Below are 71,378 nucleotides of genomic sequence, written 5' to 3'. Positions count from 1 at the left end.
GACGATCCCACGATCTCTGCAGTTTGAGAGATCGTCTTCACGTTGTAATCCTTCACGATCTAATATCGTCATATTGCCCACCCCTAATTAGTATACGTGAAAAAATCTGCACCAATTAAATTCTGTTGTAAGATGTCTCCTGTTTGACCTGTTGACCCTCTTGCCCCCCTCTCCATCTAGATCAGTAAAGCAGAACTGAGTGAACAAGCATTGAGCTCCCTCAGAACGGCCACTGGTTACCAAGGAAACACCCTGTCTAGAGTTCGCATATCTGCCTCCAAGCCCAACTATGAGGTGGGAGCATTCAGTCAGATTAAACTGTCGTTCGGGAAAAAGACACCCAAGCCAGGTGGGTTCATAAACATGTTTTTTTTTTTGTTTGTTTCCACGTAAGTGTATTTTTATCCACGTGTTAAATTCAAGGAGATCACTGTGCATCTGCTTTGCATTTGTCTGTCACATGTGATGCCTCTGAAACCACTGGTCAGATTTTGAAGGGAATGTAATGTGTCTCATGATGGTTAAAAATACTAAAGGTAAAGAAAACCATGATAACCAGTCATATCTAACACCCTGATGCAGGTTGAATAAAGTGACATTGGCCCTGGTTTTAGTTAGAAGAGAGGGTATCGAGTTGCTATTGTATTGAGGTTGTAGTCCAACATATATAAAAATATCAGCTCCAGTTAAACTTTGTGCAGCTGCTTGTAGAGAAGTAGGTAAAAGTGGGTGGTTATGTTTTTTTTGTGGACACAATTATTATTCTAATCTTTATAGATTATATCTAATGTTTTATACGTCATTAATCAGTGAATTACAGATACTGTAAGTGTGAGCCATCACAAAATAGATCTCAGTAGTTAGTAATTCATGTGTACATGTACATGTACACTCATACATGTTATGCCTCTGCGCCGGCGACAGCCAGAGCTGGAGGCGTATTGTTTTCAGGTTGTCCGTAACACCTTGACGGAACTTCTTCAAATTTGGCACAAACATTCACTTGAACTCAAGGATGAACTGATTAGATTTTGGTGGTCAAGGGTCAAAGGTCAAGTTCCATGTGACCTCATAAAACACGATTTTGGCCTTGTGAAAGCCATATCGAGAACACAAAAAGTGTTTTGGCAAGGGAATAAGCAAGGCGTCATATCTTCTACTAGTTTTTAAAGTATTAAAACATATTTAAGTTTATTGATTTAAGAGTTTTATATTCTACAGAGTAAGATGTACAAATTTGTGACCCAGAAAATATTATGGTTCCTTCATTTTCCTGACTTACATTTTGTTTTCAGTTAGTGTTCATTATTAGCATGAGTATGTATCTGATTTTTTTTTCTTATGATTATACATAATTATTGAATTGCCTAATTGTATTTAACAATGAACAGATCATGAACTTTGATCAATGAGCTGTCCCTCACAGTTTCCTGTCAAATTGAATTATCTGAACTGCTGTCAAAGCTGATGTGAAGCTAATATTTGTTAACGTCTGTGGTTGCAGCAGAGAAACCTGCTCTGGATCCCAACACTGTCAAAATGTGGACGCTCTCAGCCAATGACATCGATGATGATGATGTGGTGAGTTACTGATTTGTATCTTTTAAAATCACTCAGCTGGGCAGGGACAGACCTCAGGTAACCTGGTAGATGTAATGTTAGGGCTTCCACACATATCTTCTGGGGAAATAAGTACCTTTCATGCTGTCGTCTTCCTGTGTTCACCAGGTTTTTCTTGTCCCTTCTGTTCTCTTTCTCCAGGATCTGGTAGACTCTGATGCTCTGCTGGATGAAGATGACTTGAAGAAGCCAGATCCGGCCTCTCTTAAAGCCCCCATCTGCGGAGATGGAGCTGGAAAGAAGAAAGCCTGCAAGAACTGGTGAGGTCACATGTTTTTAAACTGCAGACAAAAAAAGCATGTTGTGGGTATTTAGTATTAAACATTAAAGAAGCAGCTGGGCTTTTTTTTTTTAAATAATTTTTTTGGGGCTTTTTATGCCTTTATTGACAGTACAGTAGAGAGAGACAGGAAATGGGGAGGCAGAGAGAGGGGGAATGACATGCAGCAAAGGGCCGTCCGAAGTGGGACTTGAACCGAGGCCAACCGTAGCGAGGGCCTTAGCCTCTGCATATGGGGCGGATGCTCAACCAACTGCACCACTCGACGCCCCAGCAGCAGCAGCTATCTGTGCTTTGAAAATTATTTAAATATTGCATGATGCCTTATGTTATCTGTTGTATGTGTAGCTCATGTGGTCTTGCTGAGGAGTTGGAGGAGGAGAGTAGTGGAAAACAGAAGACAAATCTACCGAAATCTGCCTGTGGAAGTGTGAGTACATTTTTATTTTAATGTAGTGTCAAATTCTCACCCTGTTTCCTCTTCTGTCATACTAACCTGTTGGCAGTGTTAAGAAATAATGATTTCAATGATTTTCATCATCTGTTCAGTGTTACCTCGGTGACGCGTTCCGATGTGCCAGCTGTCCTCACATGGGGAAGCCAGCATTCAAACCAGGAGAGAAGATTGTCCTGGACAACAAGACACTAACGGACTCTTGAAACCACATGTTCACACATGTATCACTTATGCTTCAAAACATTACATTCCTTACTTTTGCATCCATCCTGAGATGCCCCTGAAAACACGATTGTCTCTGACACAGTGCCTGGTGTAAGAGCTGCTTTTTCAGTGGACATCACTGCTGATGTGATGATTTCTGTCTGTCTGTCTTCCAGGAGCTCAGAGAGACGGCTTCTGTTTGAGGAGTTCAGTTTCAAATGACAACACATGTTTCCTCAAAGTTCATTGTCATGCTGTCATGTCACAGCAACAGCAATAACATGCCATGTTCACAAAGAGATTCTTAATTTGAGAGTTTGGCATTGTAGCTGTGACAGTGAGCAACAGTGGAATTTGAATGAAATGGAAAGAAGTGCACTGTCATTGCAGTTTTACTCCTGCTGATGTGAATGATGAAAATGATGGTGTGAGATTCACCTGGATGGTTTATAGGAAGTATCTAAAAGCACTGAAATGTATCTGTTCTTTTAATTTACAATTATATTCACATCTGATCATTGAAGTAGAACCAGTATACAATCAATACTTTAAGCATCCAGAGGTCCATACAAAAAGGATCCAAACTGATTACCGTAGTTGCTTAGTTTGAAGCTTCTTTATGTAAATAAACAAGCAAACATGTGCTGTTGCCTTTTTCTGATTCATTTTAATACAATTAACTAAAGCCAGACTTCTGGTGTTTATAGGCGTCCCATTTACTTTACTGAATGTCGTTAGTAATATAGACAGCTGATCACTTAAAGCCGAATAAATGAGTGGAGAAGCATAACGAAGGTGCACTACATGGTACAGTTAAGCTGCTAAAATCCCATCATGCTCTGTGACAGGTGTAAAACAGCGAGCAGGCCCAGCTGATTCTGTATGAAGGTGGCAAGAGGAAAAGATCTGAGTGACTTTGAAAAAGGATTCATTGTTTACAGAGATGCTCAGCTGGCTGCTGGTTCAATAGGATCAGTAAGTGACATCTGCACTTAGATCTATGGTACAGACGTCAGTAAACGGGGTCAGGAACTGGTCGACAGCACACTTGATGACTGGTGCTCGTACAATAATGCCACAGGTAAGGAAAACTGAGCAGCTCTTCCTCAGGCGACTGAGAATGTCGGTATCAACAGTCTCAACAGTTACATGGAGAGGGATATTATGCTGCAGGGCATAAACCCTCATTACATCAATGTAAGTACATTAAAGAGTTGAGAGGAGCAGAAACCAGAGGCTCCAGTCTACAGAGACAGTGAGATGGTCAGATGTGTCATCTTTCACATTTTTGACAAGTGGGTGAGGTCATGTGTGGCGTACACAGACAGAATGGTACAGGCCTGAATGCTTGACCCTCACAGTGAGAAGATCCGGTGGTCATTATGCTTTTGGTGACATTTTGCTGTCATGGTTTGGGGCCACTTGTCCCCTTAGAGGGAGGGTTCACTGCAAATCAATACAAAGTTGTTGTATCCTCAACATGGAACATTTCTATCCTGGTGGGTGTGGTCTCTTCCGGGACGATAATGACCCCATCCACTGCGCATGAGGGGTCACTGATGGTTTGATAAGTATGAAGATGATGTGACCTTCACAGTCACCAGAAGCTGAACACCTATGAGGCATTTTGGAGCGACGTGTTAGACAGCGCTCTCCACCACCATCATCTAAACACCACATGCGGGAACGTGTTTTAGCAGAATAGTGTTCATCCTCCAGCTCCAGAGTTCAGACACTTGGAGAATCAATAACAAGGAGCAGTGAATCTGCTCTGGAGGAACGTGGTGGTCCAACACCTTACAAAGACAATTTATAGATTGGTTTACTAGCCTGGACAAAATAATAGAAACACATGTCTGCACACAATTCAATGGTACCACAGACTGCAGCCTCCAAAATTACCATACAGTTGAATCAACTCTCTAAAACAGTTTCAACACAAACTATTAAAACCTTCACCAAGTAGGATTTATTGCAGGCCTGCTGTACGAGGCTTAGTTTTAGCTAGGTGATCCCAATAAACTACCTACAGTATCTCAAATGAAACTGATTGGTTCTCAGTGAGAACATTCGATATCTAATGTTTGAGGAGCCTGGCAGTGATGTCGGTGCCCTGCTAGTCCCTGCAGTCTGTGGCTGCGGTTGAAAAGTCAAAATAATCTCCTTCTCTAACCACTTTTCTTCGACCTCGACAGAAAACGTCATGAGGTCAAAGATGTGAAGGAGAATTCATAAGGACTTGAAGAATCAGACTGCACTTACACTAGGATTTTTTTTTTAACAAACTTTATTTATAACACGGATAACAAATCATCCTTTCCTAAGCACAAAAACAAAGCAAACAGGATTGAAATGTTGAAATAAGATAACATGGAAAAAAAATACAAATAGAGAAAGTTGAGCCATTAAAATAATTCAACAGATATAAGGAACTGAGCAAGAGGTCAGAATAAATTATATTCAGACAAAAGTACAGGTTTCTGACATAGGTGCTTTTGACATTTTTATTTAAGTAGAAAAAATCCATATTTAGCCATTATTTTCAGTGCTTTACACAATGGGAGAGGACTTGGTGAAACATTTCTGTATAGACTGGAGAGTTTTGTTATGATGATGTTGTAAACTAGAAATTCAATCTGATTGTTCTTCATAACGATTCCTACCTGGATTTAAAGCGAATAAATCTATATTCATGGATTTGGGCTTCATCCGATCAGACGAGGATTTCCATCAGTTTTAGATCATGTCAGAAACATTAAACAGATACATTACGTGGGTCTGCTGTGGTGAAACTACAGTGATGCATCGTTTTAAATGTTGCCTCAGCAAGGAATTGTGGGACGGCATATTCTCCTTTCCTCTCATAAAGGAAGCTCCAGTGTTTCCTATGCTAAAGGAGATAAGATAGGAAGCACTGAAGCTCCTTTCCTCTGCGAACTGGACCAGCTCTGATCATGGCTGCCACTTCCAGGTCATTTCACTCAGTAAGGAACCTTTCTAAAAAAAAAAGACTTTGCGACCGCAGCCTGTGTAAAGAAGTAAACCACCTTCCTTCATGGAAACTTTACAGCACTAAGGATACGAGACACAGCAAACCAGTATAAAACTTTATTCAACCTGTCTACAAGACTTTTGCTAGACCAGTGTCCTGGTAAATCATCAGTCATCTCGTACACAAACTGCAGTTCTCCCATTCTCTTCCTGTAATGACTCTAATGTGTTACTTAAACACATCCTTTATCCTTAAATGTAGTAAACTGACTGACTGAAAACACATCAGCCAGTCGGTGTTATCCACCTTTGATGTGATGGATCCAGCTGTTTAATTACTGTAAAACTGATATACTTCACAAGTTGTTTATAGGAAGCCCTTCATATGAATTATTTATTTACATGAATTATATTTATGCTCATGTTAATATAATCATAAATAACATTCATCCTCCACAGTCTAACAACACTAAACTGCTCAGTTTTAGGGATTTTGTCAAATTTGTCAAATCTTGTATTAATATCATAAAGGCAAATGCCACACAATGCTGACTGAAGCCCAGGTGTTGAATATGCACTCAAAATGCAAACAGTGATATTAAGTAAAAAGCAGTGTTCAGAGTTCGTTCTTCAGTTAGTGGTTGCTCCACATCACTGAGACTCAATGCTGAAGTCCATCTTAATGTCTCCTGAGCTGGGTTCAAAGGTGAAGCTGTAAGACACTGCGGCTCTGCCATCACCTGAGCTCTCCCATGGCGACCTGAAGAAATACACTCCCTGCTTCCTGTGCCGACTCCACTCACAGTCACCCTGCAGGAGAAGGCAGGACAAGCAGTCATCAATTCTATTCTCATCATCATCATCATCTATTGTCACCAAACTTCATTCTGAAAATCTTCTGTAGCCTCTGGCTGCTCTTCACAAGCTTTTTTCTCTCATACACAATTGATGCATTTGAGCTAAACTGAGCCAAAACACTTTTTGTGTTCTTGAGATATTGTGTTCATGAGGCCAAAACCATGTTTTGTGAGGAACTAAAGTAAAATGACCAGTGACAAGAACAAACATGCTCAGATTTAAAATATAAAGCCAGATAATATACATCACCCACCTTGTATTAGACAGTGAGACCGTTAATTAGCCAAAACAAAATAAGTAAGAAAAGCTCAGTGTACAAAGATGTTTAATTTGTTCAGGAGACAAAGGCTGTGTTACCTGCTCACTGATTGGACCAATCAGACCCGCACTGACAGTGATGTCATTGGTTAGGTGGTATTCCATCCACAACGCAACACCATGGCAACAACCAATCCTGAAACAGACATGTAAACAGACTGTTAAGGACTCAGCACAGAGAGCGTGAAGGGAAAAGTTTCATACAAAAGCTCCTCCTGTGCTGCAGCCATCTGTTCCTGTGGAGGCTCTGCTCATGTCTGCAGGACCAAACACACAGCGAGGAGGCGGCGGCTGCTGCTGCTGCTGCTGCTGCTGCTGCTGCTGCTGCTGCTGCTGCTGCTGCTGCTGCTGCTCAGTCTCAACCAACTTTTCAACCAAAGTTGAAGTGAAAAGGGTTTGGTTTCAAAAAGCAAGAAATATTCAAATTCATACAACAGACACAGATCACTTAATAAACTTCTATTCAAAAAGCATCCATTATAGTTACATTTATAGAAAGAGACTGTACCTCATGAAGGGCAGTAAGCCCAGACTGCTGATTGGCTGTTGAGGGACACACTGAGTGAAGTCAAAGGTCATGATGGCTGTGGACTGGGTCAGAGCACGGCACGGGTACTCCCACAGAGGGTGGGGCTCTGCCTCCCGGGACTCACGGAAATCCAGAGATTGCTGGAGGGCCAGATGAGGAGAGTTCAGTTTAAAAGCATTATTTTTAAACAAACAGACCCTCTTAACTTCAACTACATATCACAAACCTGTCTGTGCTCTCCTTTACCTGCTGAATAGAGGCATCAGTCCAGAATGAGTTTGCCTTCCATTCATTGTATTATGGTTGATTTTCACCTGTCACCACTCATCACGCTATTACTGTAGCATCCAGCCATATTTAGAGATATGTTGGCATCAGTATTTGTCTCATTCTCTACACTTCATCCAATAAAGTCAAATAAAAAGAATTCATTTTCTAAATAAACCACTACAAGACCAAACAAGATGATGAAACTTCACCCACATACTAAATCATTCAGACTTTTTGTCCCTTTGTAAAGCTCCAGTGTTAAGGAGAGTTGCTCTGTTGAAACACTGATGGGGTGAAAGAAAAAGGACTGCACAAAATGTATCATTCATCATGGAGACAAACAAAGGACCATGGTTGACCACTCTCTAATATTAACCACTTACACTTATCCAGTGAACACTCTAATAGAAGCCATGTATGGAGAGAAAGTCACCTTACAATTATGACAGAGGGAGAGGGTCTCCTCAGAACATCTGGAGCATGATGTTTCCACTGTCATCAGTTATTTCAACACACACAGATACAGAGCTTGTTCCAAAAGCACACAAATAAATGTTAAAACAAAGACTGAACAATAAACAAATGATTTGTACTTGTTTTACTTTGACACCAGACAGACATGTACATTTTGAACTAAAATACAGAAAAAAAATGAATGGAGGGGTCCATCTTCTGTCATGTGTTTTCCATGTAACACATTTCTTCTCCATGATCAAAGTGTCAGACAAGTACAAGGCTTAGGTATCCAAACTTTAACATCTCGATACAGTCCAGTCCGAATACTGCCATATACAATATTATAAAGCTGCCGTTTTTATATTGTAATTATATTATTGTATTTTATGTTTCAGGTATAAGCGATGTTGCCACTAAAAAGCAGTTCAAAGTTTTATTTGTCACATGCCAAGGTTCAATGTGCAGTGAACAAAGCAGTGAAATGAGGTTGGACTTAGCAGCAGAAATAGACTGCAAAACTGAAAAAACTAGAATCTCCAGCTCCTGGTTGGTTCCTCCATCAACCAGTTAAGGAGCAAGACATGGAAAGATATTTCCTGTCTAGGGAATACGGTCAGGCTCTCCTTCCTGAGTTTGTATCCAAATTTGAATCAGTTCATCTTTGAGTCCAGGTGAATGTTTTTGCTAAATTTGAAGAAAATCCCTCAAGGTGTTACTGAGATAAGGTTCACAAGGCCAAATTTATGTTTTGTGAGGTCACTGTGACCTTTGACCTTTGACCACCAAAACCTAATCAGTTCATCAAAATGTTTTCATATGGCGGGAAATATCTCAATATTCCATATTATCGAATATCAGCCCAACACTAACAAGTACCAGTGAAGCACACCTCAGTGGATGTAAAAAATTTCCAGCTAAAAAAAATAAATGAATTACAGAAAAATATTACCTGGACCATTTCATCCATGGGTGTGACGTCAAAGCCCTCACATGTTCCACATGGTGCTCTTATCCTCCACAGATCCTGACAAACATGGTAGAAACAACAGTCATTCAACAGGGACTTATCTATAGTGGATGTTCTCTTGTGAGGTTATTAGAAAACATGTATATGTATGAGAACATTCTCATCAGTCTCACCTGGAACTCCACAGCCACCATGTGAAGTGTGGCAGAGCAGGGCAGGATGGCGGCGCTGGGCCGCAGGAGGCCTGCCAGGGCGGTCCGACAGTACCAGAAGAACAGGGAGTGCCAAGGTAAGAGGCTGGTGCTGAAGTAAGGTTCACCCATCAGGACTGAGATCTGGCCGAGAGATTTCCTGTCTATTAGTTTTTGCCTCGATAACCATGATCTCTGTCTTGTCACTATTTAACTGTAAAACATTTTGGGACATCTTGTTATCAGTATCCTCGGTGCATTCTAATAGTGCGTTAATAGGGTTCAGATCATTTGTGGGACAGGGAAATATATAACTGCATGTCATCAGCATAGTTATGATAGGACACATTATGTTTTTGAATAAGTTTAAAGACGTGTTGTTTCACATTGTGAATCTCTAACATACCGATTAGTGCAGCTTTAAAGCCACTGTGTTCAGGTCATGGAGTTTCATCTAACGCCAGACACACTGGCAGACAGCAATGGACAGCACTATAGGCTTGTTCTAAAAGTACCTGTTCTCCTAAGTCATTACTGGTGAGCTGGTCAGGCCTCATCTCCAGCAGCTCGACTCCTCCTTTCATCATGTTGGCTTCCAACACCTGTAGAGAAAAATGAGTAGTATCAGCTCTTCTCCTGCCTCTGGAGGTCGTGTTCTAATGTTGAGAAACAGGACAGGTGAGGTAGCGCTTTAAATAGTTGTCATTTACCTGCTCAATAACCTGTTTGGACATTCTGGAGTTTTCCAAACCGAAGACCTGAGCAGAGGCCGAGTGAATAAAAAGACAAGTCATTAAGCGAGTCTGAGTGTGGTGATTTGTAAAGCTACACTATGTGCTCACATGATCATAGCACAGTACCTTCTTGGCTCCGAGCATACGAGCAAACACAGGGAGCAGACTTCCATCACTGACGCTGAGACACACACTGTCTTCTCTCAGCACCTGAAGGTAACACAGCAGGTAATGAGAGAACAATCATATCCATTCATTCAGTAACAAACAGTGTGGGTTCTGGTCTTGACTTACACTGCGCAGAGCACTGACGTAGCTCTCTGTTCGCTGTCTGTCGTTGAGTTCACCGAAACGAGGCCGAGTCCAAACCAGGTGAGCCTGGCAGGTGCAGCATGGCCGAGACGGAGGAGCTGTAGTCTGTGAGTCCTGCTGGCTGCAACATGAACACACAGACAGTCTGTTAGCTGAGGGACAGACAGGGTCTCTCATCTGTTGTCACATTCATGACTATAGTTAGCTTTGGAGTCTGGTCAAGCCCAGACTCTGTCTATTGCAGGGGTCTCCAACAGGTGGCTCGTGAGCTACCAGTAGCTCACCCCCTGTTGTAGAGTCGCTCACCCAAAGGGTCTGAGAGTACAGTCTGTACAGACCATGGATGTGTAGTTCAAACTCTAAGCAACTCACCTTCACTCAGTAAATCTGTTCTAAATACAACTAAATCAAACACACAGACAGCCCCCCCCCCCCTCAACACCACATCATCATGTGTCAGCTGTCACTCAAATGAGTTACTGTCAGGTTTGTTTACATCAGATCAGCTGTAGGCGACATGCAGTGATGGAAACAGATATAAACCAAACTTCTCCAACAAACAGAAATATGTTGCCATGGATACAGTGAGTTTAACTGTGGGCTTCAACTTGAGCTCCATTTTTTAAATTTTTTTTGTCCCATGTTTGAAATGAATCACTGATGAACAACTATCACTGATCACTGACTGAGGAGCTTCTTCTTCTCTGGTTTCTAATCAGATTTATGGAGCTTTATTTATAGTGGTGTTCTCATGTCTGTCTGTTCAGGTCTGATGTCTGAGTCATAGCTGTTGATTTTTACATGTTTTTTGATGTTGATATCTGATGACTTGTTAAATGGTCTTATTGATCTGATCTGTTTTGGAGATCAGTTTGAGTGTTTTGATACATGTGAATAACTGTGACCAGATGCTTTTATCTCGTCAAAGTAGCTCTCAGAGTAAAAAAGGTTGGAGACACCTGCTGAAGAAGTTGTCAAACTAGATGAGGAAAGCAAATTCATTTCGACATGCTATCAGAAAATAATGGTGACACAGTGGTCTTCTGCCATGACATACAACACAGGACAAAGAGCTCATTTTCACCCCTGATATCTCACCTCTGTCAGTTCATGTCATTACCAGGCTGATATCATGTAGTCTGATCCAGCACTATATTGGAAGCTTCAGCTATCTGTTAACCTCTTCTGAATCAGCTGTTTTTAATCTGTTAATGAGCCACTTATTGGATAACTGCAGAAATTTAAATGACGGCTAACAGATCTGTAATCACTTCAGTATTTTGATGGCTGTAGTAACTCGTCTGCCACGGCAGATTGTGTGATACCACTGAAAGCTTAAGAACAGTTACTAAATGGACCTTGTGGTGAGACTGATGCTCTTGTTCCAGAGAGTGGCTGCTGAGTATTATGTTGCTGTTACACTATTGAGTGATGCAGGACGCACAGACTCGTACAGTACTTACACACATACACTATGTTGTCTCCGAGCCGTTTTTACCTGTGACATCGCAGGCTGTACCACAGACTGTAGTCGTCATGGCAGACCGTCAGACTGAGCTCCTCTCCTTCTGTCACCTGCTCTCCACAGGCAGGAAGTACACACTCTGCATCCAGTGGTCCCTCCACTACAACACACCGCAGCATTAACGAGGGGGCGACTGCAGCCTGAATCAGAGCATCATGACATTGTGTCTTATAACTCACCGGACCCATCTTTGGTTGTGGGTATGTCCAGCTAGGAGCCATGGTGCACACAATGCTTCCACTGGGATCCATATCCAGGTCCCACCAGGACAGGACCACCTGGGCTCGACCGCTGGACTGAGCACAAACTGGGAGGAGTGGGACTGGAAGGCACTGCTTACTGGCTTACTGAAATCCACTCTGAAGGGAAAGATGGAGTGCAGAGGGGGGGGGGGAGCAGGGTGTGAAAACATGTTGAGAGAAAACCATCTGAAGAACATCTTCATCTTTAACACTTCACACCTGAACATGGTGCAGAGAGGACCCAGCGGGGTGAAGCTGTTTGGAGACACCTGGCTCAGCTGAATGTCACACACCGAATGAGCTCTCGGCACAGCGACCCACAGGCAGGCGGCGGAACCAGACAGGCGCCCCTCCACCTCCAGCTGCAGCTGAGCCCAGCTCCACAGCAGCTCCGATTCCACCAGCTGAGCGTAGACGGTGGCCCGATGAGGAACCGCCTCACAGCCATCCTGCGGGTGGAGGGACAGGAGCAGTTAGAACACAGTAGATGGATTTCACTTCTAGCCTTAATGCAAACATAGAAAAAGATATAACTGTAACTAGAATTACTGCTTCACGTTTTATGCCTCCACCAACACTTTTGTGTTCGAGATATGGCGTTCACAAACCACGAATCATGTTTTGTTAGGTTCACACTGACTTTGACCGTCTTGACCATCCGAAATCAAATCATTTCATCCTTGAGTTCAAGTGAACATTTGCCCCAAATTTGAAGAAGTTCTGTCAAGGTTGGTTACACACACACATGCATACGTACACACACAAACACACACCTGGACCAGGTTTTGATGAGCATGTTCATAGCTGGGCAGGGCTCCTTCACCTATCAGTTCTGTATCAAACAGTTCTGTTATCAGGACGTTGGCCTTCATCTGCATATCTCCATCTGTAGTAAATCACAAGTGCAACACATCTCAACCCAAGACAAAATACAATATGTGCAAATCCCCATCACACAAATATCAACTACAGAGACACAACAACATGACAATAATAATATGGAGCAGGTACGTGTGTGTGTGTGTGTGTTGTTTCTCTCTGACCTGGCCCCACAGTGACATCGGTAGAGTGTTTGTTAATAATCTTGATCTTGTCAGAGAAGCCGTTCTTCTCCACGATGCGCTGTGCTGCTTCAGCCATGGGCTTAAAAACCTGCAGACACAAAGCAAACAGAGAAACCTGAAGCCGCAGGTTGTTTTGTTTGTTTCGTATCAAGGTAAAAGTAAATACATACAGTTGGGTTGTAAGTAGTAGCAGCAGTGATCTTTCACATTTTATACAGGTGAATTGTTAAATGAATCAACAAACTATTAAAATGTTAATCTGTCGCTGCTCCTGTCCATGCCACAGTCAAAAGTTCAATGATTTTAACATGCATACTGTTTTCTTTTACTTAATTTTTGAACTGTACAAGTGTTGACCTGTCACAGATTAAACCTACAGGTAAAAGTGGGGTTTTGGATGTGAGTAGCACCCAGATCTAGACAAGCAGTTATCATGCACATCTGTGTTTACAGTGGACAAGAGCAAAGATCCTTTATAACAAAAGATGATGCATTACAAGCAGCGCCAATGGTAAGAAATGCTGTACACTTCTTGTCTCCTAAGTGGGCGTGGTCATGATTGCTTGTTCACGTCAAAACACAACAACACAACACTAGATACAGTTTGAACACCTGATGTTTTTATCTGTTTGCTTCTATCTGATCAACCCAGTGCAAGATCATATCAGTCTCATACTCTGTTGTCCCTCCAAAAACAGTAACAACCATAGTATTATAAAGCAAAGAAACAAGTTATATTTCAGTTTTAACTTTTAATCCATGGTTTCAACATATAGATCCCTCTAAACTTCTGTGGTTGGAAAGTGTCGGCAGCTCTCCTGCAGTCTGTCTGTCTCTAATAAAGTTCACTTTCTCCTGATCTGTCTGAAAAACGACATTTTAATGTCACAATGTTCTGAAGAGCTTTGGCTTGTGAGAAATGGATCTGGTATTTATTTTGGTGACTCAAGAATCACAATATGTGATCAGGTTGACGTCTCTCATTGGAGTGAACAGACTCAGACCTGCTGCTGGTCTCCTACAGGGGAGGGAGGGGGAGAAACCCACAAGACTCAGATACAGGAAATGATTGTAAGCGTCTCCTTCCTCATCTGTCACTGAGAGTATCCAACACATGAGGGGAACCTATTGGCCCTGCTAATGTACAGTATCCATTAAGTACATATAAGAGGATTGTCTGTACCTCCACAGCATAGCAGAAGTCAGCACCAGCAGTAACGGCCATCATGGACAGAAGGCCTGTTCCTGTCCCAATGTCCAGGATGACGACCTTCTCACCACGAGCCTTTACTCTGGCCACAGCCGCCCGGATCCCCTGGTAGTACTTCTCGTTCTGGAAGTGAGAGAGGACATGTGTGAGGACAGCTGTGTTATGGGAATGCTCTGGTGGTGAACTATTTGTTCATATTTCATTTTAAAAAAAGTGCTGCTGAGACAGATACTAGTGAACAGGTTAACAATGTGACATTTATCTATTCATTGTTATAGGAAGTGTGCAGCCCTGTGTTCTCACCTATAAAGTTTCTGATTTTATAAAGCTTCCTCACACCTCAGTCAAAAAGCATTGGACAAATTTAATCATGTGTGGACTTTTGATGGCCACTAAGAACTTAGAGAAATACTTGTAGAGGAAGCTGTAATGCAGCTGTCACATAAACATCCAAACCAAGGACAGGGTGTAGCAACCTTAGTACTGTAATAATATAAATACTCCTATCAGGCTGTTCGTCATGTTCTCTCACACTCACCCTGTCATGATCATGCAGCATATCAGCATAACAGGACCTGGAAGACAAACACACTCATCTCAGGCTTGATTAACAGAATGTGTTGGTGTTTGTTCATGAAACTGCCATGTAAGAAAATGACAAAACATCAAACTCAAGTCTGGGCTCCTGAATCCTTGTGTCCTTTGTTGAATTGTTGCCACCAAATCAAGCCAATCAAGTCAACACTATTATTGTCATTCATCCACATACAAAATATCTGGCTGAACAACATGTCGATCCTCACGGACCAAAGTGCAGAAAACAACATAACACACACCATACTGTAGACAGAGAACAGAACTACAAAGGCGAGTGTGTTGCATATAACTACTAGTCCTTAATGTGCGGTGTGTACACCCGAATGTAAACACAGCACAAAGTAGCCGTGAGTGACATAACAAATAATAAATACTAAGCAGATTATAAACAGCAGAAGCAGAATAAAAACAGTGGTTAGCAACGTAGTTATCTCAAGTAAGTAATTATGGAATATAAATACAATATATGATATATAATAATGCATTGTCAATGTAGTCACGGTAAAAAAAAAAAAAAGTATTACAATATAGAGGAGGGTAATAGTATATATTATCAGTATGTATTATAGTGAAATATAATAGTAAAATAGTACATATAATAATAGTATAATAATAGTATAATAATGTGTGCAGTTTCTCTCCATGCTGCTGCGGTGGCGCCGGTGTAACAGCGGCTCACTGCTACCTGGCTATCTCCTGGTGGTAGTCGTACTCCTCGCTCTCCTCCACCCACTCTAAAGCTCCAGTGGTCGGGTTGGCTCTTCCGCAGAAGGTCTTCATCTCTGCCACAACTACTGCAACACTCCACATAAAATAGTGTTTTTTGCCGAAATATTCTTCACAAGTCTAAAGAAACTCTGGTTTACTGAAAAAGCATTGCCCCAACGGAAGCTGCCATCTTTTCCCGTGACGTCTCGGGTCATGTGACTGTGTTTTCGTCTTTGTGTTCTTCTTCTTCTTCTTCTCCTTTGGGGTTTTACGGTAGTTGGTATTGGATAACTGCCTCCCTCTGGTTTTAATCGTCCACTACAATCTTGTAATTAGTCTTTCAAAAACCTAAATATCCATTGTCTCCCTCCACCATCTTTAATCCTGGCCTCCACCTACCCTGGTCTCTGTAGTCCTGTAACCATTGCTCTTCTTTCCTCTTCATATTTCCTGCATGAAATCAGGACGTGTTCCTCTGTCTCTTTTTCCTGACACTGATTACAATGACCAGTCGGATGTTTTCCTATGATAAAAATTGTACTGTTCAAGTTGCTGTGACCAGTTCACCAGACGATACAGACGCATCTGCTACTGCTGAAGACAGTTTGTTTGAGCATTCAAAGCAGTTTTATGAACAAACAAGTGAAGACTCAGACGGATTATATTTATATATGGATTTTAAATCTAACTAAAGTGTGTCAGTGGTGTACAATAATTCATTTAGTTTAGGAGTGGCAATGATTTGGGGCTGGTGATGGATGGGTAGAAGGAGGTTTTATTGAAAAAGAATATCGTCCTTTATTTATTAAAAAAACGGTACAAATGAACGTGAACTAGTTCACTTTCATCTGTATGAACTGAACTGTGAACTAATTCTTTTTACATGTGAACTGGCACAACACTGATCCACATGAACACGATGTAGTTCCTCTGACATTGAATTAGTAAACAGTAGTTCATATACTTGGTCTCACAAAAACACTACGGAAGTGTTTTCAGGGGACACTAAAAAGTGATGAGGTGGTTCACCTGGTAGAGCTCTACCATGCAGGTTTACTTTAACTGCAGTGGCCTGGGTTTCGAGTTAAACCTATGGCCCTTTGCTGCATGTCTTCCCTTCTCTCTCACTTAAAACCACATTCTGTTCCTCATATTTACATTTGATTTATCCCTTATTGTGTTTCTTAACTATATGTTCTACATTCCTTCCTGTCCTTCACAAAGCCCCATCATCTGCAAACAGAGGGTGTCACATCTGATGGCATACTTTCAAATCATAACTGAGAATAATGTAACACTCCCCTGGGATCTGCTACTTTCTACAATGATTTTCTAATCTTAACCTAAAGACTCTGTTCAACTAAAAAAATACGTAATCCAACTGAAGCTGTTTCCCACAATGTAACTCCATCAACAGCCCTCTTCTCCATATCATATGGCTTTTTCACATCAAACATTGGAGCATTAGTTTACCAATATGTGATGTTAAAGCAGTGGGTCTGTAGTGTACTGGCTTATTGGGATCTTTCCCAGACTTCCTGCTTGGAATTATAACTGCTTCCTTCCTGCTCACAGGGAATCACCCATCCATCCAAACTTTACTGAATAATGACAACATCTCATTTAACCTTCCTTCACATAGGTGTTTAATCATTATAAAACATATTGTTTCCCTTTCCCTGTGCACTCTTTCCTGTTTTGGCTAATGCCCTCTTCAACTCTCCAACAGTAAATGCAGTATCCAATTCACTCGCTTTCCCTCCTCAATCAGATTAATGGAGCTGTGTACAGCAACAAAGGTATTTACCATGAGTTCAGCCTTTTTCTTTAGAAGTTATGGCCACTTCATCTCCAGTGCTCAGATCAGTGTAGTTCCCCTCTGCTAGTATCACCACCAATTTTCTTTATCATTCCTCAACTTCTCCTGTCTGAGCGGCGTTCCCAGTTGACTCACAGAACAATATGTCCTCTTCGCCTGTCTTATTGTTTTCCTAATCAATTCCTAACCTGCTTGGGTTGGCTGGTGCTGAACCAGATTCTGAAAATGATGGGATCTTTTGACTAGTAGCAGTTTAAACTAGTAGCAGTTTAAAGTTTTACTGATTGCACTTCCCATCTCACCATGCTACTATTTCTTTCCTTGTCCTGTCTGCGCTTTTACGAAAAGAACTTACTGCAGCTATTATACCCTGCCTTATTTTACAGTTAATCGTTTCTACACTTAAAAAGACCAAGTTAACTTTAGTTGCCATTTTTAAGTTGGAACTTCACAAAATGAAGTAAACACATGTACATTTTAAATAAACTTAGTAAGGGGATATAAAGTCAACGTAACTTAAAACTAATAGTTCTAATTACTTATTTTTTTTAAGGCAATCAGTAGCTTTTTTTTTTTAAAGTAAGATCAACTTACAATCTGATTTTGATTTTTTTTTTTTTTTTTAAATCACATTCACCCAGAAAATTTTCCCAATATGCTTTTTCAAAAATCCATTTTGAACCTAACCTATCCAGCTGCCTCCTCACCACACAATGCTTCCTCTGGTTCCCCCTTTGGCTTTTTAAAGGGGAATAAAGTAAATAGTACCCAGTTAACTTTTCATTATAACAGCAATGTTATAAAATGTTAAAATATATCTCTACATTGTTGACGTTCTGTTGATCCAAAAATCTGAAAAGGAAAATCACTAAAACACAATTTAAAAAAAATATCTAAATTAGATTCCTGTTAGAATTATACAACAACATATAATAATAATAATAATGATGATGAAAGTTTACTTTAAGCATTTATGTAAGCATTTATTTACCGGAGCGAGATGATGTTGGCATTGAACCAGAACAAGCAAAATACCCTTTGAAAAACCAGTAGGAAACACTCTTCAAAAGGAAATGGTTGAACAATTACATAAATACAATAAATACATTAAAAATTATATTATAAACACCCAATATAAACAACACAAGATACATTAAAAACAAAAAAAAAGAAATAAGAAAATAAAAGAAAATACATAAAGACAGGCAGGACAGGTCCTCACTGAAAACACACCATATGTTATAACTCATACAATCACCTTCATCTGTTACATGCTACAGTGCATCACTCTGTGGACTGCATTCTCCTCCATTTGTACACGATGCTGTGACCATAGTTTGACATTCATTGATTAAACCAGAAATTAACACAATGATGTTTTTTATTTTGATTTCATTTTAAACATCTCTATCTGAAATACATTTACAATGAGTCTGAGGCTCAACATGAAACAGACAGTGCATCATATACATAAATCCATGAGCCAATTTAAAATCCCATAGTTTGTCTCTTCAGTAGGAAGTTATCAGAGGCTTTGGACTTACTTACATTCATTGATCAGATCTCGCGGGCCACAGGAGTAGACACTTCTCTCTGTGTGACTGTCTGGTTAAAAGTTTCTCATCTGTTGGCCAGGAGTCCCAGGTGTCACAAGGTCCTGATTAAAGATCTCTAACACAAAATAGTGTGTTACATGATGGCTGGGTGTAACTAAACAGTCTGTTCCCGCAGAAGATAGCTCCAGTTTTCTGTATCGAAGTCTCTGTTACAGCCTCACTTGGTCTGGTATGACCAGTAGCTTGTGATGGCTAATGTTAGCAAACTTGAGATACAGTAGATATTGCTGTGTAAACGGAGTCAGTTTGGTAACTTTGACTCTTCTCTACTTGCGCTACTGTTAAATCATATTTTAGCATTTACATATGTACATATTTCATAATGATGACAATCTACAACAGGTGACAGAACTGGAAAGCATTTGGCTGTGACCCCCCCTACACAATCATATGTGTGTCTTCAGAAAACAATGAAGCATATTTTAATCACATAATTTGTCCTTGTGGCCACAGCAGCAGCTGTTCAGCAAGTTCCATAACGTCACCTTAAAGCTGCACCATCCATTTGATAGCATCACAAACCCAGCAAATTTGTGGATATTTTTTTATCCCATTATGTCAAGATAACAGCTCTTTATCCTGAGATAATGAACTGTGTTATCCCGAGTTAACGGGATATTATCAGGAGAAAATGATTTAGACTGAACATCATACACTAAGTCGCAGTAACACTCCTCCTCAGCAACAGTCCATAGTAACCTGTTAGCTGACGAGGACTGATCTGAAAATGATCAGTCCAGTGATTTTCTGCCCTTGATTGAAATATTCTCTAATGCATTGATCAATGTGTCATCCTGACATTTTCACCTTACAGCACTACAAGTTTCCATGTGCATACTGGCTTGGCACATCTGAGCTCTGATTAACAAAGTATTATAATGAGAAAACAAGCTTTGTTATCTCCAGTTAACGGGGTAATTATCTCATTATCTCGAGACATGAAAGAATTGTTTTCTCTGATAATATCTCGTTGCCTCGAGATAATGAGCTTTGTTATCTTGAGATAACAAAAAAATATTTGCGAGTATGGCTTTTCTCAGCTTCTGTACTAATGTCATGAATGAGAAGTTGCTTCCTGCAGCTTTAAATCCATAGCACAAATCGCTGAGACACTTGACAACAATTTGATGAAGATGAGATGATGATATCGTTGTACTGATAATATTTTTAAGGCATTAAAACAGCCCATGTTACCAAATCAGTGGCTCATAGATTCAGAAAAAAAGAGTTTCTGAAATAACTGAAGTTGGACCTGAACCAGCGTGGACCTGCTCAAATCCCTGGTAAACTGTAGGCGAAGGAAATGAATATGATTCACTAACAAATAATGTTAAGGAGATCTTGAGCAAGACCCTGAACTCTCAACCTGCTTCAGACTGTAATGGTGGTCATGGGAAGCTCCCTGTATGAATGATGTGTGTAACACTGTGAGTATAAAGCAAGGAGGTGCTGAGGAAGAAACAAGGAGCTGAGTCGGTGCTCCCTGGATAAATGATGATTGGCAGAACTGTATTTTTTAGTGTAACGATGAGCTAAGAGGAGCTAGCTCAATGATCCATCTCAGAATGAGATCCACACTGTTGTCAATGTCAAAGTTTTAGTTCTTGTAGTCATGCACACTTGGCCGTGGGCAGACAGAAGGCCATGGTGGATGGAGGCACCAGGATGTCAGTGAAGATGGGCCGATATCCTGCTGGCAGAGGAGGGGCGCTCTGCTCCAGCAAGTCCAGCACAGCCCCTCTGATGTCCCTGGAGACATCACCACGGACGTCCAGCAGGACAGACACGTGCTCTTCACTGAGGGAAGAGAAAAACATGTAGGTGTGATCAGTTTTTATCAACAATGTTTATGCCTGTTACTTTATGCATATTTTATCCTCATTTTGACATGAAATAACATTCCCATGACTGAAACCAAACACTGTTAACGTTAGCTAATTCTATACCAACTATGATTTAAAAACTACAAAACAAGCCGGGCAGACTGAAAGTCAGATTACCTGATATCAGGGTATTTGGCTGCGAGTCCTGACACTTCCAAAGTGAGCATGCTGGGGTCTTTGAGTCGGATGAAGTCAGCCAGGACGGGTAGTAAGGCTAAAGGGTTCACCTCAGGTACTGACCCATCACCCTCCTACAGAGACACACAGTTACACACCTGATTATGAGATTGTGAAAGCTGATTCAAACACCAGTATTTTTGATTGAATTGAGGCACCATTGGCTACTGGAAATGTTTCACATTTTAATTCACACAAATCATTGTTAAATCTTGTATTTCCTTCATGTTGGCTTTAGACCCTCTCTGGCACTGTAAACTCCACCTTACTTGGATTGGGTGACATCCAAAATGTAATATCTTGATACAGTGCAGGACAAATATTGTGACGATATCATCAAACATTGGCCCCAATTACCACTGTGAAAAATATCTAAAATATCCAAGTGTAAAAAAACTCATAATTTTGTCATAGAATCAATTAGGGTATACCTTACAGGCTGTTAATGATGTAGTAATTATGTAGTAATGTGAAGAATTTTCCAAGCAATAACAGTCAGGTAATATCAGTATAATGACAAGTTGTAGTAGTAGAATTTCTGGGAGTTACTGTCAAATATTAGGTAATCACTGAGTAACACTGAAGCAGAATAAAGAGGGTTGGTTGGTAATAATATGTGTAAAGTTTCAACATGAGCAGAGTAATAGGAAGAACATGGTAACAAGAACTTTGGCTGTAATTATTTTTCCATGGCCTGTAAAGTGTAACCTGCACAGAAACACATTTGGATGACATTTTCAAAATAGAAGAAAATTCATTCACTGACTAAAAGCTCTGCTTCAAAGTAAGAGTCCTCCATGGAAATGTAGTGGAGTCAAAAGCACAATATTTGTATAAAAAAAAAAAAAAAAAATCAAAGTACAGATACTGGAAACATATACTTAAGTACAGTACTAAAGTAATCTTGTTACTGTCCACCCCTGCAGGTAGCTACCTCTGTATGTCTGAGAAACAACACACACTACAAAGGCACTTTAAAGGCAGTGGTAACGTAATTATGGGTTAACTACAGTGACATTTTCAGCAGTCGCCACATCGACTGTTGTGAACAACTGTTGCCATGGCTACCACTCCTCTTGGCTTATTGGAAGGTCAGACTGTGGAAATTAGAAATACATTAGGTTTATTACACTGAAAGTATTTGGCTGAGCGGAGGAAACTGCTGCTGTGTTTATTTTGGTTATGTTGACATGCTGATGGCTCAAATATGAGACTTGGTATCACCTGCTAACAGCCTGTCTTCACACTGCAATAAGGGATATTAATGCTATAGATATTAATGGTAGCCTATACAGAGAAGACCCCCCTTGTCTTACCCTATATATGGGCTATACTACTTACTGTAACACTTCCCATATAATTACCAACCAACCCTCTTTATTCTGCTTCAATATACTCTGTAATTACCCAGTATTTTACAGTAATTCCCAGTAATTCTACTACTACAACTTGGCATTATTCTGATACTTGACTGGGCAATTTCTTCACATTACTACATAATTAACAGTCTTTAAATTAAAGGGGTTACCTCAATTAGTTTCAGGACTTCCCACAGTCTATGTAGTTTTGATTAGTTCGACAGAATCAATTAAACCACATCACACCCATCATGAGGGAGATGAATCAGACACTGATTCCATATTTCACATCAGACACAAACACCATACAACACTACAAAGGGCTGGGATGTATTCATGATAAACATTTCTGAATCGTGACAGCTTGAGTTAATGTAAGGTGCTGGTGATGGTGATGGTGTTTTACATTAACAACGCTCACCAGGCCATGCAAGATCTCTCTGAACAGCTGGTCATCCTGAACCATCTGCTGAGCGAGCTGCCTCCTCTCCTCTGCGCTGCGACACACCAACCTCTTCTGCATCAGAGCCCTGACGTACTCCACCACCATCAGCCACTGGGCCTCCTCCTGCAGACGCTACAGGCACACAGGCATATGACTCAGCAGGCATATGGACCATCCATACAAGGTTTAACCAATGAGAGAGTTACAGCAAGAAGGACCTGTGAACCGCTGTACGGCTTAAATAGGAGTCAGACTATTACTGTATGCACTGTGTGTGTTTGGTGGGTATATCAGGGGGGTGAGTAGATTCTTTCATGAGTTAGGCGGTTAATAACCTACTTTATGGTTTTGTTGATATATTTAAGTTGTCATGACAACCATCATCCTGTCATTTTAATACCCAGTACAGTTGATAGACTGCTGTGAAGCAGTGTGAGGGAGCTGTAAGCCTCAATAAACAGGTGCACACATCCTACACCCACGTTCCCAAACACACACTACACTCAGACAGTCAGACATCTAAGATTAGATATTTGTTTAGTGATTCTTGGTAATGTATTTATTAAAGATAGATCCTGTTAAGTCGATGGAGGCGCGCCCATGAGAGTGCTGTTGACCAGGGCCTAGTGTGTTCAATTAGCCTTGTTGGGGCAAACCAAGTGGACTGAGGAGAGGGGGGCAGATTGGGAAGGAGATGGGTTATGTTTGGTTTGTTTGTTTGTTTTGTTTGGGGTTAGTAAAGGTCGTCTGAGTAAAATGTAAATATCATATACTTTTTTGAAAGAACCGTGTCAAGGTAAATTGTACCTAATACATTTACTTCTTGTAATCCTTGTTATAGACACCACCCTTTTTATGCCTCCACGTCAGTGACAGCCAGAGGCATATTGGTTTGGGATTGTCCGTCTATCAGTCCCATTCTGGTGGACATGATATCTCAGTAACACCTGGACAGAACTTCTTCAAATTAGGCACAAGTCCACTCTGACTCAAGGACAAACTGATTAGATTTTGGTGGTGAAAGGTCAGTGTGACCTTTACAAAACACTTTTTATCCATTACTCAAGACTTCACACAGCAATTATGACAAAATTGTATGACTCTGGGTGAACAGGGATGTAACCTGAAAGTGAGTGGAGGAGGCAGACAACCACGAGGAGGTGATTCTAGTTTGTATTGGAAGTGGTTAATGTTGGGGCCTTTATACTCTGGGTGTATAACTGCACCAAACTGGCAAATCAGTATTATAATTGTCTGATATGATGGCTATGTTACAGCAGCTTGACTGATTATACAGTATGTGTGTTGTAAATCTTTGATCTTTAAAAAAAAACCCACTGAAACAATCCAATATCAGCTTAAATATACGCTTCATGTAGAATACACAGGGTTCAGCAATTTATCTTTCTGTGAAAACAATAATTTCCTTTGGCACTACATTTTTTCAACCGCTGAACTACCATATTCCTACACACATGAGCACCTTCAGAGCGCACTGTATTACACTGCAGCTGCAGGTCAGCTGAGTGAATTAGAAAGAGGTGTAATACAGTGCAATTGCTGAACCGCTGAAAATATTCTACATGTAGCTGCATTTCAACGGATATTGGATCGTTTTGGTGGCCGTTTTTAAAAGTGTCTCAAACACAGTCTTTCTGGTGGCCCTGTGCACGGCAACACATCACTCTGCCCCTCTGCCGGTGCTCCTGCTCAAACAGGTGCTACTGCAGGTACTATACCGACTATGCATGACTACCTCACACAACACCATGTCAAATAACCCACACTATCCCTTTAAAGGACAAGGACCAAGCTACATTGCAAACCCCCTTATTAACTATAGACCTCTGAGAACACTGAGATCATCTACTGCTGGTGTATTGAAGGTCCCAGTAACAGCTGTAGAAGAAATGGGGATACAGCCTTTTGTCAGTTACGGCCCAAAGCTGTGGAACACACGATCTGTAGATTTTAGAGAAGAAGAATAAGCAGCTCACTGAGTGTTTTTAAAAGAAAGATAAAAACTTGTCTCTTCACCTCTTCAGCCTTTAACCAGCTCTGACATTCTGCACTTGACTCCACACTCATACACTGCTTTGTAAGCATTGATGTCTTACTGATTTTATGCTTTCTATGTTATCATTTATCATTTTTTCGCAATTATCTATTTATTTTATTTAATATTTATATTTTAATATTATTCCATCTCATTTTACATTAATGTTTTTCATGATTTTCATTTTACATCAGCCTTTTAACATGTTTTTATCTTCATTTTATGTCTTTTCATGTGAAGCACTTTGTGCTACATTTTTTGTATGAAAGGTGCAACACAAATAAATTTTCATTATTATTGTTAGATGTGATTGTTTAAAGATAAAGAGGAGATATATTCTACCCACATTTAAACACACACATCACGCTGGTTATGAGAAAATACAGCTGAACTGCATTTAAACTGGGCTTTAATTTGTTTTTGGTCACAGAATCCTTCAGTTTCTCTCACAGAGTTTTATCAAACTTTCAGTTTTGCTTCCAGAACAGCTCGACCCCAAAGAAACAGTTAAGCTAAACTACAATATGCAAAGTGGTGATGGAAACAGAAGCAGAGCAGTGACCTGTCTGCAGGGTGGCCGAACGCGGCCATACAGCTCCAGGTGACGCTCCAGGACGTGGCAGAGTTTGGGTGTGGGGTCTCCCTGGACCAGCCAGGGTCGGGTCAGCAGACCTGGTAGAAAAGGCTGAAGGTCCAGCAGCAGCTGATCCATCACCAGGCGACACGCCCGTCTCACCGCCCGGTCCAGAGCTGCCAGTGGGTTGGGAGGAGTCCGAGAGAACTGGCCTGCCGACCGGGACGACTGCTGCTGCTGCAGGCTCTCTGTGGACTTCCTGCGTCATACACAACAGGACACAGAATGTTCTATGAACCTGCAGAGATTATAACTATGGCCTGTGCATGATTTTTTTTTGATTGTGATTTAATTTTGTTTTTATCTGGGTTATTCTTAAAATAGATTTTTCCTTTCATTATGGGAGGAACACGAGATAAACAGCACTGGCTTGAGTGAATAGATCATTAGAGCAAGTAACAAATGAACGAGATGAGAACCTTGCTACAAGAGCAAGAATTTATATTTTTCTCTTTGATTAGATGGAGAGAGCAGGTTTACTCAGAGTCTTTGCCAAATACATGAGGTGAGTGAACGAGCGAGTGGTGAGTGTCAACTTTACCAGGATGCTTAACACACACCAAGTGCCTGAAGTATTAAAGTGAGAAAAAAAAATCAGAAAATGGGTGTGAAGCTCATCTCCTCTTACTTCCTGATTGAGAAATGTGGATCAGGCCTTGAGCCCCGCCCACCACCTGCTGTCTCCAGGTGGACAGGTGAAGGAGCAGAGAGTATGAAGATGGTTAGAGGAGGAAACATCAGAGAGACTCAGCCACATGTTTGAGCCTCAGTCAGACCCAGACTCAGATGAGGAGTCTGAGACCAGAACCAGAGACTAGCAGACGGATCAGAACGGTTAGCACAGTTAGCATCTTTTATTTGTTTATGTTGTTTGTTAGCTTGTAACTGGCAGTGGCTGACACAGTGTTAGCGGCTGTGCTAATGCTAACTCTCTCTCTGTGTACTGACAAGGTTTCAGGTGTATTAAGCCCCGCCCCCCGTCCCCACAAGTTGACAGGATTGGTTCCTTAGGTTTGTGATGTATGAAACTCTGGCTGTCTGAATCTGTGTTTATGAGACTGTCATTGGTTCACTGCAGTTCAAGGTGGAAACACTCAGTCATGGTGTTGATGATTATTTCTCTCATCACATGTCTGTATTATATAAAAACATCACGTGGATGTTAACGAGGTTAAACACTGGATTTTTACTGGAGGGGTCTTTAAGCTTTGAAAACATTCCACAAACATTCTGTAGTCTTACTTGAGGATGATGCAGTTGCTGATGGAGGCCAGCAAATAGTGGAGGTAGAACTTGTTTTTGTTGCTGCTCAGATCCCTGCGATGCTCCTTCCCAAATTCCACCAGAGCTTCTCGAAACCTGGAGGTAAAGATGTGAACAGATTGCAGGTAAATGAAAGGTAAACTGTCTGAAGCAGCTGAGAAGTAAACAGGAGGCAGGTAGTGACAAGCAAAACATGCACGAACACACACACCTGTTCAAAAGGTTCTCCATCTCATACAGTCCCATCTGTATAGTCTGATCTCGTAGGGATTCTCCGATCATCAGAGCCACCCGGGCGTTCTCCTCCAGCATCTGTCACAGTCCCACAAATAAAACAAGCCCACACAAAACGTGAAGTGTGATACGAGCCGTCTCAGGCGTTGGCCTCTGTGCTGCTGAAAAGTGTTTACAGAGCTGGAAGTCAGTTTAAAAAGGAGAAGCAGGGAGACAGCTTTCAAATTCAATTTGAAGAAGCAATAAGCACATGATGTCATTACAAACTGTGTCTCTAGGGGGCGGAGAGGGATGAAGACCATTACTGTGATTAAATGAGATTAGATGAGATGAAATTCACATCAGTTTCACTTTTTTGGTCAAGTTGATGAGGTTCTTGTGTGTTAAAGCCACTTTAAAACACCTAAAACAAATGTTAGGGCCACATTCTGCCTGCAGACACCCTGTGTGTCTGTATGTGGTTGTACTTTAGTGGATTGTATAGCATATTGTGTACCTGCGTGATGATAGTAGGCAGGCTGGTTTGGTAGAAACCTTCATGGTCTGTATCGGGTTCCTGGTCTCTCTGCCAGTCCTGCAGCTCCACCTGTAGAGCTTTGTGCATCCACTCTGATACGCTCTTCTTTAACAGCAACAACACGGAAACACACATTGAATTGACTGGAATGACACCAAACTTGAAACCTACATACTAAGGCTGAAACACAGGGACCCTGTTTTCAGGTCACAGTTTGTCAAATCTTGACCAAAGGCTTGTGGCGGACTCACCCGCACACTCTGCACATATTTGATCTGCAGCTGCTCCAGTCCCTCGGTGGAGATGAGAGGTCCCAGCTCTTCTTTTTCCATGTTAGCCACCAGCTCTGGATGACCCATCATGTCTGGGCTGCCAAAACAAGAGTGTCACTTTATGGTTAACAATGTCCAACTGGTTTATTGACATCCCAACATCGCAAAAATCTCAAATCTGAATATACTGTATATGTATATATATAAAACATGGTATCACATCATTTCCTTTTGATAGTTTTTAGAAGGCTCAAAGACGTAAGAATATTCTTTATTTCTCAAGAACAACGTCAAGATTTAAGAGAAAAACTAAAAAAATTAAAAAATCTATTTTGTGGGACAGAATTTTTTTCTCTTTTCTATCTTGTGAAACACTGAAACTAAATTTGAGAGAAGTTCACAATACACAAGCAGCTGTGACAGAGGACACTGTTTGTATTTTTCTTTCAGTTTCTGCTTCATTAGATGTTAATTAGGGGAAAGTGTGTATCAAAGGTAATCAGCTGCATTTGAAAATAAAGGTAATCAGCTGTATCCTATCCCTATCCTAGGCAGCCAAAGTGAAGGATGTGCACTTGCACAAATCAGAAGTTGTTCATTTGTTTACATTTGTTCAATCTCTAAAGTAACCTCAAGACATAATTGACATTTTTGTTAATGTGTAAAGAAACACATACAGACAGAAAGACAAAGACGAAAACACAGAATCTATGCGGGTCGTCGACCTCACCTGTTGTAGATGTGCAGCACCCAGTTGAGCACAGCAAATGTTTCACCACTCTCCAGGTCCCAGCTGCTAACCTAGGCCACAAATATCTCTTACATGTGTGTGGTGAGGTCATCCCCAGTTTCAAAATAAACATTTTAAATATAATTAGCTTAGTGCATATTTAACTTTTCTATGTAAGCCATGATAATGCATAGCAAAAACCCATGAGAGAAATAAAGCTCTATTAGTCCCTGTTATTGTTTAGACAGATCTGTAGTCTACAAGGTGAGGAGAGACATCAAGGCTAAAGGTTTATTTCCCTCACATCTCTCACCTGTGCCAGGTGAGCTTGTAAACAGCGATGGCTGGCCCTCAGGTAGGCTCCTGTTAGCCGATAGTGTGGTGGGACACAGTGCTCCAGCAGGTGGCGTACAGTGCCCAGGTCTGCCATGGTGGCGTGCTGGAGAGCAGAGAGGTGACCTGCCAGACCCGGACCACGCGTGTGAAGGTAGGAAACACTACGAAACCGTGCAGAAACCGCCTCCTCCAGTACCTGAGAGGCAGGAGATGTGAGAGAGGACAGACAGTCAGACATTTACGAGGACAAACTGAATGAAAGCTGAGGTGTTATGGATCAGCTGGTGCTGACCTGGAAGAAGCATGCTCTCCAGCAGCGAGGTCGTCCAGGGGGCAGGGGCCTGCTGTTGCTCCCGGTCCCACCTCTCTCCTCCAGCAGAGCTTGGTCCAGGGCTTCCTCCCGCTCCACTATCCTTACCGCCGATACAAATGGTGTAGGGTTTTGTCGTGCCAGAGCCAGAGCACTGCTCACCACCGCCCACAGCTCCTTACCTGCAGCGACATGATGGATGTTGAGGATGTGATACCACACTCATCCAGGGACTGACATCCGTATCACTCTGCCACTGCTCTTATCAGCATCAAACGTAATCTAATGTTGTTGTTTTTCTTTTTTTCCCCTGATGTTGACCACAGAGTACTAGGGTCATGGATGAGAAAAAAAATGAGGAGGAAGATTTTTTTTTTTTCATCAAGAACTTCGAGAAAAAAAGTCGAAATGTTGAGAATAAAGTCAAACTGACTCAGAAGAGGAAGATTTATTTATTTATTTTGCATTTCAAGAATAAAGAATAAAGTCAACTCCCTCTGTCATTTTTCATGGCTCTGTGAGCGCGCAGCCGCTCCAGGCATCCTCCCAAGTGCGCAGTGTACGTGATGAAGTAGTCTGCTGTTACTTTGGGGTCGTTGTTGTTCTGTAGGTCTCCATCCACACTACATAGTGACTTAGCCCACCTATACAACCATTGATAGCAATGCCGTACGACTTTAGCTTATCGTTGGGACCTTTGTTGCAGTAATGCCTGCATCTGAGCTCCACACCTTCAGCATCAAACAACTTGATCAGTTGTCTTACTGTGTCTTGCGATACAACATATCCCCTCTGAATTGCACGCAGGTGTAACCAACAGTATCCTTGCATTTGTCCATTACCCGCTATTTCAGTTTGCATGAATGCGGCCACCTCTTCCAAGCTTGTGTGGTTTTTCCTTCTGAACAGATGCAGTTTTCAACACAATCTCTTCAAAGTCCTAACGCTGACAACTGCACTGTGTTTATGAGCCAAAAGACAGAAAAATTCTTTGTTGCTAAAGTCGATTCTGAAGTAAAATTTCATCAGTTCATCTATAAGCATGTTATAGAGGCAGTCATAGGCGCTGTTTGATATCGTCTCAAGAGGTCAACTTTAAATTCGAAATGTCATCTTCATTCTCAACATTTCGACTTTTTTTCTCAAAGTACATGATGAAAAAAATCTTCCTCCACCCATTTTTTTTTCTCTTTCATGGCCCTAATACTCCTTCGTAGAATTTCAGGCCCACTTCTGTTGGTTTCTCACATCCCACCATTTACCCACCATCCAACCATTTTTTATATTAACAAAGGATCAAATGACTGTGTGTGACACGTCACTTGTAGTTACAAGCCTGGATGATTATGCTCCAATCCTGAAGTTATATATTTTAAAAAAAAATATTTTTTAGCCATAAACCCACTGTATGCTTTCTTTTCTGAGTGATGCGAGGCCAGGCCAACCACAGGTAACGTACTGTAGCCTAATACTTTAGCTTGGTAAATGCGGACAGGTACAGTGCCAGTGTGCATCAAGGCCAACCGGGAGAGCTTGCGTGGTGCAAGACCATTGAGAAGACATCAGGGAGGTGGGTGATCAGGCAGCTGGGGCAGCAACAGGGGAAGATTGCATCTACAAATTATTGTACTTTGCCTGGGCAGCAGCTATGGAGACAAAGTCATCAAGCAGCTTTGAATTTTTTTCAGAGCTCTGACTCCAGATGGTTTATATCATCTTTTAATGGTGAGTAAGCAGGTTTGCAATCCACACACACACAGCCACAATAACAGCTGGTTTTCAGTCCAAGTGTAACTCATACTGTAAGACTGCATGAGTGATAGAAGAATGGCTTTAAAAGCTGGAGAGGGTCATTGGAGAGGCCAAACAACAACACTAGTAAGAGTCCATAGGGATTGAATATAAATATAGCAGACTTCAGGTAAACACTCAGAGAAACCAAATCCATCCTCCTTGGATGGTGGGTCCAGGTGGGCGGAGCTTGAGTCATGGCTGAGGGCAATGACTGCTTTGTTGTGACATCACAAAGTCCTGACAGCTGGTTTTAAGGCTCAGTTTCTGAATACAGGCTGTGTGCATTTCTCTGTGGACTGAGGCTTTGATACTTTCACAGTATTAATATAGAACCTGGACCTGATCTATAATCAAACAACACATGCACAGCTACCATTATACTATATGGGACCTTTAACTTTTATCCAAGCTTGTTGGTATCTCAATATCTAAGCAGAGGGCGAGTCTGAATTTGATCTAACAATTTTGATTTGGAGGTGAAGATTATTATATATCACAATAAAAGCTACATTAGAGAAGCTTCAAGGAACAATGTTCCATCTAAACCGAGAAACTGATGACCAGTGTTATATGTGATGATCATATAGTATAATTTATCACATTGACCAAACAATAATATAATAATCTTTGATTGTTGTTCTCAGAAGAGGACCAGTGCCAGCTGTCAAACGTGTTTAATGTTGTCTTAACACAAACAGCTGCACATGAACCATAACCAGATTGAAATCACAGAATGTCTCATCCAAAGTCAGGAAAACCACCACTGACCATTCAGTGCCAGCTCTCAGTGCTTGCTAGTCAATACTTGAAGCTGCAGAAACAATTTGGTTGGTACAAAAAGAACTGAGAATTCATACCAAGCGTCAGTCCTTAGAAATGAGGTTGGAAAGGAAAGATGTGTCTGTTTGGGGGAGTTACTGTTTCCATAATGTTGCTTTCCATTTACAAGATTTTTTATATCTATTTTATATCTATATTCTGTCTATACAGTGTGTTTTGTATGTGGTAGATCATTCCCGTATTCTAATAACGCATGTTTTGTGAGTGTAACGCATCAAACAAAGATATGGGTCACAAAACTACAACATACAGAAAATACTGCTGCCATATACAAGGTGTGTTTGGTATGTTGTGTTTCTGAATTAATTAAATTGAATTAAACTGATATGACTGAGTAAACATACCCAGCGCGTCCACCAGCTGTCCCACGCCAGAGAAATATTTGGCCACCAGCTCCTGGTCTTCAGTGCTGAGTGCACTTCCTGTCGTCCCCGGAGCCCCGTGGAGCTGCCACAGGATGTCGTCCTGCCAGCGCTCCAGATCCATCAGCCGGGCGTGGGCCTCCAGGAGCCGCCGGGACTCCACCAGACGCTCAGTCTCCAACACCATGCTACGCACTGCAAAGGGCAAGGTCAGGGAGGAGGGAGGGACAACTTTCATTCCGCAAACTGTCAACAATTTATGCAACCTCTTGCTGCCACTTGAGCCTGTTCAAGAGGGAAGTTAAACATTTTAGTTTCCAGTGAGAAATGCTGCATATTACAACATAACTAGTTGTGGGAGTCGAAATGTTTCTAAGAGGATGAAAGTCCCTGTTCTTTTTTCTTGTTCTATACAGAACCAGAAATCAGATTAACAACAGACTCACCTGTATAGTAGATGTAAACCCATCTGAACACATTAAACTGCACTTTTCTTGGACCACGATTATAAAACGTTAAAATTCAGATGCTTGTTAGTGGAGACACTTGCAGGGCGTTAGCTATTATCCATACAGACATTTACAGATGGTGGACACAAGTCTGGCAATTTAAAGTAAGAATTTCAAACATCCCTGTTTCATTATCTTTGGCGGGTGATTTTGTGGGTGAGTCAGACACTCAGTTCATCAAACTGTAAAATTCAAGGACTTGCTCACCTGCACAGTAGACCGACCTGACCTCAACACCCATTATTATGTATCTTCACGTTGTTAAATCATAATTGTTATGTAAAATAATAATGTATATTATATTATTATAACATGCTTAGAACTATTATATAAATAATACATACTATTCTGTCATAACATCACTGCACGATAATCACATTAGTAGTCTACAGTATTTTATATTATATCTTATTATATTTTATATCATATTAGAATATTTTCTGTCGATTTATTTATCTATTTTTTTATCACATTGACAGGATATCATCTAAATCTTTATTATTATTATTATTATTATTATTATTTTATTTTATAAATATTCTTTTCATTTGTACGTCTCTATCACTGTTTATTGTTTTTGTTTTCATTTACATGTCTGTCCAATAAATGTACCCTTCATGTCACACAACAGGACTGACTAAATCACGTGAATGAACCTGACCTGTGACCACGCTGAGGGAAAGCACTTTCTCGTCCATCTATTCTTGATGCTAAGACAGCCAAGGTTTCAGGAGTCTCATTTTATATGTCTGTGCACTAACTTTGAATTTAAAGCAACATGTTCTCTGAGGTTTCCGATGTGCAGGACACCCTCGATAAATGTAAGAAAGCCTTAGGAAAGGAACGGAAAAGAAAATGCAAGGACCTGTATATAATTTCATCAGGGGGTCACAGGCTTAATCACGATTGTTTTGCCTTATTTGACGGTAGACAGTGACTTGAAAGACACTCATTTAGACACAGATAAATTGCACAAATTCACAAACTCATTGCTTACCAGACTTGAATCAGTAGTTGAGCATTATAAGCTTCACATTTACTGCAGGGCTGATGTATTGTATTATATTGCCAGTACAGTTGGTTCAGGAGGTTCTATAATCACTCTCTCACGGTACAGTCGGAGTAGGGCAAACGCAACAACAGGGCATCACTACTAGAAACAGAAATCAATAAGACTGAAACAGCTTCTTTTCCTTGTAAGTCCCTGATTTCATCCAAGTCAAACAAATATGCTGAACCTGATTAAACTGATTCATTATGAATGAGCGTGTCCACAGAGCAGCGTCTCACCAGAGTAAAGTCGTGGCAGGTTGCTGACAGCAGCGAGGAGCTGACAGTGGTTGACTGACACTTCTCTCAGCCTCTCCAGAGACTTCACCCCCTCTGCGTTTTGACTGGATTCCAGTCCTGCTTTCTTCAAAGCGTGTGACACGTCTTTCAGCTCAGACCTGGCCTCCTGGAGCTGTTCCAGACCCCAGCCTACCCCCTCCAGGTATGACTGGACCATGGACTGGAGGGAAATTATTGATAACCAGAAATACAGTAGTAATGATTCAGTGATTCAAGTGCATGGTTGCCATCGTGTGGTGCATTTATGAGATCATTTAATAAAGTATGATCTTACTGTGTCATTTATTTGTCTTTATGCATGTCTGTGTGTGTCCCCATGCTGTCACCTTGAGTCTGGTGTGTATGGAAGCAGTCCTCTGGCTCTCTCTCTTCTTGTACTGGCTCAGTCGCTCCAGATGTTCGGGCCGACAGAAAACACCTGACGCCCACTTCAAGGCGGCACCACGGGCCAAACACTCGGCCCTCTCCACCTCCGGCCAGACCTCAGCCACCGGCACAGTGTCTGTCAGCAAGAGAGGAGAGGCAGAGTCAGGGAAATGTCTAGAATCAATCCTGCAGCATGATGTTCACAGAAGGATTTTAAAAATGTAATCCTTTCAACAACTACTGTGTTATGTTACAGACAAAATAAAGAGAGACATTTTGTCAAAAGAAACCAAACTAATAACACAGATTTAATTTCACATTTCAAATCTCTTGGAGGTTGAGCTCCTATGGAGAACGTATAGAGATTTGTACATCATAACAGCATCATTTTTCTCATGAATATGTTTTCATTTGCTGCCATTGTCATTTTTAATACTAAGAACTGCCAAAGTTGGGTATTTTCAAGTCCTAAGCATTGGGGTTTTAAAGGTCCCATACAGTCTAAAGGTAGATGTCCATGTGTTGTTTGATTATAGATCAGGTCTAGGTTCTATATTAATACTGTGAAAGTATCAAAGCCTCAGTCCACAGAGAAATGCACACAGCCTGTATTCAGAAACTGAGCCTTAAAATGAGCTGTCAGGACTTTTGACTGGAATTTTGTGATGTCACAATTGCTTTTATTGGATCACTCAGAAAACAGTCAGCTAATCAGAAGAGAGGCTCAGAGCCTCCTCTCTTCTGATTGGCTCACTGACTTGTTGTTAATGGAGCTCAAGAGACAAGCCTGAGAGAGGAGATGTAAAACTACACTGAGATGGTTTCTGGTTCTTAAAACTACAAATACATCTTCTTATGGATCGACACTTCAAATAAAACACAGAAGAAGAGGGAAATATGGAGCTTTAAAGTGTTAGAACCATAGTTTTTGTGGCTGAGTATTGTTACAATGAAGCGCATCAGAAAAATCAAGGAATAAGGCTATTATGAGATTGATGAAGTCTGATTATAAAAAATCATTTGTCATTTTGTTATGTTGATCAGCTTGCTAGCCTAGCCAACCCTTTACATTCACAGTCATTCCACTGCTGATGGCTCTCTACAGTCTAAGTCTAGTCACTGTAATGTCTTTCTCTGAGTTATGTTTTCACCAAAGCTCCTTTCTACACTCAGGTCTGCCACTCAGCTGAATCTATTACACATTTATGGTTTTTGATTAGGTTGGAGACCCAACGCACTGTGAGGATTTTCATATTAGCATTCTCCACTTAGTTCAAAAGCAAATGTTTTTCTATCATGCACGGCTGGAAAAGTAATATCATAGTAGCATCTCATAGCACCCAGACCGTAGTCTTAAGTTCTTATCAAGATTTGGATCATGCAATCACACAGTCGAGACACGCGTTTGCTGTTTTTTGTGGCATTTTTCTCGACCAATTCAAGTTTTCCTCCGACACTATTCTGCAGGGGCACTGTCACTGCATCCTGGGCTCAGTGCTGCCCAAGACTATAGAGATTGGTTTAAAGAAATGCAAACCAGTCAGAATGTTTTCTTCCCTATAGCAGATGGTGCAGCCAAACTCTGAACAGCAGAACTCACACTCAGACTCATTTAACTTGACTAGTCTGATCAGACCCAATCCAACCAACATATGCCACGTGGGCTTATAGTTCTCATTGACTATCGAGGCTTTCTGTCAAACAAATAGTGAACCCCTAACTATGATGCACATGTCAATACACACAACAGTTCCTGTCCAGACATGTTTTAAACTGTGTAAAATTCCTCTACTATGATTCATATTTAGTTGAACATGGTTTTCACACATAAAAGCTGAAGCTCATCTCCTCTTACTTCCTGTTTGAGAAACGTGGATCAGGCCTTGGGCCCCGCCCACCACCTGCTGTCTCCAGGTGGACAGGTGAAAGAGCAGAGAGTATCAAGATGGTTAGAGGAGGAAACATCAGAGAGACTCAGCCACATGTTTGAGCCTCAGTCAGACCCAGACTCAGATGAGGAGTCTGAGACCAGAACCAGAGACTAGCAGATGGATCAGAACGGTTAGCGCAGTTAGCATCTTTTATTTGTTTATGTTGTTTGTTAGCTTGTAACTGGCAGTGGCTGACACAGTGTTAGTGGTTGTGCTAATGCTAACTCTCTCTCTTTCTCTATACTGACAAGGTTTCAGGTTTATTTAGCCCCGCCCCCTGTCCCCACAAGTTGACAGGATTGGTTCCTTAGGTTTGTGACGTATGAAACTCGGGCTGTCTGAATCTGTGTTTATGAGACTGTCATTGGTTCACTGCAGTTCAAGGTGGAAACACTCAGTCATGGTGTTGATGATCATTTCTCTCATCATATGTCTGTATTATATAAAAACATCATATGGATGTTAACAAGGTTAAACACTGGATTTTCATCAGAGGGTCTTTAAGCTTTGAATGATTTTCAGAATCTTGAATTATACAACAAGAAAAATCACCTGTACCTTGCACCCAATTCCTAATGACAGAAAAGCGTGAAGTGGCCTGATTATCAGCCAAATGAGGTTTAACTTCCTCAGCCAGCATCATTATTTCTGTCTCTACAGCAGCTCTCTGCTCCCTGCTGACAAGATTTCTGTAATTATGGATTGCATTATTGTTTCTCATCTACCAGTTCAAGACAAATAGTACAACCTTATTTTGTTATTGCTCTCAGCTCTCCCATGATTTCACTGCTCACCGTCGAGCTACCAACCATATCACCCGTTGAAAGAGATGATACAGTCTGTATCTCTGCGTCCTAATGGAGAGGATATTTTTTACAGCAGCCAGCTGGTCAGGTAAGCAGGATATCATTTCTCATCTGTTAGTCAGCTGGACAGGCAGCAGAGCAGCCATCAGAGTCACATGACCACGCTTCCATTTGAATTACACGTCTTAATTGGTCTTAACTGGATAATGTACTGGCTAGTGAGTCAGCAGACAGTAATGTGCTGTGCTGGGTCACCAGCATAAAGCAATCTCTCTGTGACTTTAAGGTTAAAAATGCAAGGAATGAGTTGGGATTAAAATATCTAACAGTCACAGACGAGGCATTTAGCACAAAAAGTAAAGATTCTGTGAGTGAGAGGTCCTCGTAAGTGTAGTGATTCACGATTCTCTCTCTCTCTCTCTTTCTCTCTCTCTCTCTCGCTCTCTCTCTGTAGGTCGTTGGACATCTCAATTACACAAACAGGACAGTCTCTGTCTCAGGAGGTTATGGGACACTCTGCTTTCTCTTACCAAGACTAAATATGAAACATTGTCATCAGCAACTCTGCAGAACAATATACCACAGAGCTCACATTCTCTCAAAGTGATGAGTGTCGTGTAAGCGGAGGACAGCAGAGCAGTCATTCACTGATGACCTCACTATAACTCTGCTGCTGTGATGGTGGGCTGGTATAGAAACCAGCAGACTCTCTGGTCATGATGATGCAGAATTACAGCCACTCTGATAGACATACTTCTATCTTATATTATGCAAATATTCAGTGACAATAAGGGGCATTCCAATAACAATACATCTCAATTCATGGTCATGAGGAACACAAAAGATTCTATCAAGTTGCACCATGGGAAGTGTAGGATTCATGGTTTTTGGAACTTCATCCATACAAGACCCTAAAAGTCAGGGGCCGGTTGCACAAAACACCTTAGGTTAAGATTTTTCTTAAAGTTTCTTTAAAATAAAAAGAGTTTCACAAAACACCTTTAAGTTTTCTCCTTAAGGTTTCCTTAAACTGTTCACTGAAGTATTTAAGCTTTTCTCCTTTTCTTGGTCTTACACTTCAGCAGTCACTTAAACTCAGTTAAACTGCTGCACAAAAGAACAAAGTTCTCCGTGGTGAAGTTCCCATCAAAACAACAGGATTCCCAAAAGTGATAACAGGTATCAGTAGGTGCTAATGGCAGCAAACAAACAGTCTCCATGGAAACAGTAGAATTTTACCCCTGAAAATTCTCTTTTACTACTGGAAACTTTTTTCCTTAACTGAGAAAAGAGATTCTGTGCAACACCCTTAAGTAACTCCCTCAGCTTATGAGAAATTAAACCTTAAGTGTCGTACTTAAGTAGAAACCTTAGGTGTTTTGTGCAACTGGCCCCTGGATATCTCAGCCTCTGTTGCTTCTGTTAATCCACCAACTTTGTGGAAGTCAGACACTGAATTAAAAAGCTGATCATTCTCTAAAAACAGAAGTACTTACAGTTTTCTTCACCGTCATCAGGGGGGAGAACTCATTCACATTTTTCACATTTTAAGTTCATTCTTGGCCCTGAAACCAGCAAAAGTCTCATCACGAGGTCCATTTAGAAAGTGTTGTGAAGCTTTCAATCACATCACGTGATCTTCATCATCAGTTGTCATGGAATATTAGACTTTCAAATGTATTTATTTTTTTCTCAGAAGCAGTACAACAAGGCAAACAGTATCTGATGATGAAGATCATGCAATAACAACTAAATGAACTTTGCGGGACATTGTTTTTGGACCACCAGGGGACACTAAAACTTTATATCCAAGCTGATGAACCTGCAGCTTTTAAAAATTCACTTCATGTTTTTGTTTTTATGAAACACTCTTTGTTTCTGTGTTGAGGGACCTTCATCACACAGGGGTGGATGGCACTGACATCCAAATGTTAACTATAAAATAAAAGCCAGTGCTGCTCAACAAATCAATACATGACTCTCATCCTGACTCCGGAATGATGGATATTGAAGAGTTCATTCATTTCTCTCGTAGAGAAGCAGCACAGTCATGCACAGCTTTGTTTTGTCTCTATCAGCTCAGAGACTTTAGAAGAAGAAGTGGGTGTTAGCCAAACAGCAATGCTTTCAACAGACAAAGTGTGTGTGTATGTGTGTGTGTCTGTGTGTGTGTGTGTCCCATTACCTCCTGGTTTGTCACCACCATTCTTCTGATCTCCTGCTGACATTGAAGTTCAGTTTTCAGCCGTCCATCCACCGGACAAGTCTCCTTTTCCCTGAGGGTCGGCACTGAGGGTGCCCGGGGTGCGACGCTGACTGAGGAGGGTGAGGAAGACCAGATGAGATGGAGGACAAGAAAAAGAAGGAGGAGGAGAAGAAAGGGTGGAGGAGAGAAGGCACAAATCCATTCTACTGACGGCTTTCCTCTTTTCCCTCACACACACTCTCTCACCCAGACACATCCTCTGCTGAGAGGCCAGCAGGAAAGGGAGGGAGCTGGGGGGGTGGGGGTGGAGGGGAGGGAAGAGAATAATGCTGGAGGGTGGAGAGGTGGGAGGTGGAGGGGAGAAGGGGGCAGGGACAGGGAGGGTACAAGGAGATGTGATGCGTTCAGGGGCCTGTTGAGAAGATGGTAAATAACATTTACCTCAGCTTTCTGATTCCAGTTTAACTTAAAGCTTCAACAAAACAATCCCATACTCAAGGTCTACTTACTAGCTTTTTCCAAAGATTTCAGCCACATAGTCTTCATCTGAGGAAAAAATTGTTATGGATGCAATATTTACAGCTGCTTACTGAGCTTGCAGATCCATCTCCATGACAACTGAGCAAACTCCAGCCCACTCATGAAGACCATGTGGTATGCTTGAAAGTTAGAAAGTGGACCTTGAGTTGGGATTATTTTGTCAAACTGCTATTTCCAAAGTTAAATAAGAGCTTTCATGCATATCCACATGGAGCTTTTTGATTCTTTTAGGAAGGGCGACATTATTAATGTAGGTGTGGTAACCATGAGATCACTGCTAGAAGCATTTAGCTTAGCTTAGCACGAAGACTGGAAACAAGGGCAAACAAGTAGCCTCGCTCTGTCCGAGGGTATCAGCCTATACCACCAGCTCCACAGCTCACTTATCAACATGCTCTACCTGGTATGTTTCATTTGTACAAAAACTGAAGTGTAAAAACAAAATGTTTGACATATTGCCAAGTGTACTGATTGCATCAAAAGAACTCAAACACATGCACTACATTAAAATTGTTGAATCTGAAGTAATAATGATTCGTTTTTGTCCCATGGGACAATCCAGATGGTGGCAGAAGGAGTGAGGGGGGTGGGGGGAGTCGGGGCTAAGTGGACCTGATGTTCCACAAAACCTTTTGGGAGATTGAGAGTCTCCTTGACTGGTAAAGGGAAACCAACTAAACGCAGTTACAGGAAGAAACAATGTATAATGCATAAGTCATTAGGCTACAAACCACTGTAAAGATGGGAACACAAAGGAGCCAAGAACTAATGGAGTCAGTGACTATTATTCTTTCATCATGAGGCACTTTACAGGTGTCTCAGACCATTTCAGCCAGACATCAGCATCAGGTCTTAGGACTTACACCAAGGTCTCCTACTGCACTGAAGCCTCACTGTTGTCCCTCAGTTGTAAGTCGCATTGGATAAAGGCATCTGCCAAATGAGGAAATGTTTATTTAATGTGAATCAGTTATGATTCACATAACTTCCTGCAACACCAGGTAGGTGTAAACTTTGTGGCTCTGTTGTTGATGCTGAATAAAATGTGTTGAATCGTTTCCCTGAAACAAAAACAGACTGTGTCATTGACTCTCTGATCCTCTGCAGCTGTTTGACCACTGCTGGCTGCTACCACTGAAGGAACGTTGTTTATTTGCGATCCATGTTGAGTCCTCTGACCCCACCACCCTGTTTACGCCTCCGAGCTTCCCGGACCTCTTCACAACACAGCGAGGAGCATACCAAGTGGCCCTGGAGCTGCAGCCAGCTCAAACACGCTATCTGAGGAAACACAGCACCATCATCATCTTTCAGTCCTGCACTTCACATTCTCTCATGCAAGTTTAAGACTTGTGCGTGGGAGTTATCTTTGAATAACAAACAAAATGTGAACTGGGGACAAACTGTGAAAGAACTGACTTTGAGAACGGTAGTGTAGCTTGTGTTTTACTTATTTAAAAAAAAAAAAAAAAAAAAGCCAAGCTGAGTACTTCCTTAATCTCAAAATAGTGATGCATAAAGAAGATGTACGGAAACGGAGAAAGGCCATGCTCACATACTTTTTTTATCCCTGTTATCTCAAGATAACAAAACTCGTTATCCTGAGATAATGAGATATTATCAGGAGAAAGCGGTTTTGACTGAGCCTCATACACTAAGTCACAAGTGACATGCAGATAATCTGTATCTCTCATGCATGCATCATTCGGTAACCATGGAGACAGTGTGATTTCTGCCTGAGTTAGCCCTTGATTGAAATATCCTCTGATGTGTTGATCAATGCGTCGTCCTGACATTTTCAGTATCTGTCTGACGATCATCCTGTCAAAGCGACTGTTTGCTTGTCGTGCTAGCAAGGCCACGCTCCTCAGCATCACTTCTTGTATCTTTGCCACACAGGAACAGTTTTTCCTCCAGGGTGGTGTACGGAAGAGAGCAGCGGTTGACACACCAGGATGTTGTGCAGAATGTATTCCTGTCAGGGTGGGGCCACATCACCGAGGACAACAAGGCCGCTGACCTGCTGCGCTCTCGTCTCGTCAGTGACAGCAGCTGTTACTGCAGTCCAGTGTTTCTTCCAGCTTGGTCACTCTGCTGTAGAGCGACAATCTGATGTGCGGACACAGGCTTTCAGCAGGTTGAAATCAGTTAAAGATGACGTTTTAACTTCTGTGGCTTCGGGCTGGCTGTCCATCCAGCACTTAACCCAGAGCAAAACATTTTTGGTCACATTGATGAAATTCTCTTGGATGGTCCTGCCTATAGACAATGGTGCTGACCACTCCTCTAGTGCCACCATAACAGTCTGTCTGTTAAGCAGATTACCAAGGAGCAGGTCGGAGTTAGTAAAATGTTGACATTTTGATGTTTTAGTATCCTCAAAGTGTTTTATGTAGATTTCTCCTCATGGACTAAGACTTTGAAGAACCTATACAACCATGAAACAACACTTTTCTACATGCAGTCACATTAAGTGACTCTTTAAGACAAGGATCTCTGTGGCCTACGGATCCAGAAATCCCCGACTGTCGGCCTGACCAACCCCACATTCTGTGATAAGTGGTGTGAATCACCAAGTGCTCCTTTGACCTCGTGGTTCTAGTGATACAAGAACACTCTTACCAACTAACACTGGTACGTTGCCAGATCCAGAAAACACGAGGCAAGGTCAATATCGACTTTGAACAAAGATAAACTTGAAGAACTATTTACAGAGTGTGATCAGTTCAAAGAAAAACTGGAGCCAGATCAAGTCAATTAAGGGAGTGGCATATTGTTGGAGAAATGCAATTTGATGTTTCACATGGACAGATCTGAATAATCCATTTGACTGTGTACAAGCTTCTATTTGCATGAACCACATGTACTGAATGTAAATCACTGCCATACGCCTGCCAAAGCTGTGGAAGGTGACAAAACCATTAGAAATCCACTGTACTGTACCACCGCCCAGTGTACATGTATAAGAATGCTGAAACAGCTGCTGTTGGCCCATTCAACGCAGCTGTGTGTGTCCTGAAAGCAGAACGAAGTGCTCCCCTCCCCTTTGTTGTTGTCATCACCTTGAGCTCCATAACATCCAGCAGCACCTCCACCCAGAGGGGCTCTGGGACGAACAGGATGTCTAATTCTAGACCACTTCCTGTCTGACATTCCTGACCTGAGCTGCCTTCCTGCCAGTCTCTCTCAGGCTCCATATGTATAGAAGATCTATGGCTAAGCCACCTAAACCTTTACATTCTTCTGTATGTGAATGTAAATGTACACACATACATCCAATTCAAATAACACTGTGCTCTGACTTTAACATGTTTTCCACTAAAAAGTCATATTACAGTACATAACATTGATGAGTAATTATAAATTAGCTTATTAACTGTTTCTGTAGCCATTTCATTCCATTTATTTTATTGGTACCTTCCATTAAGTGCATAGAATGAGAGTTCACGTGAGAAACATTTAGAACATAGTGACAGACTGATAGGTGGAAACACATGGAAAAAAACAGGACATCAGACAGAACAGACTACATTCATCGTAGCAGCATCACTGCTGGCCCTCTTACTTTACCTCACCACTTCTCTCATCTAGTGGATTACATATAAAAAATGGGTTTACATATGTAAATATACAGATTTATATATGAGCAGTAACACAATCTGTGTACTAAGGAATATGAGTGAACACTTCAGGCCACAGAGAAGGAAGTAAAACCTCCAAGACACCAGTGACACACTGTGCCAACAGGAGGAACAGATACAGATTTTGACCGGAAACAGAATCTGTTGGATCAGTGGAACAACCCACATTCACTTCTTAGAACAGATTGATTGTGTCCCTAAATATTTCACTATAAAGAGGCAGATAATGTCTAAATGTCTATGAGAGGCTCCCATTTCCACACTAGCTAGCATTCCTTCAATAGTCTAATAATTTGTAGTGTCCCCGGCCATTTCAAATACATTCTTATCCTAGATCAGTTTAGTAGAGTTAAAGATTTCCTTCTCCCTCAATATTTATTAGTGTATCTATATAAATCTGTGTATCCTTCCAGTTTGAATGATACAAAAATACAATATGGACCTAAATATAAAGTAAATTATTTCAAAAATATATGAGCTACAAGAAAAGTTTCACCTCAGCTACTGAAAGTGACCAAATAATAGTGCCAGCAGAGGCTAAAGCAGCTGATTGCCATAGAAAAAAAAAGTCAAAATAAAACCTGATTTCCACAAAATCATGATAAAGAAAAACTAAAAATATTCAAATGGCAACTGTAACTTGGCAAATAAAAGTAGAGACCAACAGTAATGATTGGATTCAGATTAAAAGAAATAATCAGAAACATCTCCCAAAGATAAATCAACATGAGATACATTTTGCCTGGTTATATGTTTATAATGTGGCCATTTGATTTCGATCTAAACCCTGATGTCAGCTCATCTACCAAGCGCATAAAAGCTGCATCCAGGATGCCTTCATCATCCCAGACAACTGTATGAGTATGTATGTCATCTTAGTGATGTAGTTACAGTATGCTCTCCCTCAAGTTCCCACTGCTCAACGTGTGTGACTGCTGACTTTCTGTTTGGATCACTGATGTTCGGTTCCATGTGTGAAAGTCCAAAAGAACTTGGTTGAGTTTCTCCATCCAGTCCAGTCTCTCCTGTTTGGTGTCAGCTGAAAACCAACACCTGAACAAGAAAGAAGAAGAACGTCCAGTTTGTTCACTGTGATCCCAGAAACAGTGCAATTAACAATTAAACACAATCTGTAAATTCTGCCTCCAGGGCTCTCTCAATCAAAACAATAACAAAGACAGTGTTGGGTGACGCCATGAAATAGTGTGGGATGATGGGAGTTGTCTTCACCACCATTACTGTAAGCTCCTCCCGGCTTGGATTCCTTCAGTGTCAGTGGTTCAGGAAAACAAACAGACCTGGTGATTCTAACCATTAAAAACACTGAATGACGCATGTGTGAATGTTTGAGCGACGCTCTTCAGTGACACAGGACAGGACGTCTCCAGCAGCTGGGAGCTGAGCTGTCTAACATTTCCTCAGCTTGTTTCTCTGATAACTTCAGATCCAGACGTCCGACGACTAAAATCCTTCATCTGCTTCAAATATAGAGCTGAAAACCACCGAGGTGGAAAAAGTGTATGTGGCTTAAAACTAGATAAAAGTCAATGTTGAGCTTCAGTCAGACAAACACACTGACACATGAGCATAGAGGATATGATGTCACTGACAGGCGACCAATGAAACATCACAATGATTAAAATCACAGATTTCTCTGGTTTGAGAATTGATGGAAACATTTGGGAAAATGTAAGAACACAACTCAACAACATATAGAACACAGGTCTAGTTGTTTTAGACATTTGAATGTGGAAAAGTTACAGATTAGAACTTTAAACCCATTTCTAAATAATTCTCAAGCCACAACCCAACTAGTGATGTCACATAAGGTGTTTTCCATCAGCTGTCAAAAATAAAACACCCACTGTGACATCACTAGTTGGGTGCAGCCAGAAGAGCCACATACACACTGTAAACAAAAGTGACAATTATATTTAAACAGGTTTTGATGATAAATGAAAAGTATTATTCTGTATTGGCCAAGATAACCAACAGCTCTGGGTCTAGGATTCACACATGGAAGTTGTAAGTTGATTACAGCCAATGAACACAATCAAAAACAAACCCCTGGGATCTGTTCGAAGCTCTCAGTTATAACTAAAAAGACATTAAGTGTATCTATCATCTTACATGTCACAAACTTCTTAAGATCTAGTTGTATTCTAACTTACTTGGCTGAGGCTTCCTGGCTGTCGTCCTGCTGCTGATGTAGGATGTTGCTCACCAGCTCAAAGGTGAAAGGTCGGGCACAGGAGTCCCTCTTGACAGGCCTGACGCACTGACTGGGAGAGCTGGACAGAGAGATGTTGCCCTCTGCTTCCTGAGAGGTTCCAAAACAAGACAGAGTCAAACCTGCTGTAAGCAATGTGGCGACTACATCTACACATTTGTCTGTTGGTCGATTCTTACCTTGGTTTCTTTGTCATTCGGGTGGTTCCAGTAGTACATGCTGCATCCCTCCAGGACAAAATATCGGCGATGCCACACCCCATATCCACTGATCAACTCAAACATTGTCTGAGAGCAGAACCACAAAAAGACAGGGAGTGAATTTAATGCAACTAAATGCACCAAAAACACAGATTAAAACTGTTCTAACACTTCAGGAAAATGTCCATTTAGTCTGTTTTGATTTATGGAAAAGTTAAATGCATATTTACAAGAATTACATCAAGAATTTGCTCTAAATCTTAACAGTTGAATACAGTGTGTGTACAGAGTGTTGAGTAAAAAGGAAACATTACTTACCAGGAAGCCTTGGTGGTGCACATTAGAGTGACTCTCGCTGCCCAACCGTAAGTAGATGTTGCCCTCTAGAGGAGAGAGAAACGGCACCTGCAGTGCAGGGAGGAAGAGGAAGGGACACGCTGTCAAACTGGTCTGATGAGGAAGACGAGAGAAGCAAGACAAGCAAGAGAAGCAAGAAATAAAACCACATTTTGAAGAATTTCCTTCCAACATGCTCTTCATTCAGTTTGTAAAGGGAACTGATCAGATGTGGTTATAACTTAGCTCATTTAGTGTCTATATGAGTAGGTATCACCACGGTGCATACTGCATCTCGGAGGGAAATCCTTCTTGTATATTTAGACATTTAACTCACATACACAAACATATACTGCTACTACAGGAGGAAAGAGTTTGACACTATTTTCCCGAGATGTTATGTTATCCAACACTGAATGATGGAAGAACTAGGGATGTCCAAAGTCGATCTCAAAGATCGGTATCAGGGCCAATTAAGGCATTTTTTAACTGATTGGTACAGGCTATATTAAGCACGAACCTCAGCCCGATCATGTATTTTATGTCAGCGCACAATTTGTGGCAGGACGTGTATAAAATGTCTGCAGTGTGGAAATATTTTAAATTCAAAGCAAAAGCAACAGCCACTTGTAATTTCAGCAATGCCAGCATTTCATTCAGCGGTAGTAACAGAGCTGCGTTCAATAATACCAATTTGATATGGCACCTAAAAAAAAAAAAAAAACAGTCAAAAAGGAGCACAGTGAGTTCACTCAGGTAACTCATGCAGAGGCTGCACTGAGGCAACGGACACTGACGATAATTTCACAAGGAGAGAGAAATTTCCTCAAGGCAGCAGGAGAGCTAAAAGATTACAGAGCATGTCACTGAGTGCATCACCTTGGATGACCTGGCCATCGTGGTGACCGCAGGTTTTTGCTGATTTTTGGAGCCATGGTGCGCCTCACCGTCTCAATACTACATTTCAGATACTGCCCTACCGGAGCTTTACAACAAGGGTTGTGACTATCAATAGTTTAATTTATTTAATAATAATAAAAAAAACATTACGGATTTTCAATTGTCAAGCATATACATTGGATTGATTTTAGTGATCTTAATGTATCTGACGGTGCACTGTGCGAAGTATTGGATCGGGACTCAGTATCTGCAGATACTCAATATTAAAAAGACTCAGTTCAGGATTCGGGGCAAAAAAAAAAAATTGTTTGGGACATCCCTAGAAAAAACATGGTGGAGAGATGTAAGAATATTTGTACATTTTACTGTGAATTCACACATACAAATGTGCATCACAAAGTAAATGTCTCCAAATTTGTTTTTATTTTGGCCTTAAACACTGTCTTTCTGCAACAAATGTACCGACTTCTGGAGTCAAAATACAAGCATAATGGATTTTTGAGATGGGAAAGAGCTTGAACTAAAAAAGAAAACTCATTCACCACAAACAAAATCAATCAAGACTGAGGTGGCGGTTTATCTGTAGAAATGAAATCATGAGTCTGGGGTTAGTTTTTGCAAAGGAGCAGAAGGAAATGTGAGAGATAAAAGGGGTGACAGTGTTGACAAAAGAGTGAAACCTTTTCCTGAAACTCATCTCCCAGCAGCCTCCTGATTTTTCCTTCAAGTTTCATCTGAGTGGAGGAAGCGAGACAGAGGGAGGGGAGATAGACATGTTACATCACCAGTGAGCCCACCCATGTGCAGAAAGTGTAACAGAATGATGCAAGGACCAAAAATAAAATACATGGGGGGGTGACAGTGGATGTGGGCCAGGCTTTTCTCCTCTGAATATCATCAGTCAATGAACAGTTTCCACAGAAGCACTCTGCAGTTACAAGAACATCCGCCAAACTGTGTTTATGAAATATTACTTTTTACATGCCGATTACACAGGTGTCTGAGTTGATGTGGAGAGGGTCTGTTTTATATGAATTGAAATTCAACAGTTTCCTGTAAGTTATTATTTTTTTAACTTTTAAAATGATCCAGCTGATCAACAATCCTGCTTTCACCAACATCGATAAACACACAGTTCACAATCACACAGTTCAGACACAATCTTTGGGCCCAGAGCATAAAAACTATGTGTTCACTTCTAATAAACTGTGAGCAGCTCATCCCATCAATATCAGATCATTAAAAATTACCTTATCCAGAGGGAACTTGCTGTGTCCCAGTGAGGCCAAGGTGATCTTATGAGAGCCCACGAGACAGAAGTTACTGGAGCGTCGAGTGTTGAGAGCAGGAAGCGCAGCAGCTGACGGATAAAGAAGCACAGAATCAAACCTCATAACATAAGTCAGTCAGTCAATACATGACCATCATGACCAGTGTTTGCCAGGCTTATTTGTTTTTTAAACATTTACTGGCTACCATTCTAGAGTCAATGAAGTGAGTGAAAAATTATACCTCCTTGTACTCCAAGAAATATTGACCAAAATAAACTCAACTCACATGTCAGACTGTTATTGGATCTCTGCTGAAAACAAAAGAAAAAGTTAAGCACATACATCTGTGCAATGTATCACAAAAAACACACAATATTTGGGCATGAAATAAAAACACTCACTGTGATGGTGCTCAGAAGCTTTCTTGGTGTGACCTGAATATGTAAAGATATATGTCAATGAGTTAGACTGTCATTGATAAATACACACCTGGCTCATTTTTGAGAAAGTCACCCACTTACCCGTGACTTGGTGGTGTTCCGGTCCACGCTGGAGCTACTACCTGAGGTGTGGGACTAGATTAAAACAGACAAATCAAACAGTAACAGTGACGTGCATTTGCAGTAATAAAAAAGAAAACTGTTTTCACTCTTTACATAAATGATAGTTTCTTCTACAACAGGATGTAATATCCATCTTTACGCTGATGATACTGTTTTGTATTGCATTGTGGATACTGTAGTCTGATATAGAATGATATAGAATCGCTCTAGCTCTGTTTTACAGAATTTGCTCTCAATAACCATAAGTTAGATTTAATGTAGACAAATCTCAATTTATGCTTTTCTCCGGAGCCAGAAATTTTGATTCAAATAATCTCATCATCATTTGTTTGTTTTATTTATTTATCAATTCTTTATTCCTTCCTACGTTCTCAGTGAATGCAGCTATGATATGCTGAAGTATACAGTATATTATGTGAACGCTAGAGGCTGTATTCCATGATGTTACAATTTAAATAAAAATATTGTGACTGTAAAAACAAAACAAAAAAGTGGCACCAGTATTTATTGAGAGAGTGGTGGTGTACAAATATCTTAGCATTTGGATTGATGAGAATTTATCCTTTTAGAATCATGTATGAAATCTGGTGAGTAAATTAAGGCAGAAGATTGTATTTTTCTTTAGGAATAAATCCTGCTTCCTGTTGCTCTGTAGAAAAAACTCTTTATTCAGTTTTAGATCATAGTGACATCTTGTACAGACTTCAGCTGCAACTCTAAAACCCCTTGATGCCATCTACCACTCTGCTCTCAGGTTGATTACTGCTGATGTTTATAACACTCATCATTGCATTCTGTATAAAAAGGTTGGATCGTCCTCTCCTTCAGAGAGGCCCAATGTGTATTTGTTTATTTACAAAGCCCTTATTGAAAAACTGCCTTCATATCTTACATCCATTTTAGTCTGGCCCACTGGACAACATTAGACCAGGACTAATGATGCTTGTGATCCATGTTGCTTGAGTTTATACTGAGCTTGGAAGAACTGCTTTTGGCTTCTTTGAACCGTCCACCTGAACTCACTACAAAGCACTTTAAAAATGAATTTGTTGGTACTTCTTGGTCTCTCTTAATCTCTAACCTTTTAATTTCTGTTTGTACTCATTTTAATTGATTCTTGTTATTACATTATTTATAAATTGTAATTTTATGTTTTAATTGATGTTCTTTTTTAACTCATATTTTTATCTACTCAACATCATTGTAAATGATGGGTTTACCCTCAGTGATTTTCACGTTTACATAAAGACATATTTAACAACTTCCTACCACTGAAGAAAAAAATTAATATGATGGAATATAGAAAACAATATGAAATGTCAATTTGTGGATTGGAAAAATGCAGGATTCTGGGGCATCAACCACTTCACTTTTCTCTATCATTTTTAATTCAATTAAGAACTACAGCAAATCAAAATGTCACTGTTGTGTCTCACCAGACTGTAGACTTCCACATCAATCTCAAAGGATGAGCGAATATCCTTCCTGAAATATCATGAAGACAAGATTTAATCTACATCATAGATTTCCACTGTAACAATTACACAGTATATGATACAGTCACAAGACTCTTTAATTTCCCAGAGCAGGTGGGCAAAATTATTTCAGAACCTCAACATGAAATCTGTGCAAAAAGATATGACTTGCATCACAGAGTTTCCTTATTTGCTCTAAGTAGTCTGGAGTATACATTATTTGAAAATACACATTTAAATTCAGAGACGCCACCAACTTATTTGTCCAGAGATTTCCATCAAAGAAATAACCACAGACAGGATGAGAAGTTGCAGCTTACAGAGTGACAGATGTAGGGAAGGAGATGGTGTCTCCATTCTGAGCATCAGCAGCTGTGGCCAGCGGGGTGGCGATGATGTTGCAGGGCCCATAACGGATCAGGACAAAAAAGTAGTGGCTTGGCCGACCTAAACAAGGGCATGAACAGTGGATGTCAACCACCATGTTTGTGTTAATAAAGCCCTGAATTTTAAAATAGAGGCTTTTTATTGAAAAAGCATCAATGTTCAATAACTGTATGAGGAAATTAAAAATACAGAATAGTAGAAATGTGTTCTTGCTGTGGTACCTGTTCGGCTGTGTGAGGAGCAGACAAATTCCACCTTCAGAGGCAGCTGGATGTTTGTGATGCTGACAGTCCCTCTGCAGGGCTGCTGGGAAACATACTCCCTGTCCTCTCCTGCTGCCTCTCCAGTCTCCAAGTTCCTCTCCTCCCGCAGTCTGGACACCTCTGCCAGCAGGGCAGAGCGTTTCTCACCTGTAATAGACAGAGAGAACGGTAGATTAAACTAGCTGGCTGGACTGGCCTTTGGGCATACCAGGACAAATCCTAGCGGGCTGCCATGTTCTGGGACTGGGCTCCTGGCCCCCTTCCCCACCAACTTTATTAGATCTTAACAAGCTTTCTGCAACTTTTGATAAGCTTAGTGCAATAACGATCAGACAATTTGGTATTGATTAGGAAATGTCAAAAAAATTTGCTTTTCAAAAAATCTATAGGATCTATAAGAGGCTTTTTTTGAGCACACACTGAGCTGGACTTGTGTATCAAATTACAGTGTCACCATCTGGCTGATTGGGCTCATCTTTCTTGGGAAGCACATGTAGATCATCTCCAGTTAATATGCTAAGTTTCTAGCTCATTCCACTTCACAGCAATTTGAGCTGATTCGGTAGAATCATTACATGTTTAATGATAAACAGTTACTTGTTTATCATGAAACAATAAACAACAATAACAAAAAAATGTTATCAATACTGTTGTTATTCTGTTTGTATTACTTTATCAGCAGAATGTAAAATGTACCCACATATTAAAGGGATGCTGCTGCTGTTCTATAAAAACAGACTAATGTGAACATGGTGACCTATCTATGGTTCACAAAGGTGGGACTATTAAAGCAAAAAGGTGAACATACAGGAGACCAGCAGTAGTTTTTCAGCCTCAGCCTCCTCCAGCGAGCCTCGTCCATGCTCCTCATCAGTACAGCAGCTCAGAGCCTGCAGGGTCTGGTTGATTACATTCTGCAGCTTCCCTGCTTCTTCATTAAGAGCCTGGAGAGACACAGAACATCACCTAGCATTATGGGTAAAGGAACCTTTGTACAAGATTTAATTCAATCACACAGAGGTCAGTTTCAGCAGTTGCAGGACAGACTACAGTTTCATTTGACTGAATTAGTAAAGTTAGTGTGTTTTCTTGAATAATGAAAAATGACTCACTGTGATTTTCTCCTTGTTGTTGACAGAATGTTGGGGTTGTAACTTCTCTGGAGCTCGTCTCTGAACCCCGGGGGTGACACTCTGAATGGCGGGCAGCTTGCTCTGCCTTTGTGTTCGGTATGCATCAACGCTGCCAACAACCAACATAAAATTATAGTTAGGCATGTTATAGTGCAATACGTACAGTACAGCTGCCTCATGCACTGGAGCTGATTTTTCCACTCAGTACTGTCATTAAATTAATTATATTCAACAAACAACCAACCAAATACAAGCCTGAATTTGTATTGTATATTATATGTTTTGCCATTGGGGTGTTTCAGAATATATTTTAAAAAATACTTGAGAAACAGTGTGTAACTACATGTTGATACAGATCAACATGTACCTAAAAATGCATGAGTGGAATACGATGCAGCTTTTATGGCACAGTAAGAAGACAAAAGGCATAATTTAAGACATCTACAATTCAATAATGATATCAAAACAATTCAATAATGCAGTTTTATTCTAAAGAAGACATCACTGGTGATTAAGGACTGAGAAGTCAATCTGGGCTTATTCCAAACTGAATTTGTACAAATGGCTTGTACCTATACAGAGGAGCAGATTCAACAGGAGGAGTGGTGGTCTCTTCTGGAGTCAGCAGCAGAGATGGAGGATTTGATTCCTGGTTTGCTGCTAGCCGCTGTTGGTGGAATATGGAACATTAAAAACACAACAAAACATTTTAGTTTCTGAATGTATTAACTTTTGCAGTGGTACTAATGGAAGTTGTCAACAGCTCAAAGTGATCAATTCATCTTACCAGAGGGGTCACCACAGCCTCTACAGACTTGCTGAGAGGAGAGAGGATGCCGCTAGGAGGGAAAGTTAACAGCTCATCTCCATTGCTCTCATCATACTCTTCTTTGGCTTCTCCCTCTTGTTCCCTTTTCCCCTTCTCTGACACCGTGTCCATTTTATCTTTGTCTCCAGAGCAAGCACCAATACCACTATCGCGGTCCTCAGCATCTTCATCATCCCCCCTCCCTTCCTCCATCCTTCCAGCGTATTCCAGCACCTCCTCGAACATCCGATCAATTATTTCAGAGGTGTTGGTCTCATCATGAGAGCTCAGTTCAGTATCTAAGGAAAGAAACATAAAAAAATGGACAAAAGTCAGTTTCAGAAGCAAATAAGGACTAAAATTTCTACAACCGGTCGATGGCTGGTGAGTTTTGAGAAAACCAAAAATTAAAAATAAAGAAAACTCACAACAGATAGATGTGGACAGCTGTATGTCCTGTTACCTTTATTCCTCACACCTGTGCAATACCAACTGTGTGCTTGAGACGCCATATTGGTCTCTTTATAATGTCTATCTAGATATTTTCCCAACACCTATCTTAAACCAGTTGCAAAACGGCGCAAAGAGCAACGCAAGTGTCTTTGCTAGTTGTAGACCGACAAAGTTCGTCTGCCTGGCTTTTGAAGGGAATGGGATGAGGTACTGTGATTGGTTTATTGTATGTTACGCCCAAAACACTCCCATAAATAACTAAGAGATTAAGTACAACCCTTTTGAACCATGCGCCTGGTGTAGACTTTTTCTGGCGTCAAAAATAGCAAAAAAGAAAATGGACACAGCCTAAATGCACTTGCACCACATACTTCAGACAATGAGATTTGGATCTTTGAAATGAAGCCCATAGTCTCAAATAATAGTTTTACAAAGACACATGGGGAAGCATGTTCAAGTCTTGAGTCACCCTGTGTTTTCAAAAACATGCTCTTCATGTAAACCCAGTGTCTGCAGTTTACCAACACCTTCACCAATGTGCTCCCCCTCTCCTCAGGTGTCCTCAGGCAGCCCAGGTGTTCACATATACAGTACATCTCGCCTTTCTCACCTGACATACTTGTCTCTGCCCTGGACTCCACAGAGGTGCTGGTCTCAGACAGGGATGAGTCATTGATTAGCTCAGGTTCCAGGACAAAAGTGACTTTCTTTAAGCTCTCTCCTCCCTCTGCCTTGTGAGTTTCCTCTGTCAGCCCACCTATAACACCCTGCCTTCCATCTATTGCTTCTTGTGCTGCTTCATCTGTCTCCAACAGGCATTCTGATACCTGGACCTCTGTCAAACTCAGAGCTGGAGCCTTTGTATCCATGACTACTGGTTCGGCATTAGCCCCTGTCACTGACGGTGCTTCAGCTTCAGTGTTTCTTTGAAGGTCTATATATTCTGTTTGTGTTTCTTTCTGAATCTGAGCTACATCTGCAAAATGAGATGCCTCTATTTGTTTCATTCTGCTATTTGGGCCTGTTGAGTTTGACTCTACATCCATGTTGTCTTCTTTTATATTGATTGTCTGGATGTCCTTTGACTGTTGACACATATCATCCTTATGAGTATATCCTTCTGCGTCTTTCTGGTCTTGTCTTATTGTAAAAGTATCATTATCTCCTTTAGCTGCTCCCTCAAAACAGTCTTCATGGGACTCTATGTTAACTTGGTCTCTGTTTAAAGTAGACTGGTCTTTCACAGAGTCTTCATCTGGTCTAGGTTTCTCATCTTCTTGTAATTCAGAGGAACCAGCAATCTCACCTAAATAACGTTCACTGTCCGGGATGTCAGAGTGATCACTGCCTACACTCTCTTTATCCACTCTTGATGATTCCAACTTTCCTTCCTCCTCTTTAGCACACACATCTTCTTCCTGTCCTTCAGACATGATAGACTCTTCCTCTTTGCACACCTTGTATTGAGGATATCTCCACAACAATACCTTCTCATCTGTTGAAGGCTCAATCTCCTCTTCACCATATGAAGAAGAACCCATCGTTTCATCTTCTTCAAATGAAAACATATCTGACCTGCTGTGTTCAGTTACTTCGGAAACCTCCACTGTTTCCGTCTCGTCAGACTCGTGTGGATGAGCTGATTCTATCGGTGTCTGTTCATGACCTGACACATTCTGATCCTCAAAGAAAGGTGTTTTGGAGAAACTCTGATCCTCACTAAAAGACAACTTCAGTACAGTCTGGGTCTCTGGTTCTTGGGACCCTAGCTGCTCTTCTTCATTTCCAAATAAAGCCTTATGGTCTTTCTCCTTCACAAGTCCTTCACCCTGATGAGAATTTTGGTTCTTCCATTCCATTTGCAGCTGCCCTTCACTGGAGCTTTCAAGCTCTACAGATGCTGCTGGGGCGTCAGAGTCACAAGGTGGCCTTTCACCTGTTAAAAGATTAGTCTCACATCTTAACACTAGGTGCCTAAGCACCATACTTAATATACTTTAGAGCAGGTAATAAGTATTAATATCAAATCAAACATTAGTTAAAATCTGTAGAGCAAGACAGTGATTTGATAACAAAGGAAACACATCTGGCATGATATCAAATGAAGCGACTGACTGGATTTTAGAAGTGTGTGCCAATTCTTTGTTCTTGCTACTATTGATGTGTTCCTGCTTGCAGAAAACACTTGCCATGTTTACATGCAGACATCTTTTCATTCTGATTGAAATCATCCCGAACGTTTACAGGGGAAGTGATTTCGTATGATCTGGTGTTTACATGCACCAATGCATTTAATTGGAACAGCTGTGACTAGGGATGGGTATCGTTAAGATTTTAACGGTACTACTATTTTTATCGATACTGCTTATTGATCCGGTACTTTAACGGTTCTCTTATCGATACTTTTTATTTTGTTGTTTTGAAAGAGAAAAAAACAAAAATAAATTGAAAACAGAATTAACATTGCTTATTTTCTCATTTGTACTCAATTAATATTCTTGAGTAACAAACTTCAACAGCATTGTAATGATGGAAATCCAGAACAAATTTAATACACAATGATTTACTGCAGGAATTTTTCTTTGACAGTATTTTTACTGTGCAGTAGTTCACCAGCAGCCCTCTCAGCTGTAACATGCGCAAAAGTGATGACTATGTGCATTTGTCTTCCTCAACAGCCATCTTTTTATCATCTAGGTGTTAACTAATGTTCATTGCAGGAGTTTGTGTTAAAAACACACCCTGTAGTGGACCAGTTCAGCTTGGAGGCTGTCATCTTTGGGAAGCAGAGAAACAGATTTACATCAAAACGGCGTGCATGTGCAGAAAGAACATAGCCAGGAAATAATCAGGTTGGCTGACTATTGATCTGATACCAGTGCTTTTTCCTTTTTGAAATAAAAGCCTGTATGCCTCACAGTAGGGAAATTAATCTTATTTTTGACTATGATTTTGTAACTTCCAACAATCTTTCAACAATTATGAAAACAAGATAATCTCAATAAAATGGTTATTGTGCCGCATTGTTTTGCAACAAATTTCATCACTCCTACAAAAACCCTTCCCCCATCCACTTCCTGGTTGCGTCTTGGCGTACAATAGTAATGTATGTAGGAGTGCATTATCTTGAGCAGTTTGCTGTTTTTTTTTTTTTTAAACTTATTTTTTTGGGCTTTTTATGCCTTTATTCTAGATACAGTGAGAGAGACAGGAGAGCTGGAGATGACACGCAGCATGGGGCCACAGGTCAGATTTGAACCCGGGCCGCTGCAGCCAGGACTAAGCCTCAATAGTACGTGCTCCACCACGTGAGCCACCGAGGCGCCCCATAATTTTTTGTGTTTAATTGTATATATTTAGATATTATATATTATTGATTATTTTATTTATCTAATCAATTTTTTTTAAATACATTTTTTTTTAAATTTATTTTTCCATTGAATCATATTTTAAGTTCAAGAAAGTCCACTGTTAAAAAGACAAAGTTTTTTCTAAAGCTTAATAAATATGTGGTGTTTCCAAAGTCAATGAGTACTAGTGTTATATAATTGTGATCTCAATATTGATCAAAAATATCATGATTATGATTTTTGCCATAATCCAGCAGCCCCACCTCACGGTGTGGGATCATTAGTGTGTGTGTGTTAAGTAACATCGGATCATAACAAAACATCACTTCACTGCTTCACACTGCATCACACACTTAATTAGACACCGATACATCTAAATTAGTTTATTCTGGACTAACTTTAATAATATTGTTCTATGTATTGTTCCGTATTTAATGCAGATCAATCACACCTAGCTAACAAATGAGCAGTCCAGTTAATTCTAATGTTTATACCAATGTCTTGGATTGGTTGATCTCTGGTTAGGAATAGATCTCTGAATTGGGCTTTACTGTGTATACAGCCACTGTGTGTTGTGATGGATGGGCATCAATACTGACCTTGTACATCAATTCAGGAGATTCCTAAACCTGACACATTCATACTTTACCAAGGCGAAGTATGAACAAGTTATAGAAAATATCTACAGTCCATTTCATTATCAACTCTATCAGGGAAAACATGATACCAAAAGTCTCACCTGCTGTATTTACAGGTGGCTTTTCTGCACCAGATATAGGAGCTTCAGTGAAGCTGCCATCTTTCATCTCAGCATCATCAACCTGAAAGAAACAATATCAGCACTGGCATTTCAGAATAAGAGGTAGGGAAGCAGAACTGTAGATTACTGCAAACAAATGAGAAAAATAACAAACATAACAAACAGCTGGGATTGTGATTTTATGTGAAGGTCATCTTCAATACACACCGAATACCAGAGCTAACTCAAACCACAAAAGCAAATGAACTAGGATACATTTATACAGTCCAATCCGTAAGTATTTAGACATTTCCACAGTTTCTATTCTTCAGGCTCTGTCCTTTAGTACATTGAATTTGACATAAAATAATGGATACTACATTAAATTGCCAAATCTCAGCTTTTATTTGCTGTTTACATCAATATAGAAAGAACTGTGCAGGAGATATAGCTTTAAATGCAAATCGCAAGGCTTCAAAAGTAATTGAACAGTTGTGTGTTGTTTTAAGTTCATACATATGAAACTCACAAGCTGACCAACAGTTGAGAGTTACAGTTAGAGTTAGATTGAGAAGCAGCTCAATGAGGTGACCATGAGGTGAAGATGATAATAGTGAAGGCCTGGGAGAGCGTCACAGGATTTTGACTTCATGTATCTGTCCAATTACTTCTGAAGCATCTAACTGTCCAAGTACTTATGGTCTGGACTGTATACTGTTCACTACAGGGAAATTAAGGAGGATAGTGACAATGAAACTTAAAAGAAAAAGTATTTTCTTCTCTGTGGAGCAGTTCACCACCTCATCATGATTCCAACATGAAACAAGGCATAAGACAGTTACTGTTCACTAGTGTTCATGATAAGTAAGATGATAATCCTTTATTTTTTTCAGTGGACAGCCAACATCCCCAAAACCACACCACAGAATTAAAAAGGTGCACCATGTAAGAAGTGAACTTCCTTCCTCTGACGACTGGAACATGTAAATGGGGAAATTCTGCCTAAAACAGAAATTTCCCTGTCCAGTTTAATTCTTATCAATGCCCAAGTCAATATTATGTACGTAATGTATTTACAGTTTTGCCCATGTGCACAAAGTGAGCAGACAGTCTAAAGGGTTTTTTTTATTATCACTGACTCACATCCCAGGGCTGTTTGGGAGGCCAGTGAACTCTCCTTCTAGATCTAGGGATCCAGGAGGAGGGAGATGAAGGGCCAGGAGGGGTCCTTCCCTGCTAATGTTTACACAAGCAGGTGTGTAATGAATCTCAAACAAAAGGGAAAAGAGTCTACTAAACATTAGAAAAACAAAAATGACATGTTAAAAATATGAGTTATCAGTCATCTGGAGAGTAAGGTCTTTTTGGAATCAAAAATCCTTGGGTGTAATCTAATACACAAATTAAATGAATCCAATTTTACACAAATTATTGTGAGAAAATCACAAGTTTATCATGGTCAATTGGTGGTTTAGGAGCTAAGAAAATCAAATTTACCTTCAAAATGTCTGAAAATTCAATATGACATGACAAAACTGCCACGAATTAAGCATACCTAATTGTTTAACAAAATATCACAGTACAAACCCACCTGAGCTAACGAGGGATCAGAGCTGCTCCTTTTCAGCCAGACATTCTCACTGATTGGTTGGAACTGCAGCTGGTTCAACTCCTGCTCCCGCTCCTGAACCGGGAAACCATGTCAGATGTCAGACAGAATCTATTTAGGTAATCTAAACAACTTCATTATCTTCATTATTTTCTGCAACTAATCAACTGTAGAGTAGACAATCCACTCCCTGTTTGCAGTTAAAGAGTTAAACGCTTGTCTGGACGGAGGTCGTTTTCATTTTAAAATGAAACCAACCTGGCGCATGCGAGAGGCCTCCTTGGAACTGGGTGTTGTAGTGCCCTGGAGTTTCTGATGAATGTCAGATACAAAGTTGGAGCGGGTTCGAGGACAGAGGTCTAAGGGGCTCAGTGCAGGGGCAGCCTTTACAAGAGGCGCTTTAAACCGCTCCATTCGCTGATTGAATTCTTCTTCACCTGGCGGGACAAACAGGTATGAATTTCCAAACATGAGTAGAAAATTAAGTCAAATTTATAGATACAATTTTGCATTGCATTATCCTGATGATGCTTTCTTGTTACAATCAAAAGGTCTGCTGATACCAAACTCTAATCTATTTATATTTTCCTACATTTACAGCTGAATGGGTGTGTACTTCAAGTGGATTTGGATTAGTACAACTAGCCCAGTTTAGGTAATCTATCCTTGATGCTAATAAATATAAACATTTCATTGAGGGATCATTAAAGGAACATTGCAGGAAGCCTGTCATGCACTGTTTGAGGCAACAAAATAGGCCAGTTCATGGCTTCACTGTAGTTTTAATTTGTGGAGTTCTGTATGTTATTGTAACACAAGGCCAACGCCATGTAAGCCATAAGCAACACAAAAAAAATTCTGATCTAAAACTCTAATCTGGTTCTCACTCTTTTTGTAACTTTTTATTTATTTATTTTTTTTTTTAAACTAACTCTTAATACCTTGCCAGCCAAAGTACTGATATCAGTGAATGGTCACCATCATGTTTTGTTGATCAAGGCCTTTTTGTATTTTCTGTGTACAAAAACTGTATCCAATCCAGTAACATGTGCCCACAAAACCCACCCACCCATCCAATAGCCCAGACCTACGCCACTGAGTAAAAGTTCCTTGTCATTCCTGACAACTACCAAAGGGGAGCAACATAAATATCACAAGATTACATTCTCTGCTTCCATTTTTTCCACAAATGTCAGGAACGGCTGCCAAGTTGCTTAGAATTTTTTTTAGGTTTTTTTTTTTTTTTTTTATTATTGAGGACTCTGTAGCTAGGTGCATGCATACATCACAGGGGCAAAAACACTCAACTAGGAGATAATTAAAAAATTTCAAACATAAGATGTACTTGGGACCAGGTATGCATTGTGCTTGATGAACGCATCCCTTTTCAAAACAGCATAGAGTCTTCTAAATTAGTTTTTTCTAAAATGAATAATAGAATTTACATTAGTTAGTGACAACTGATATGATATGATGTTAAACAATGAATATGAACATAAACCCCGGCTAAAAATGAGAAGCTGCTGCTTGCTAATGTTGTGTTGTGCATTTCTAATAATTGTGTCAGAACTAGGCATGGGTTTAGTTAGGATTTTATTTATTCTAGTACTCTCATCAATTCTCTTTATCTGTCCATTATATAAACTCAACAACATTTCCTTGAAATTAAATGTGAAATCTGTATAAAGTAAATAACATTCCCCACATTAAGCACTGGGTGAAGTTTAAATGAATGAACTGAATTATTAACATAGAAATCAGGCCCTATCAGTCATTCATGTTTTGTTCTCCTCCCTCCTGCTGCTGATATAAATTCCAGCTGGGCAGGTACTGCTGGAGGGAGGAGGGACTGGTTTGGGAGTGGGGACTGCGGTTTCTTCAAGGACTGTTAAAATGCTCCCACTCCTTACAAAGTGAAAAACTGGTTTAGAACAGGCATCCGGAGGAACTCTGCACACTAATTTTCACTTGCATATACAAGCAAAATGATTACATTGTGCAGCCCTGTACTGACTTCCATCTATTAAAAGTTTCCATGTCTGTACATGTTGTTTTGAAATCTGGAAATATCAAAGTAGCACTGCATTCAACAGACAAGTCTGATATTTATTCTCAGGAGGTTTTTAAATGTGTGTTCCTCTGCATGCTTACCGAGGAGATGCTCTTTCAAGCCCTTGTCATAGATGCTGGCTGATGGGCTGACAGCCCCAGGATCCGACAGGCACCTCTGGGCCAGTGGAGCTCCTACAAAAAAAAAATTATTTTATCTAACATCCAAACTGTCACATCGGCTTGACACAGACTGGACATAGTTATCAACTTGTATGAAGATAATCCATATTGAGTGTTGAACTTGCCATGACAAGTCACAATCTGGAAGAGTACTACTACTTGCCAATATACACCATAACACATTGTATGTACAGATATGTACACATTTACACTTGGGCACCAGTTTATTAGTGCCACGTAGCAGAGACTGATGCAATCTAATACAACAGACCTTTAATAAATTCTACCTTAATGTAGGTTTTTGTTGAATCAGTTTTAGAGAGGAGTTGGAGATGGCTTTATGGTCATTTAAAAGGTTGTACTTTGTTGAGGGTCTTCTGCTGAATTGTTTTGCCTTATACATTGAGGTGGCTCTAATGCTTAGTCACCCTCATTAATGAAAAAAAAAATGGGTGGACAAAACATTAGAGTGTCTGCTTCAACAGTAAAAGTTAGGATTACCCTCTCTTCGCTGGGTGAGCTGCTGGACTCGGGACCGGACTGAGGGAACCATCGGTGTGTCTGGCTTTGTCCCTAGCTCAACCAAGCGTCCAGAGTTGGATGGTTTAGGGCTACGATTCTCCTGACCAGTTGCCTCCAGACGCCGCCGCTTCTGGACATCATTCACCTCTGAGATATATGACAGAAAAATTGTGACAAGATATATGTCACATATACAAAGACCTGAAATACTGTTATAAATATGTGGACATTCTGTATTTATAAAAGATGTGAACCTTGACAGTCTTGTTAATACAGACAAACAAACCTGATGACGAGAGGACATTGTCTTCAGAATCTGACAAAGGTGCTCTCTGTCTCTTCAAGTTCATGTTGCCACTAGTTTCCTCGCCAGCTTCCATACTGAACTGCAACTACTGTGACATTACAGAGTGGATATGTTTTGTTAAGATGTCAGCTCTCACTGTTATTGAACAGAAACCTACAAGCACAACAGCAGCAGTACAAACAAGGGACAGGTGTCTAAAGAGTTATGTCTACAAAACACCTGCTTTTGATACTACCATTAAAGCTGCCCACTGAGAGTTACAAAAATAAGAGATTTTCGGACAGTAAAGGTCATTTACGTAATTATCATTGTCCAAGTTTTATAGGTGACTGTGCCATGAAGGACATTTGGTTAAAAATTCAAACCTAGCTCTCACACACCTTTATACTGGCGGGAGGAAAAAGAAATGTTTTACTAAAACGTTTCAGTAGTATCGCAAATTTAACGAAATGCGACAACGCCCCAGCTTTTCAGTTTCAGCTCAGGCCAATACAAAATTAATTGTACATTCATTTCTACCTGCACTAGCACGTCAGCCAAATCAACACTTCAAAATATTACCCTTAATATTTCTACTATTTCTGAGAATTGACAACCGACCCCTTGACAGTGGCCTCTAAATGAGCTACATTAGCCAGCTTATGTTAGCAACACTGACTTTTGAGTCAACCCTGGCCAGCTCATTTCAATTCAACTTATCCAAAGTTGGCCAACAAAACGTTAGCCTAGCTTAGGATGGCAAGCTAAGTTTAGCCGGAAGAAAACTGTCTTGGAAGCGTGTTACAAACTTAGCAGAGCTAAAGATAACTGCACAGCAAGTCGTTCATTGTCTTACCTGAAAAGAAGTATGTATGAAATTAAAGTTATAAACCAGGTCAACGCTAACTGACTGGAAGCAAGGAACAACCTTCTTGTTGTTTTATGCTTTTAGTCTCCTCCCCTAACTTCGAATTTCAGCGGGCCTTCTGACGTCAGCAGAACAAACAACTGGAGTCCCGTAAATACTCTGGCAGAGTGCTGATCTGGGATCAGACTGAGCACCGCAGGCCCTGTTAGGTCAGCGGACTACAGAAATCAATAATCTGATTCCACGTCTGTACCTGCTGAATAGCTCGAAGTGAGGCCGTTTTACCGTAATCAGCCAAATAAACACGCAAATCAAGAGTCCCTTATATGTTGATCGGGGGGCAGTTGAATGGGCCTCTTGTAGAGCTTTGAACAAAAACGGTACAAATCTGTGTTTTGTTGGGTGAGGCAGCTTAGGTTTAAAACATTAAAGATTTGTTTAATACACGATTTGTGGAGTGCATTCTGTTTGCTCGGGTTTATCTTCCTACAGGTAGAAAATAAAATTTGCAACGCCTGTGGTCAAGCCTGTGAGGAGGTGAACCAATGTGGCAAAGCTGGAACTATTGGTCTGCATTCATCTTTTTTTTTTTTTTTTTTTTTTAAATATATGTATCTATCTTTCACCTACATGATTGTACATGTAATAGTCATGTGTTTATGTTTATTTATCTTAATTCGGTTTTGTTGTCCATGTTTTTGCTGTATATCCATGTGTATCTTCCTGAATGTTGTTATTGGGGCTGTATGTAGGCCTATAAGTACACTGAGGGCCAATGGAAACCAGAGTCATATTCCTTGCATGCACAAACATACTTGACCAATAATTCTTATTCTGATGTGTCAGAATCAGAAACCATAGTAAACAGGATGTTCATTTGTTAAAATTAGCTACACAGTTGTTCATGCTGCTATGATAACATCTCTCCCTTGACATTCAGCTGATGGAACCTGTTTTTGACGGTGATACAATCAATTTATATTATGTACACAGGTTTGTAGCAGGGTTCGGTGAGGACACTGTTTGTTTTCAGTATGTTTATTTATTTGATTTCTTTTTATTGAGACAGTAGCAGAGGTCAGATGTCATTTTAATATTAGTAAGTGAAGGCTGAATTACATCCCCACACAGAAATTTAATTTATGACATATATGTCCCTATATTATTATCACATATAGCCTCTGGATATATGAATATATAGGTTCATAACATGTATAAAATACTCATAGTAAAATTTGTGTATTAAAAATATCTATATGATCAATTTTACATGGTATAAGATGTTACTACCTTATATGTTAATGATATATATGGAACTTTACTGAGACAATATAATTATAAAAATTCTATATGCTCATATATGTTTTTCTAATTAATTTCTCATTAATTTTAAACATGTCTATCTTCACATTCTGGGAAAGTGACCTCAGACTCTTGGTCCCTGCTGTCTAAATATCAGGCTTTGGGATGGATATATATTTATATAACACGTCTAAAATATAAAAATGTGTGTAGTGGATGGGTTGCAGCCAAGGGTCTCAAGTTACAGCACAACTCACAGTAGGCCGGTCTCAACATTCTGCTCATGTCTGGGTTGATGTCGAAATATGACAATATTTAATCATCAAATTACATTCGTAGATGTAGTATCATTAGCTGTATAGCCATAGTGTATAGCCATAACATATTATTTCCCACCATTGCCAACTCACCACACAGCTCATTTCATTATTATTTTCATCTTTATGATTATTAATGTTGCATTTATTGTTAATTCATTTACAAGAGATCCATTGAATCAAAAGTCACAGCCTCTGATATGAGATTAATCACATTAATCAATGAAATAATTAATTGTTGTCCTCCCTGAGGACTGGTGCCCCCTTAACAATGAGTGCAAATTCTAAATTGTGGTGTTCACAAGTTCACATAAACATAGATATTTGTATGGGCTAGACATATATGTCAATATATGATATGATTTTTTACATATATATTTCCATTTTATATGTAGTATTTATGTCATATAGGAAATTCAAATTATGTACAAATATTACATTTGCGTATGGGGCAGTGAGATCCACTGCTAGACCACAGTATGTCATGGTGTACTGTGAGATACCTTATACACATGTTTGACATCTTTTGAGTGGCTCATGCATCTTGGGAAGAAGGAACTATTTACACCTGTCAATAGTTTTACACTTTTCTTATGCCGCCGCGCCACCGACAGTCAGAGTCAGAGCTATATTGTTTTCAGGTTGTTTGTTCTTTCCTCACAAAACACTTTTTAGCCATTACTCAAGACTTCACACAGCAATTATGACAGAATTTCCCACAAATGCTTCATATTTTCTATGACTCTTGATAAACAGGGATATAACCTGAAACTAATCTGAGAGGAGGAGGCAGACAACCATGAGGAGGGGATTCCAATTTTTTGAATGTGAAACTTTTCTTGAATATTTTGTCAAAGTCTTACATATCAGTAGTTTAGCTGAAACACATGTAATACATGCTTCTTTAATTGTACAGCATCTTCATTAGGAAGTTATATAAATAAAGTATGTTACAGGCTATAAAAAGCTCATTGCATTATAGTGACAGCCTGACACTATAGTGACAGTAATGCAAATAAATTACAGATGGTAAGCATGAGGAAATTGAATGGGTTGCACGAAAGTGATCTAAATAGGTCACAGCTGCACTGCTAAACATTGCCAAGCCTGGGTTTGTGTACACGTCTGAAAATAGCTGTGATAAGATCTTGTCTCATTTTGCTATCTCCATCACTTTGTGTGCGCAACACAGATTTGCATTAGTGGGGGAACTCCACTCGTGTTAAACTAGTCATGTAGTTTACTCTGGCGGAGGCAGAAACAATATGAGTTTGTGTCTGGTATTTTTTTTTAATCTTTATCTAGAATCATGTAGTCGTTTGATTAAAGGCATTTTTTATTAAAAAAAATTTAATTAGACCAAAACGTTTTGTAGTTGTTTGTTTGTTTGTTTTTTATTTTGTGTGAATAACCCTTTAAAATGAACACCATCAGCACCTGCACACTCACTCTTGCTGTGTGGTCAGTCCTCCAGGACTATAGAAATTGGAAGCTAACATATGTTTCATTTAAAAATCCACTAACCTGTAAACTGACTTTAGTAGTTTAGCTTCTCTGATCCTGTTTCCTTTTGTCGGTGGATTCACATCTGGATTAATCTGCTTTGGGGAGTCGGTGCAAAATTAAGATGCTGGGCCACTATTTACCCCACATTACTGCCACTTGCATTTTGTACAACATTTCTATGCTTTCTTAGAATTGCTAGGGGGTAAATGTGATTTCATGCATTAATCTATGAGTATAAAATACTACAGCCATTAAAACTATATAATGAAGACTTTGACTTCGACACTGTATGTACTCTCTTATAGACAAGACCTCAGGGTCAAGACCCACCTTGAGGCCCCTGGCTTATCAGTTGATGTGCTCTAGTGGTGACAAAATGTTCACTGAATCTGAGTATTATCCAAATAAAATGTGTATCTGTTCTCTTTGTGTGCTCTTTGTAGTTGTTGAAAACTCCAGTCTGTGATGAAAATTCCACCAACTCAATAAAAACCAAGATGTAAAGATAAATGCTGCACATGTTCTTCCATTGTCGGTGGCACAAGAGATTAGATCTAAAAAAACAGTAACTTCCCTTCTAGAGCAGTGGAAAGCACGGAGGTGGGGGTAGGGGAAAAGATGACAAAAACTGGACAGGCTTTATATTGGATTGCAGAGCTAAGCGTCCATCACAGCAGAGAAGAAAAAAGACAAAGAACATCATCATCATCACCTTTTCGCTGACACCATCATGAAGACTTCTTGCTTCACTCTGGGGCTGCTGCTGCTGCTCACCGTCTGCCAAGCCATGCGTGAGTGCTCTCTGTTCCTTATCATCTTCAGAGTTTGCTCAGAGATGTGTTTCGCATTGACTTTATCCATTTCCCTTCCTTACAGCTAAAGCACTGCAGTACAACACAGCACCTGCGGACTGCTGCTTCAACTTTTATACACGTAGTTTACCATTAAAGTTCGTAATCAGCATAACCAAGAGCCACAGCTCCTGTCCAAAGCAGGCGTTCATGTAAGTTTTGGCTTTGAACTTTTGCTGTTTATTTCTTGTAACTGAAACAGTGAATAGAAGAATGCACGACCTGTGACCTTTAAGCTTTATCACAAGACCACAGAACAAAAGAAGGTGTATGTTTTTTTATGTTTTTTTTTGCATTGTCTGTATGTTTTACAGAGTCCACACTGTTAGAGGGAAACAGATCTGCTACAGCCAGACTTTCCAGTGGGTTCTAGATGTCTACAATCAGCTCCATGACAATAAAAGCAGCGGTCAGCAGCACTGAGGACGTATCATTGTATAATACGTACTATTATATGAATGCCTGGTTCTGCAGACATGAAGGCATACATACCAAGTCTTTGTATTTTAATAAAATTTGTATAGCTAAAATTAACTTTTGGTGGCTATGTGTGTTTTCTGAGTACACTATGCAATGACAAGGGTTAAACCATGTACTGTATATCTCAAGTTTCCAATCTACCTTTTTCGAATGATCAGATATGGATTAGTCAATGACCATGGGAATTAATTTCACCCAAAAAGAGTCTGTCAAGTCATGTCAAGGTTTGTGGTTAAGATGTGGTTTACTTTAGAAAACTAAAAACATTAATGTTAAAGAAATATTGCTGGTTAAAAGGAACCAACATTGATAATAATAATGATAACAATAATGATAATGATTTTATTTATAGAGCACTTTTCATACAAGAGATGTAGCTCAAAGGGCTTTACAATGAAAAAAAAAATCAGGTAGTATGATAAAATGAGGGCAGATTAAAGGACACTGAAATAGACAATAGAAAGACAAACGATGATAAAATACGTTAATGAAGATAAAAACAGAAACCAATAAAAATAATAAAATATAAGAGAATTAATTAAAAGCCAAGTTAAATAAATAGGTTTTCAGATTTTGTTCAAAAATGTTCACTGGCAGGGGCATAGTTAAAAAAAGCTTGTGTAAAATTATGTGTATTTAAAAGTCTGGTAGTAGAAGATCTGAGACCTCATAAAAGATTATAAAACCACTAAGAACCTGCAAAGTCTTTGTGGGTTAGGAATGGCTGTACTTTGGCAATATTTCTTAAATGACAAAAAGCTGTTTTGGTCGCCTTCTTTATATGTGAGTTAAAATTTTATTTGGAGTCTAAAATAATGCCTAGGTATGTCACTTCTGATTTAACCTCGGGGGCCAAGTGCCCAAGTTTATGAGAGAGTAAATCTGTCATGGTTTGTCCTCCATACATACCTGCCTTCAGTTGTTTTCCACTCACCACTCCCTTGCTCACCCCATCTGCCAACCACACCCACCTCGTCAGTCACTTCATTCACCTGTTCACTCAGCTGCAGCTCTTCAGCAATCAAGCCTGGTTAAAAGCTCCACTCTCCTCCACACTCACTGCCAGATTGTTCTTTGTTCCCATGAAAGACTTTCCAGCGTTTACTCTTCATCTGATCTCCCGGTTCCGACCCTGCCTGCTCCCGACCTACCCGCCTCGTCTCTGCCCTGGTAATTACTTCAGCCCTTCTGTTTTTGACCACGATTCTGCCTTGCCTCTCCCTGGTCTTCGTCTGCCTGTTCTCGGGGCTGCTCTGAGTCCTCCACCTCCGCTGCTGCAGCGTGTGAGTTCTCCTCGTTTCCCCATTGATCATCGCTGGGACAGAGTCCTCGTCTCGACCATTGTGAGTGTTCCTGTGTTACTCACCTGCTGGTTTTTCGGTCCTCTGCCTGGTTCCGACCTACCCTCTGCCAGGTACGGCTGCCTCATCCACAGCTTTATTCTGGGCCCTCGGATTTTCCCCAAGCCCCTCAAAGACTGCCATTCCCCTTTTGAATTGAACTGTGTTTATTTACCTGCATCTACTAACAATAAAAGTCATTACCAATCATCGGTTCTAGTCGGTGCTGCTTTTGGGTCCAAACCTCACCCATTACAAAATCTCTTATCTTGTGGGCCAATGAGAAGAATTTCGGTTTTATCTTCATTTAGTTTCAGGAAGTTGCTAATCAATCCAATTTTTTTTTTTACTACTGCCATGCCAGTGGTGAGGGTACAAAGGGCGTTATGATCATCATAAATTAAATTTTCACAGTTATGTAGATGATACACAGCTAACGTCGCGGGAGAATGATGCATATGACAGAGAGTGGTGGCACTTCACATATTAATGATATAAGAGAATTAGAGAACTAGAGAGCGTCAGGTATTACACGAACTCGCACCATGTGTGCTATCTATGTGCAGAGCCCACGCCCCAGCACAATTAGAGATAGTCATGCTATCTATATCGCTTATACTATTTACGCATGAGAGAGGGTCAACATCGCATGTTGCAGAGAAACTTGTCTATGCTTCTCTGCGGAGCCCTTGCTTGAGCTAGCATAGCGTCACCGTGTATCTTGCCATTGAGCCGCGCATTGTCGCTGAGTGATCCTCTTGCCTATGTGACATCAATCCATATCGGATGAGATGTCGGCGAATATCTCCGTGCTATCAGAGTATGTGTCTTTTCGTCTCATTTGAGATTTTACATAGCACATTTTTTTCTCATTATCCTGGGATTACATGTTCTAAAGCAACTGCATGTACAACACAGCACTCGCTGAACTGCGGCGTTGGAACAAAACAAATTGAGCAATTAACTAAATGTGAGCAGGTACTTGGGACTGACATAGGCTGCAGAGACTGACATGAACAGAGTCTCACCATCGCTTTTTCTATTGATCACTACGTAGTGTATACAGCGCATTAAGAGGTCTACGAAGATCACTATGTGTGGTTCACGATTTAACCTCTTGAAATGAAATAGACGAGCTTCTCACAGGTCATACTCGTTGGTGATATCAACTATCAAGCGGTCTCTCTAGGGTTCTGTATGTGCTATCATCGCGACTTGAATCTGTCGCTGCTCAGTTCACTCTTGCTGACTTGTATGAACCACTGCCGGGTATGTAATTTAGGAAGAGTTGCTAGAGGAACAGCTGATAGGACGCAAGGTTGGATTTTCAGGCTCTCTAACGAGCAGAGAGACCACATGCAATAGAAAGCTATAGACTTAGATAGGATTGATAGAATAAGTATGTTGTATAGTAGATTTCCTTTTTGTTTGTCACGCTCTCAGTTCTGTCTTGTATCGATCTATACGCAAGAGTCTCTATGCAGCTAGTTAGTATTTTTTAATCAGTGGTGAATACGCAGACACTTGGAGTGCTATAACAGCATGAGAGGTCTCAGTGCGCGCTTGGTATGTTATTTATGTTACCACCAACTCAAGATACCGCTATGTACATATATTGGCAGCAGCGGTCAGGCTCTATACTGTGTTATTGGCGGTAGATCTAGTCGGAATTGCTATGAGGTATAGATAGTCCGCCCTTACTATTATGATGAAGTCCTGGTTCTGCAGACTCGCTTCGTGTACACGGCATGTACATTGGCTATATATAATAGCGTATTGTATTGTTATATATTTTTAATTATTGGCTTGTTAATTGATGTCTCGAATATCATAGACGGAGGTCATTGGCTGGTTACTATTTAGTGTGGCTTTCTCGTAACATCACCAGGTGATATAGAGTTAGCAGGTTATACACACCTATATACGTAAGCTTGCATACTAGGAGAGGTCTTCGAGAGTTGCTTCATAAACATATCGCAACTTTTTCGAATGAATGCAGATATGGTGTCGAATTAGTGAATACATAATAGATACCAAATAAAATGGGGTTTATATATAATTATCGTTTAACTCAGATCCATGAGTTCTGCTAGCTTGATCTCAGCTAGCAGCATGTGATATATGTCGGTGCTGAGGAATGGGTTGGTGTCTTATAATGGTAAAGAACAGTGAATGGGTTTGAATCTGAGTGTGGAAATAGGTCTTGCATGGCCATAGGCGCTACATAAAGGTAACTAGGAACCACATTGATAATTAATTCATAAAGCCAACATCACAGCACTAAATATTTTTACCTTATGAGGGGATATTGTTGGTATATTTTATATTTGTTGTAAATAATCGTATATGAAAAGGAGGTGGGTCAAAATATAATCTTTAGAAGACCCTTAGAAACCTCTTATATACAAGAGATGTAGCTCAAAGGGCTT

At 40.4% G+C, this 71,378-nt stretch overlaps 5 protein-coding genes across 8 annotated transcripts in view; 2 read left to right on the top strand and 3 right to left on the bottom strand.

The window, feature by feature from the left end:
• ciapin1 (cytokine induced apoptosis inhibitor 1) overlaps positions 1-3,204 on the top strand; it is a 7,025-nt gene extending 3,821 nt beyond the window's left edge. For both annotated transcript variants that reach the window (XM_022768542.1, XM_022768543.1), the window contains exons 5-9: positions 181-349; positions 1,505-1,581; positions 1,762-1,880; positions 2,249-2,330; positions 2,450-3,204. In XM_022768542.1, the coding sequence (XP_022624263.1) occupies positions 181-349; positions 1,505-1,581; positions 1,762-1,880; positions 2,249-2,330; positions 2,450-2,560 (558 nt within the window). In that variant the 3' untranslated portion in view covers positions 2,561-3,204. The remainder of the gene's footprint in view (positions 1-180; positions 350-1,504; positions 1,582-1,761; positions 1,881-2,248; positions 2,331-2,449) is intronic.
• Positions 3,205-4,956: 1,752 nt separating this feature from the next.
• On the bottom strand, positions 4,957-15,641 carry prmt7 (protein arginine methyltransferase 7). The gene is given in 19 exon segments (XM_022768530.1): positions 4,957-6,362; positions 6,768-6,864; positions 7,237-7,397; positions 8,933-9,007; positions 9,124-9,285; positions 9,657-9,743; positions 9,852-9,899; positions 10,002-10,085; positions 10,170-10,308; positions 11,686-11,764; positions 11,767-11,812; positions 11,892-12,016; positions 12,019-12,071; positions 12,174-12,403; positions 12,728-12,840; positions 12,998-13,106; positions 14,202-14,351; positions 14,767-14,803; positions 15,511-15,641. Coding segments are annotated over 19 exon segments (2,079 nt in total). The 5' UTR covers positions 15,636-15,641; the 3' UTR covers positions 4,957-6,203.
• Positions 15,642-18,526: 2,885 nt separating this feature from the next.
• Positions 18,527-39,562, bottom strand: LOC111238854 (exocyst complex component 3-like protein). Its single transcript, XM_022768562.1, has 15 exons — positions 39,327-39,562; positions 34,365-34,540; positions 33,979-34,198; positions 32,162-32,374; positions 29,166-29,365; positions 28,851-29,069; positions 28,538-28,608; positions 27,787-27,904; positions 27,515-27,640; positions 26,996-27,096; positions 26,764-26,880; positions 25,450-25,720; positions 22,808-22,963; positions 20,969-21,102; positions 18,527-20,765 (listed from the first exon to the last, which is right to left on the bottom strand). Exons 1-15 carry the CDS (start codon positions 39,367-39,369, stop codon positions 20,579-20,581), a joined length of 2,352 nt encoding a protein of 783 aa, XP_022624283.1. The 5' UTR covers positions 39,370-39,562; the 3' UTR covers positions 18,527-20,578.
• A 3,721-nt stretch (positions 39,563-43,283) lies between these two features.
• On the bottom strand, positions 43,284-62,379 carry LOC111238836 (anillin-like). Of its 3 annotated transcripts, none has more exons than XM_022768533.1 (22): positions 62,286-62,379; positions 61,979-62,146; positions 61,397-61,489; positions 59,504-59,682; positions 59,228-59,320; positions 57,637-57,718; positions 53,074-53,393; positions 52,859-52,953; positions 52,266-52,395; positions 51,962-52,097; positions 51,112-51,300; positions 50,824-50,950; positions 50,465-50,513; positions 48,987-49,040; positions 48,867-48,899; positions 48,752-48,776; positions 48,445-48,554; positions 47,875-47,928; positions 46,277-46,363; positions 45,938-46,045; positions 45,700-45,848; positions 43,284-44,581 (listed from the first exon to the last, which is right to left on the bottom strand). In XM_022768533.1, the coding sequence occupies exons 1-22, from the start codon at positions 62,377-62,379 to the stop codon at positions 44,416-44,418; spliced, it is 2,541 nt and encodes an 846-aa protein (XP_022624254.1). In that variant the 3' UTR covers positions 43,284-44,415. The 3 variants fall into 3 exon arrangements, with proteins under 3 accessions (XP_022624254.1, XP_022624255.1, XP_022624256.1); XM_022768534.1 differs by having other exon boundaries at positions 48,752-48,773; XM_022768535.1 differs by lacking the exon at positions 47,875-47,928.
• A 4,575-nt stretch (positions 62,380-66,954) lies between these two features.
• LOC111238853 (C-C motif chemokine 4 homolog) lies at positions 66,955-67,619 on the top strand. Its single transcript, XM_022768561.1, has 3 exons — positions 66,955-67,069; positions 67,155-67,281; positions 67,444-67,619. Exons 1-3 carry the CDS (start codon positions 67,009-67,011, stop codon positions 67,550-67,552), a joined length of 297 nt encoding a protein of 98 aa, XP_022624282.1. The 5' UTR covers positions 66,955-67,008; the 3' UTR covers positions 67,553-67,619.
• The last annotated feature ends 3,759 nt before the right edge of the window (positions 67,620-71,378 follow it).

Source organism: Seriola dumerili, unplaced genomic scaffold, assembly GCF_002260705.1.
Source record: "Seriola dumerili isolate Sdu_G_001 unplaced genomic scaffold, Sdu_1.0 BDQW01001690.1, whole genome shotgun sequence".
In the NCBI taxonomy this organism is placed as follows: domain Eukaryota; kingdom Metazoa; phylum Chordata; class Actinopteri; order Carangiformes; family Carangidae; genus Seriola; species Seriola dumerili.
The sequence above is the reverse complement of the archived record's forward strand: the minus strand, read 5'-3'. Positions and strand labels throughout refer to the sequence as shown.

Bases quoted from the DNA above. Each gene is read 5' to 3' on its own strand.
- LOC111238854 (XM_022768562.1), bottom strand. From the start codon at position 39,369: ATGTCAGCAGGAGATCAGAAGAATGGTGGTGACAAACCAGGAG. The intron at 34,199-34,364 runs GTGACAGCATGG...ATTTCCCTCCAG, and splicing joins CCATACACACCAGACTCAAG to TCCATGGTCCAGTCATACCT. The intron at 27,641-27,786 runs GTGAGTCCGCCA...TTGCTGTTAAAG, and splicing joins AATATGTGCAGAGTGTGCGG to AAGAGCGTATCAGAGTGGAT.
- LOC111238836 (XM_022768533.1), bottom strand. From the start codon at position 62,379: ATGGAAGCTGGCGAGGAAACTAGTGGCAACATGAACTTGAAGAGACAG. The intron at 48,555-48,751 runs GTGAGTTGAGTT...TTTATCCGTCAG, and splicing joins ATCCAATAACAGTCTGACAT to CTGCTGCGCTTCCTGCTCTC. The intron at 44,582-45,699 runs GTAAGTTAGAAT...TTTCTTGTTCAG, and splicing joins AGCCAGGAAGCCTCAGCCAA to GTGTTGGTTTTCAGCTGACA.
- LOC111238853 (XM_022768561.1), top strand. From the start codon at position 67,009: ATGAAGACTTCTTGCTTCACTCTGGGGCTGCTGCTGCTGCTCACCGTC. The intron at 67,070-67,154 runs GTGAGTGCTCTC...CCTTCCTTACAG, and splicing joins CACCGTCTGCCAAGCCATGC to CTAAAGCACTGCAGTACAAC. The intron at 67,282-67,443 runs GTAAGTTTTGGC...TATGTTTTACAG, and splicing joins TGTCCAAAGCAGGCGTTCAT to AGTCCACACTGTTAGAGGGA.